At 38.0% G+C, this 62866-nt stretch overlaps 2 protein-coding genes across 2 annotated transcripts; one reads left to right on the top strand and one right to left on the bottom strand.

The window, feature by feature from the left end:
* The first annotated feature begins 2484 nt into the window (after nt 1-2484).
* Nucleotides 2485-24977, top strand: yif1b (Yip1 interacting factor homolog B). Its single transcript, XM_079825097.1, has 9 exons — nt 2485-2671; nt 4050-4270; nt 5764-5868; nt 9037-9115; nt 9270-9327; nt 11076-11231; nt 12706-12799; nt 21703-24083; nt 24469-24977. Exons 1-8 carry the CDS (start codon nt 2638-2640, stop codon nt 21856-21858), a joined length of 903 nt encoding a protein of 300 aa, XP_079681223.1. The 5' UTR covers nt 2485-2637; the 3' UTR covers nt 21859-24083; nt 24469-24977.
* A 6093-nt stretch (nt 24978-31070) lies between these two features.
* LOC307131314 (mRNA decay activator protein ZFP36) lies at nt 31071-36948 on the bottom strand. Its single transcript, XM_079824895.1, has 2 exons — nt 36831-36948; nt 31071-34666 (listed from the first exon to the last, which is right to left on the bottom strand). Exons 1-2 carry the CDS (start codon nt 36882-36884, stop codon nt 33635-33637), a joined length of 1086 nt encoding a protein of 361 aa, XP_079681021.1. The 5' UTR covers nt 36885-36948; the 3' UTR covers nt 31071-33634.
* Nucleotides 36949-62866: the final 25918 nt, after the last annotated feature.

Below are 62866 nucleotides of genomic sequence, written 5' to 3'. Positions count from 1 at the left end.
AGGTTGATTCAACTTATTTACTATGGTTAGGCACAGCGTAATTTAATAGTGTCAGCCCAACTAATTTATTTAAGTTAGCCTAACAAAAGTGCTTAATGCTGAAAGAAAGCAATTCAATCACATGGAAATCCTTTCCATGATTTAATTACATTAATTCAAAGAACAGCTTTTGAGTGCATTTACTAAACCTTTTACAAGATTTTATTGACTAGCCAGAAGATGGTTTTGATACATTCATGGCATGCCCAGAGTTGATTTATATTATTAAAATTACTTTAATAATTATTAGCAGGTCCTCAGCCCAAACACACGCTCTACACTTCACCACAATGATAACCTCCAAAAACACTATCATAACACAAACTTTTAAATACCAACATAACAAAACATTAAGCATTAAAAAGTATCTCAATTTTCTCATCTTGTTAAAAATGCATCAAATTGCACTTTTATTTAAACATTTACTCTCCGAATTCAGCCCCTTTGCAAAGCATGATGGGAAGTGAAAGTCTTATTTCTTTGGGTTACTTGATTGAAACATGTTATTTCAAAATGAAAACATCAAGTTATGTCAAAGAGTAACGGTTTTAAGTCAGTTTAACATGAATCAATTACATTTGAACCAGAAACCTAATATAATGGTGTTAAATCAAGATGAATTGCTTAAATAAAGTGAACAGCATTATAAATCTTTTTTTTTTTAGTGTACTATATACAGAACATGTTAAGAGATGGCACTATATAGCACCAAAAGTGGTTCCTCTATGATTACGACAAAGAACCATTTTTGGTGCTATGTAGAACCTTTTTTTTTTTTTAGAGTGCAACCACAAGAGAATCTGTATTTTGTTTTTGAACATTCAAAATTTTGGGTTGTTTCAACCCATGTTTGGGTCAAATATGGACAAACTCAACCGTTGGGTTTATAAAATTAATTTAAAAAACAAACCAATCCAATAGTTGGGTTTTGTCCATATTCGACCCAAGCATGGGTTGAAACAAGAGTGAATTTAGAGTGAATGTAGACAAAAAATAAATATCAACTAGACTATATGGATGGTGACTTGGTGAAGATAAACTATTATATAACAAAAATATGATTAAATGAGTAAACTGCATTCACAAGTACTCATCAATCAATCAAACAAGCATTCTAATAATCATTTTTCCACACTGAATCATGCACTATTTACACTGCGGTGAGTTGTTGACCATCTCACACAACAAAGATAAATGTATTACTGTGTTTTTCATATTTTTTTTCCTTAAAAAAAAAAAAAAGCTGATTAAAGTATATCCACCTAGCAATCATGAGATCAAGTATTTTCCAGATTGTCTTTTTCAGGTTATTGCTATGTAAATATTGCATTTTTGTTGCACATTCCAAATGAAATTCCAAATGATGATTGTTTTTAAATCACAAATGCTGGACATTCTTTGTTATATATTGTAATAATTAAAAAAAATGTAAATAAAATTGTTTGCATAATCGCGGTGAAGATCGCAAAGATGTATTCATATAAAATCTTGTATCAATTAGACACATCTCCTGTTGCTCTTTGGATGTTGATGATCATAGATATGTATTTGCCACATTCGACCGCTTGTAGCATCCGCCATCTTGGAGCGGTCAGTGTGTCGTCTCTCACAATAAGACTCATTGAAATCATTGAAGATTTAAATTCTTAAAAATAAATTGGATTTCACAGGTGAGAATGTGATGGTTTGGTTTTTATATGTATTAACTCAACGTTTACAGGTTTTTAATGTTTTAACTTTTACTATGGCAATTTTTTATGAAGCCTTAACTTGTTGTGTTGTATTAATTTGGCAAAACTAGTCAACTTGCTCTCGAATGTTGACGGACCGATTTGACCGTTCCAATATGGCGGACCGTAAACAGCCGCTAATGATGTTTGGTTGATGATGTGATGGTTTTCCTAACTGAACAAATCTAAAACAAACTCTAAAAACCCACTAAACACTAAATCACATATGGGTCAGATCCCGTCTCTCATCAGCCACAAAATAGCGTTATTTCCCCTCAAACGCGCTCAATTATTGCAAGTTCGTTGACGGCCTATCACGTGGTGTCCGTTTCTTTTCACCGCGCTTTTCAGGCTAGACCAATCACACGGTTATTTTTTGTTGTTGTCAATCGCTTTGCAAGTTTAATAATTTCTAGTACAAGCGTACATTTATATGTCAGCCGTCTGTCCTCGAAATTACTTTCTAGTAGTATCTCCAATAAAATAAAAACGTCCTGTGATTTTTGTGTGGCATTCTGAGCCTCCACAAGCATTAAATAATTCAAATGAAGGACGACATGAACTAACTTTGTGAATGTTACTCTAGCGTCCCAATGATTCATAACATTATACAATTATTATAATTATTTTATTTATAAATTAATATCATATTCACGTCATCACACAACGGTCCAATCCTGAGGTAATCCGTATCCGTGACCCGGAAGTGACGCCTGCTGCGAGTTTTCCTGCTATTTTTGTGCGGTGCTAATTTTAGTTTCACTACCGGCAGCTTCTCGCTTAGACGTCTAAATGTGTTGATAATTATTTATATATATGTCTTTCGTTACCTTAATATTTAAGTAAACATACCTTATTTTGCGCAGAGATGGAGTTTTTAAACCAGAGTGGGTCCAGACAGCGTAAGTTACGTACGTGATGATTTGTGATTTAAAGGCTTTGAGTGGAGAAATGCTACATAAGACACATATTTCATTATTAGTCGAAGATTATCTAGTCCGTTGTGTGCTTGTTTGGTTGTTAAATAAGTGTGTATTCACACTCCTGACAGAAAAAGCACATTTCAGGCATGTTTATTTTCATTTCCTTCTTGTGTCTTTATTCTTGCTCTGTTTTCTCGTTGTACCTCCGCCTTTATTTGTTTGTTTACATGCATTAAATAGCTTAAATATCAGAATTATCCATGTCAGAGGATTTGAAATCACCCTTTAGATTAAATTATTTACATATAAGCCTGTCTGACTAGTTGGGACTGTGTTTGTTGTTGTTGTTGTTGTTATTAATGCAAAAAGATACAGAGATGACATGTTTATAATACACAAGTTTGTAATACAGTACACAATGTATCTATAATATGTTCAATGTCATCAGAATATAAAGGCTAGAACGAATTAGTTAAAGATTAAGGTAAAAGAAGAAGAAGAAAAGAGAAAAAAGAACATAAGAACATGAGGGTAAGATAATTATACATCACTTAGGTTATGCAGATTAAAGTCAATACAAATTGACATTGTTTTACTTGCTTTCTTATTTACAGAGGATGAAATAGTGTCAAGAAATATTAAAGTCAATACAAATTGACATTGTTTTACTTGCTTTCTTATTTACAGAGGATGAAATAGTGTCAAGATATATTAAAGTCAATACAAATTGACATAATTTTACTTGCTTTCTTATTTACAGAGGATGAAATAGTGTCAAGATATATTAAAGTCAATACAAATTGACATTGTTTTACTTGCTTTCTTATTTACAGAGGATGAAATAGTGTCAAGATATATTAAAGTCAATACAAATTGACATTGTTTTACTTGCTTTCTTATTTACAGAGGATGAAATAGTGTTAAGATATATTAAAGTCAATACAAATTGACATTGTTTTACTTGCTTTCTTATTTACAGAGGATGAAATAGTGTCAAGATATATTAAAGTCAATACAAGTTGACATTGTTTTACTTGCTTTCTTATTTACAGAGGATGAAATAGTGTTAAGATGTATTAAAGTCAATACAAGTTGACATTGTTTTACTTGCTTTCTTATTTACAGAGGATGAAATAGTGTTAAGATATATGTTAAATTCTGTCAAAAAGACACGAAAAATTGGTTTGTTGTTGGTGAATTTACATTTGTGGATATGAAATTTACAAATAAAATATATGGGACTATGTGTTATGGACACCTACAGTCATTTGTTTACGTCACGTGGATGATGATGATGATGATGATGATGATGATGATGATGATGATGGCTGACTCTGATATGATTCTTGTGTTGCAGAGCCCAATATCAGGATGAGAGGTCCCTCAGGTGACCCCGGTGACCCCAGTCCATTATTCGACGACACTAGCGCAGGGGTGAAGAAACACGAGCACGGCGCAGTGGGAAAAGGGCCTGATGAATATCCAGGACAGGCCTTCCTGTCGGACCCCATGTCTAACCTCGCCATGGCCTATGGCAGCAGCCTCGCCTCCCACGGCAAAGAGATGATGGACAAGAACGTACGTGAATGATCATGAGCTGATGTGTGTGATGTTTAGGGCTGTAATCAACCAAAGAAAATCGTGGACATTTTGGAAGTCCTGAAATTTTAGACTAAAAATTACGCTAGGAAAAAAAACTGTAAATTAATTAGCTGCACAGTACTTGGTAGCCTTGTTGTCTACCTAAATTAATTATAAATAAACATAAAAAACTAGTAGGATATTAAATCGTTTTTGACCTAATTATTTTGCACTGAAATGAGTCTGAAATCACGTGCACCTGCGCAATATCATAGCCTATGATTTCCCATAGTACTATGTTGTCAACTAGTGATATCATCACAAGAACTTTTGAGGATTATGCAACTTAATTTAGACAATTGTTTGTGTCATATGTATTATAATAACTGACAGACAGTATAATTTCAGCCGCTCTGCAGCTCAGCTTCACGGCTGAGACACGAATAGACTATTAACTTAAAGCTTTTACTCTTAAACACAAAAGGCACGTCCACTTTAATAAAAAATGAATATTTATTAAACAAGCCAGATCAAGAGCAGAAACGAAATAAAGTGCATAACTAAAGCATAGGCTCAAAACAAATACAAACAGTGGCCACAGCGCATTCGGCTCCAAATAAAAAATAAAATAATAAAGTGCCCAAATCCAATAAATAATACTAGAAATAAATTTGCAGTTTGTACAATAATAATAAAAGGGACAGGACAACTCAAAACAGACGTGGCAACCTAACGCAAACAAGTGAGCTTACCGTCTTTAGCTGATATGACATGTTTGTCGTCGAGCTGTGATATGCAAACTGTTGCTTGCAAAATTTGCATTCGACTTTTTTCCCATTTTCTATTTTACATTTATGCATTTGGCAGACGCTTTTATCCAAAGCGACTTACATTGCATTCAAGGTACACGTTTTACATTTTGTCAATTCTTGCTTTCCCTGGGAATCGAACCCATGACCTTGTATTTTAAAAAAAATGCTGCCACACTGCGGATGTCTTTGTTGATATGGTAGAAGAGGACTGACTAGGAAAACGCTCTCACAATTAAATAAATAATAGGCCTATACAGCAAAGTAGCCTCAATCTGTCTCTCTTCTCCAGTGGGTTGGGCTAATCCAAAATAAGTGAAAACAAGGGGGTGTTCTGAAGACGGACTGTTACCTGTGAAACAGGGCTGCTCTGAAAACACCCCCATAGCAGTTAGTGCTTTCCACCTGATGAAAATGAACTCGGCCAAACTGATGAAATGAATGCGGCAAAATATCGACCAATCAGAATTTTGGTCGAGCCAGAACGTATCGACTAAAAATGGACTAATCGACTGGGAGATTACAGCCCTTGTGATGTTCATTGCTGTGTTGGAACAAGGCCCGTCTTGTTTTCCACACAGAGGGAAGTTGTTGTGTGTTGTGGGATCAGAATCATCTGATATTTTGATGAACTGTTATTTTATTGTAGTGGATTAAAGTGTATCTCTCTCTGGTCCACAGCTGGATCGGTTCCTCCCCATCTCCAAGTTAAAGTACTATTTTGCGGTAGACACGGTTTATGTTGGCAAGAAGCTGGGACTGCTGGTTTTCCCCTACATGCATGAAGTAAGACGCCACCATATTAACACCATATTTTTCCTCCATGCATTGCCCTTGTGAAAAAGAAGTACACTTTAGTGCTTGCCTCTTATTATGGGAGAATATACTTTAAAAGATTAACTGAATGTAATGTTTTCAGACACTTCATAGCATTTTATTAACGATTAAATAAAATGCATCATAGTTTAAATTGATATTAGAATAACTTAAGAGTGTTTTTTCTTTTGACACACTTAAGTAGGACTTCAGGAAATCCTTATATGTAACATCTGAAATATGGTTAAATGGTAAATATGGCAAACTTGTATATTTAAATATGTGACCCGTGCTGGGAAATGTACGGTGGCCCAGTATTGCAATATAAAAAGCAAACATAAGTTCACAACACAAATAAATCAAGCCACAACACAACTGCTTTATATTCAATATGCAATATTCACTCCCCCACGACAATTCCTGTCGGACCTGAGACTCGAACCCGCAACCTTTGGGTTATAAGTCCGACTCTCTAACCATTGGGCCACGACTGCCCCCTGAACGCCGGCTCTCTATTGGCCGAGCACCATCACATGATCACATGTAGGGTTGGGTGATGTCTCCTAAATTGGCAGCTGACGATGTTTACAGAAAAACATTGTGATGGACGATGATATCGTCGTTTTTTTTACTTAATACAAATATGTAATTTACTATATCTGTATTTGACTATTTCTTTACATAAATACTATTTTCTACTTAAAAACTATATAATTTCGTTATTTTACTAACCCAAATAACGACTTATCCGCGCTAGGTTGCACGTGAGGGAAAAAAGTAGCTTCCTTCCATTTAAGAAGAGTTGTGCACTTTTTATTTTAAAATATCTCTTTACATAAATACTATTTTCTACTTCAAAACTATAATTTCGTTACTAACCCAGTGTTTTGTTTGTTAATGCTGTTTTACATGAATAATACAGAGGGAAGTACAAAGCTTTGTTTACAAAGGAAATAAATTCGCAGTCATGAATGGATTCATGCCGAATGAGAGAGGTAGGCTGAGCCCAATTTAAGATTTGTCAGCTTTTTTATTCCGTTTTGCGATTTCCGTGAATTTTAACAATAGGCCTAACGTTATTCCATTTTATCCCACATGGACATGGACATCTCGTTTCTTTTCTCAAATCTTCACTCGCGTCGCACCCATTTTCGCAGGGAATTATAAACATTTCTTCCTTTCGTTTGTTTATAATTAAGTCTATTATACCCATTCACCTCCTTTACTGTGGGAAAGTAGAAAAACACTGTAAGACGAATAGGCTACCTTTTTACTTAATTTTATTTAACACAGTTTGTGCTTGTTATTAGACTTGGTAAGGCGCGTCAAGTTTATTTGAATGGCGCATTTCACACACACAGGCCATTTTACTTTCATTTTCTCTGGCAGTGAATAATCAAACATAGCTTAAATGTCTTGACCCTGTGGAAGATAAAATTAGCTTTTCAGAACTTTTACAACAAGTGTTGCTTTGCAACATCAGGAGAAAACATGAAGACGAAGATATTCGAGAAGGTGTCTACTCGTGTTTCATCTCGCGCAGAGCGGCATGTGACGCATCTTTGAGCGGAAATGATTTTTTAAAAAATGTATATTTAAATTTTCTTATATTCTTTAGGTTACCATTATGTACTGATGCATGCGTTGTGGTGCTTATGTGAATCACGTAGGAGACTGACTCAAAAGAGAAGAGATTGTTGAATAAAGTCGTTATTTTTGCTCATAAAAGGTATTCTCGTCCTTTCATAACATTAAGGTTGAACCACTGGAGTCACATGACTATTTTAACGATGTCTCCTTTCTGGACCTTGAAATTAAATGTCTATGGAGAGGTCAGAGATCTCTCAGATTTCATCAGAAATATCTTCATTTGTGTCATGAAGATGGACGAAGGTCTAGGGTTTGGAACGACATGAGGGAGAGGAATTAATGACAACATTTACATTTTTGAGTGAACTATCCCTTTAAGATACATAGTCATGAAAGCGTGCTCTTTTCAAGTGCACTTAAATTGCATTTTTTCATTAATATTACATTAATATATATTCAGTACAATTAAGCACACTTCTTTTTCTCAAGGGCTGTTCAAGTCAGTGTTTTTATTGGATATTTGTGGATATGATTAATGCATTTAAAAATTACAATACTGTCATCAGTTATTCCTGTTTGTCCAAAACCTTGATTTATTTTCTCACTGTAAAAATGTTTTTCTTTCTTAGTATTTTTGTCTTGTTTTCAGTCCAAATATCTAAAAAATCTTACATTAAGAAGCATTTACTAGACAAGCAAAAGTTTTTGTCTTATTTTGGGGTGAAATAACTCAAAATTAAGGGAGTTTTTGCTTAAAATAAGCAAATAATCTGCCAATGGGGTGAGCAAAATAATCTTGTTTTCTGTTTGAATTAAGATTATTTTGCTTACCCCATTGGCAGATTATTTTGCTAATTTTAAGAAAAAAACCCTTAATTGTGATTTATTTCCCCCCAAAACAAGACAATCATTTTTATTTGGCTAGTAAATGCTTCTTGTTTTGAGAATGTTTAGATGTTTGGACCAGAAACAAGACAAAAATACTAAGTAAGAAAAGCATTTTTTGCAGTGCTGCCATAACTCAAAAAGGAGAAGTTTTGGAGACTGTGCACAGTCTCCAAAATGCTGTGTGTGTGTCAATCTAGGACAATCTTTGGCAGATATACAACTATTTGAATATAATCTGGAATCTGACGGTGCAAAAAAATCGAAATATTGATATATGATATGCCTTTACAATGCATATTACTGCTAATAATAATTTTTTTTATATATTTATGGTAGGAAATCTACAAAATATGAAACATGATCTTTACTTAATATCCTAATGATTTTTGGCATAAAAGAAAAATTGATCATTTTGACCCATATTGTTGGCTATTGCCACAGATATACCCATGAGACACTGGACTGGTTTTGTGCTACAGTGTCACATACATACATATATGTATATATATTATGTATTTTATATTATATAATGTATATATGTGCACAAGTCACATGGACTGTAAAGGTGTCTTTCTATCATCTTTGGAGACCGACAGTCACTGGTAACTTATTTTTTGGATGATTTCTGAATGAATGTTTGTGTGTTGTCGTCTCTTGTAGAACTGGGAGGTGAGCTATCAGCAGGACACACCAGTTGCCCCACGGTTTGATATCAACGCCCCTGACCTGTACATTCCCAGTATGACTCCAACCATATTTTATTATAACATATTTCAATTTATCTTTACTGAGTGATGTGCAATTTAAAAATTCAAATAATCCTATTGCATATTCATGGGAAAGTGTACAGTCATGGACGTGATTGTGTGTGTATGTGTGTGTGTTTCTCTCAGTGATGGGTTTCATTACGTATGTGCTGGTGGCAGGACTGGCTCTGGGCACACAGAACCGGTAAGAGCTTCACTAATCTACAGCAGATACTGGGAGGATTCAACGGTGGGGGAATGTAATGCTCATGCCAAGTTAAATATGTCCCCTTGAGCCCTTAAGAAGAACTTCATCAACAGAGGGATTAAGTTACATTTCACCTTAAAAATGCAGTGCTTTGGCTACACATTGCACAGTGAATTCTCACATAATTCATTTATAAAATAAAAAAACGATTATTTTACTTTGTTATTTTTAGGGCTGTCAAAAGATTAATCGCGATTAATCGCATCCAAAATAAAAGTTTGTGTTTACATAATATATGTGTGTGTACTCTGTTAATTATTATTTATATATAAATACACACACATTCATGTATATTTTTAAGAAATATTTGCATGTATATACTGTATATACATTTATATAATCTATAATATATATAAATATAAATGTTTTATATATAAAAATAATATTTTTTTCTTAAATGTATACATGCTTGTGTGTGTTTTTATATATAAATAATAATTAACAGAGTACACACACATATATTATATAAACACAAACTTTTATTTTGGATGCGATTAATCGCGATTAATCTTTTGACAGCCCTAATTATATTACAATATTATATTTACATTTTCAAATTGATTATAATTATAATTGTTAAGTTAGGATTAAGGGATGTAGAATATGATCATGTAGAATAAGGCATTAATATTTGCTTCATAAGAACTAATAAACCTCTAATATCGTAGTAATATGCATGATAATAAGCAACTAGTTAATAGTGAGAATTGGACCCTGAACTAAAGTGTTGGTCACATTTTAACTAATAAATATCAGCATATTTCAATCACAGTACATTAAGATAACTTTGATATGTTTTCTGAAATGTTGTTTAATTATGCAAATGAGGGATTATGTAAATATAAATATGCACTAATTTCCCGAACAGAAAAATTCGTCAACATTCTTCATATTACAGTTAAAATTGTATCACTCTATAATTTATAAAATACTGTCAACAGCCAGAATATAAAATAATTTCACTATGTTTTTAGGAATAAAATGTTGAATAAAATCAAACTAATAATAAATATATGAACAAACCCCAGCGTAAAACCATTCAGAATATAGATAGGAATAAAACTGGAAAAATTATCCTATAGGTTTTGGTGTCCAAAGTCATATTTATTTAATCATTTTAATAATTTGTTACATTGTCATGAATCACAAGATGTCACAGGCCATAACGATTTAATATTTTCTGTAAAAAGTGTCTTCTACTGCTGAAAATCATGACTTATTGTCCGTGTATTTTTCCCAACGTGTATCATTGTATAATCAAAATATTTTATTTGACTTTTCTTATGGTAATATTTCATCTATGCATTTATAAAAGCCCTACATAGTCATTTTCCTACTTCTACAACATTAAATTGTTTAAAAATCACTTTTATCTTATAAAAATGTGTCCGTGATTCTGTTACCGCTCCGTAACACTGTAAAATAAAGCGCTACCAAACGTTCTTATGTTATATATTTTGTTATTTTGAGTTATTTTGTAAAACGGCAAAATTGTTACCACAGTTTTTGGCTAAACAGTTTAAAATGTGTTGTCTTAAGAGGAAGTGTGTGTCAGTGATGCAGGAGTGTCAGAGGAAAGGGGAAAATGCTGAGCTGATGATCAGCAAACAGAACTTCCTGCAGTTGTCCCGACTGCTCTTGACCTTCTTTCTTCCTGATTTTGCGTCTCTGTTCTTGTTTTTCAGGTTTTCTCCAGAGATTCTGGGCATCCAGGCCAGCTCAGCGCTGGTGTGGCTCATTATCGAGGTTTTGACTGTGCTCCTCAGTCTTTATCTGGTAACCGTTAACACTGACCTCACCACCATCGACCTGGTGGCCTTTTCCGGATACAAATATGTCGGGTGAGGCCACTGGTTATTTTATTTACACCACAATATCATCCACATCTGTACTGTGTCTGATGCTGTTTGGCCTCTAGGTGGTGCTATTGGGTAATATTTGCATAGAAAATCTCCTTCAAAGGGTTAGTTCACCCAAAAATGAGAATTCTGTCATTAATTACTTGCCCTCATGTCGTTGGACACCCGTCAGACCTCCGTTCATCTTCAGACACAAATGAAGATATTTTAGTGTAAATCTGATGGCTCTGAAAGGCCTCCATTGGCTCAATGCACTTTACACTCTCAAGACCCTTAAAAGGCACTAAAGACGTCGTTACAAAGTCCATCTCACTACAGTGGTTCTACAATAACTTGATGAAGCGACGAGAATAGTTTTTGTGCGCAAAAAAAAACTAAATAACGACTTGTATAGTGATGACCGATTTCAAAATAATGCATCATGAAGCTTCAAAGCGTTTTGAATCAGCGAGTCGAATCATGATTCGGATCGCGTGTCAAACGGCCAAACTGCTGAAATTACGTGACTTTGGCGATTCAAACCGCTGAATCGACTCACTGATTCATAATGCTCCAAACCGCTGAATCGACTCACTGATTCATAACGCTCCAAACCGCTGAATCGACTCACTGATTCATAACGCTCCAAACCACTGAATCAACTCACTGATTCATAACGCTCCAAACCGCTGAATCGACTCACTGATTCATAACGCTCCAAACCACTGATTCGACTCACTGATTCATAACGCTCCAAACCACTGAATCAACTCACTGATTCATAACGCTCCAAACCACTGATTCGACTCACTGATTCATAACGCTTTGAAGCTTCATGATGCCATGTTTTGAAATCGTCATCACTATATAAGTCGTTATTTAGGGTTTTTTTGCGCACAAAAACTATTCTCGTCACTCCATAAAATTATTGTAGAACCACTGTAGTGAGATGAACTTTGTAACGACGTCTTTAGTGCCTTTTAAGGGTCTTGAGAGTGTAAAGTGCATTGTGCCAATGGAGGCCTTTCAGAGCCATCAGATTTACACTAAAATATCTTCATTTGTGTCTGAAGATGAACGGAGGTCTGACGGGTGTCCAACGACATGAGGGGAAGTAATTAATGACAGAATTTTCATTTTTGGGTGAACTAACCCTTTTAAAGTTGTCCAAATGAAGTCCTTAGCCATGCATATTAATAATAATAATAATACATTTTTGATATATTTACGGTAGGAAATTCACCAAATATCTTCATGGAACATGATCTTAATATCCTAATGATTTTTGGCATAAAAGAAAAATGTATAATTTTGACCCATACGATGTGTTGTTGGCTCTAATATACCCGTGAGACGCAGGACTGGAGTTGTGCTCCAGGGTCACATATATCTGGACATTGCATTACGTTCTCATGACTATATTATAGCATGTTTTCTTCAAAGCAAGTGTAAATTCCTGCGGTGTTTGTTTCCTCAGGATGATCGTGGGAGTTGTGGCAGGACTTCTCTTTGGCCGGACAGGATATTACCTCACACTGCTGTGGTGCTGCGTCTCTATATTTGTCTTCACGGTGTGTATTGAGACATGGCTTCATACGCTCCTGAGTGTTCAAAGTAAAGCGTATTTGTATTTTATAGTAAAGCGGTATATTCATCAGGGCTCGAGTGGATTTTTCAAAGGGGCAAGTGAAACCGACGGACAAGTATCCTGGTTAAACGTCAAAACAAAAAATAACTAGGGACTGACCAAAGTGCAATAATGATTATGGATTCAGAGTAAGTGGAGATCGATAGTGGATATTAATATAAAACAAACTGACAAGGTTGAGCTGTTGAGGCTCGCGCAGCCTCTCGAGGAGAAAATCAAAAACAAATGAGCGCCGCTCACACACAGAAACTCAGTTAAAATTGTGTAGTTTTTATATTTATAACATATGGTACAGTTAAGCAACATTACACTAACAAGAGTGTTGTTTTCCTGAATACCATCACGACTGAAAATGACACTGATTTCATACGCCAGTTCCATAAACAATTAATTAACATTAAGTCACTTACATTTTAGATGCAATAATGAAAGTTTCTTGACTTTCAGCTGCCAAAATAGTTCCAAACAAAGATCATAGCAGAACCATAACACATCTCACAGCAACAGTGTAGGGATGAAACGGTATGGAAATTTAACATCACGATTATAGTGACCCAAATTATCACGGTTATCAATATTATCACGGTTTTGTTCAAACGAAATGAAAGTGTTCAAAAAGAACAGATGCACACACTTAAAACATTTCAACAAGTTTTATATTTGAAATTCAACAAACAACAAATAACTAAAGCAGCTCTAAGCACTTTTTTAAGCTAGATTCTGTGGGATTTCCTTCCTTAATGGCCGTCATCAATAGCAACGCATAACACATAAATAATAATAATTTGTCGTAAATATAATCTCTAATATTATCACTGTAAATATATTCCCAAGCAATATTCTCATCAGTGTTCTATCAGACACATTTAAATCTAGCATATTTTGTGTAAGAGCCCAAACAGTATCCTAGTGAAATAATGCATATCCATATTTCCATATGATTTGACAGTTTATTTTATTAAATATCAAAATGTGTGCATCATACCTGAGACCTAGATGAACACTTTACAGTCTTTTTATGACTGTCATTCTCTTCAAATGCTATTGAAGTTTGAAACGCGTATAACGTTACCAATGTTGTATGTAACTTTACAGACGGTCCCTAAATTCGCCTGCGTTATGCCAGTCATATCAGATGTGCTGTGGTTCTGCTGTGTTTTTTTAAAACTATTTTCGCTGCTGAAATAGAACAAAAACAGTCATCCACTGTATGATGAGTGAATCTCTTGCGTACAGCACACGTTTATCTCTGCTTTGAGTGCAGATTTCAGCGAGTGAGCGCGGCGCGCGCTCTGAACAAAACTCCGCTAATCTGAACGCCTCTGATTATGAGACATCGCATTCATAAACTCAATAGAAACACGTGTAAGTGCTTATAATGCGCAACGCGATTATAACAGATGGCTTTTGAGAAGACTATTATTAGTTCAACAGCCAGAGTGACTATAGTGTGCAGCCGAAATAACGTTACACTCGCAAATGGCGGTTGTTAATGTCAAACCCTGATTATTATCCCTTAAATGTCACCCTAGTCTTGTCTGAATTTGTTCGTTCGCTTCACGTTATTATTTGCCAGACGTAGGTTTGGTATTGAGGTCAAAGTCCACTTGCCTTGCGTTCGTAGTTTTGAAGTGTTTTCCCTATTACAGCGACTTTCTTCTGGCATGTTCTGCAGACAGGGTGACCATCTTAGATTAAGTTTCCCTCAGGACTTTTGTAAAAGCCAAAATATGACCACGCCTCAGATTTGGTCCTTTTAGAAGGCAGAACAATCCCCCGAGTGCTGTCACTGCCTTCTGCCATTTCTCCTCATTCAGAAAACAGCGGTGCGCCAGACTGACGCTGACTGGACAAGATTTACCGCGAGTTTTCACAACTGTGATAATCACACGCGGTTTTAATGATAATAAAATTTTATACGATATTACTAACCGTCACTAAATTTTATCGTGGTTTATCGTGAAACCGGTAATCGTTTCATCCCTACAACAGTGTGTGTTACTGAATGATTCAGCGTTTTGAATGAATCAAAGATTCAATCACCTATTCGTAAACAACATTTGAACGAATCGACTCACTCATTCAGACGGTCACCTGCGCCACCTACTGGTGGTTTAGTTTCATCTTTCCAACATTTCTTATTTGTATATTCAAAAATATTTAAAATAATCTCATAACATTTTAAGTAAAGTAAATAATTTAATTTGATTGGTAACAGCCTATAGTATCTTTAATTTATAGATCAAATAGCATAGCCTGTATTTAATAAGATTATGGAAAAATTCCCTATATAAAAAGGTAAAAATATCACAAATATGCATATATAAATATATCTTCTTTGTCTTCTACTTCTTCGTCGTATCATTGTGTGCTCGGCAAGCAGTTTTGTGCTTTAGCGCCACCAAGTGGTGTTTTACTGTAACTTCAGCAGCTCCAGGCACGTCAACTAAAGCACCGATCTCGCCGAGCTCACTCATTCACTTTTTTTAATGGCGCTTTTACGCCTGGCGTTTTGCGTGTCGGTGTGCACACTCACATTGGCGCCCTTTGTTTAGTCACGACGCATTAAACGTGCGTGAAAATCTTTCCGATGTGAACAGGCCTTTAGAAGCAAGAAACATTATGACCGGTGAAGTGAATAACACTGATTGTCTTTTCATCTCCTGTTAGTGGGTGGGATATATTAGGCAGCAAGTGAACATTTTGTCCTCAGAGTTGATGTGTTAGAAGCAGGAAAAATGGGCAAGCGTAATGGTGCGTTCACACCGGACGCGAATGACGCGATTCGTGCGAGTGATTTACATGTTAAATCAACGCAGAGACACGAATAGACATTTTGCGGCGCAATTCGCGCGAAAGAGGCAACGCGAAGTGAGCTTTTTTTTTTACGCGGGAATCGTGCTAATCACTCAAGTTGAAAAATCTGAACTTTGGCGGATATTCGTGCCGCGTTAACCAATCAGGAGCTTGCTCTAGTAGTGACAACAATGAGGAGAGAATCTGTATATTAATATCTGGTTCAGACAATATGATTATCACTGTGATAACATTAAATGACATGAAACACAACCCTGTCTCTTTTTGTTAAATGCAAGTTAATGTATGATCAATAATACAAAAGTATAAGTAAAAGGTATAATAAGCTATACATGAAATAAAGCAAACAATTCAGTCAAACACTAGTCGGCTACAACGGTAACGTCAAGTTAAATAGCCTAAAAATAATAAAGTAATGAAACTTCACTTTGCCCTCAGCCTAAACAATTTGCCAGGGAACAAATTATAGATCCATGAGAGCAAAGATTTGCCCGTTAGATCTACACAAGACGAATTATATCTGGAGACGCCACAGAGACATCACGCCCGTTTCACACATACTCCGTTTGCAGTGCGTATGCGGTGCGTATTTTTTTCCGTATCCATGTTAACGGATTACAGCTTTCACACTGCGCGCGGATGCTGTCCGTAAGTCCGTTCCAGCTGCAGCAGTCTGGCGATCGTTTCCGTACCGAGTCTATTTTCTGCTCTGCTGCACTGCGGAATTAAAGTGACAGCACATTGTTCGCTTTAAAATAAACATGTACTGACGCGGAAATTTAGTAATTTTACCACAGATGCATATAATCTAAAATATACTCCGTTTCAAAGTCAACACATGGATTTTTTTTCTCAGGTAAAGCAAGGAAACGACACCTTACCTGGCATTTAGGTAAAAAAATGTGACATAATGGATAGCACTCGTATGTTCTTGGAGGTGGAAAAACAAAGGTCTTTATGACCTGCTTTTAAAAGGGTTTAAAAACGAAAGTCGGCTGTTTTTGTAGCCTAATGTAAGTTTCTAATTTAAAATGTTTATAACCTATGTTTAAATGTTTTCCCACTTGTGTGAGCTAAATCTAAAGTACTAGCCTGTATAAATATAAAGTAAAGAATTGAATAAAACGTTGTTTTAATGTATAACTTACGTTAAAACGTGACATCTATGAAATTGTAAACACAGAGAATTGCAATTCTGACAAGCCATGTTCAGTAACAACTTTTGGATTTGAAATAAAAAAAGAAAAGAATAAATGCTGTGTTTGTGGTAGCCTACACAACCGCGGATCTGTTGCGCGCTGCAAACGCAGCATATATGAAAGCACAACAGCGCGTGCTGCTCCTGCACCGCATACGCACCGCAACACGCATCGCATACGCACAGCAACACGCATCGCATACGCACCGCAACACGCATCGCATACGCACCGCAACACGCATCGCATACGCATACGCACCGCAACACGCATCGCATACGCATACGCACCGCAACACGCATCGCATACGCACCGCAACACGCATCGCATACGCACCGAAACACGCAACACGCATCGCATACGCACTGCAACACGCATCGCATACGCACCGCAACACGCATCGCAACACGCACCGCAACACGTACCGCAACACGCATCGCATACGCACCGCAACACGCATCGCAACACGCACCGCAACACGCACCGCAACACGCACCGCAACACGCACCGCAACACGCATCGCATACGCACCGCAACACGCATCGCATACGCACCGCAACACGCATCGCATACGCACCGCAACACGCATCGCAACACGCACCGCAACACGCATCGCATACGCACCGCAACACGCATCGCAACACGCATCGCATACGCACCGCAACACGCACCGCAACACGCACCGCAACACGCATCGCATACGCACCGCAACACGCATCGCAACACGCACCGCAACACGCACCGCAACACGCATCGCAACACGCATCGCATACGCACCGCAGCACGCACCGCAACACGCACCGCAACACGCATCGCATACGCACCGCAACACGCACCGCAACACGCATCGCTTACGCACCGCAACACGCATCGCAACACGCACCGCAACACGCATCGCATACGCAAGGCAACACGCATCGCTTACGCACCGCAACACGCATCGCAACACGCACCGCAACACGCATCGCATACGCACCGCAACAGGCATCGCATACGCACCGCAACACGCATCGCAACACGCACCGCAACACGCACCGCAACACGCATCGCAACACGCATCGCATACGCACCGCAGCACGCACCGCAACACGCACCGCAACACGCATCGCATACGCACCGCAACACGCACCGCAACACGCATCGCTTACGCACCGCAACACGCATCGCAACACGCACCGCAACACGCATCGCATACGCAAGGCAACACGCATCGCTTACGCACCGCAACACGCATCGCAACACGCACCGCAACACGCATCGCATACGCACCGCAACAGGCATCGCATACGCACTGCAGGCGGAGTATGTGTGAAACGGGCGTCAGAGCCAGCGGCAGAAGGACTGGCCGAGGAAAGGCTGCTCTCGCCGGGGTTAATGAGCGCTGAGCGCCGCTGATCCACTGGAGCTCACAACTCCAAAAATGCCAGATAAAATGTTCAAATAGGCGCTCTCTTTATAAATAAACCACAGATTTGAGCTTTAAACAACTACATTATCGCCTGAAAAAGTCTTAAAACTACGTTTTGACACACATTAACAGTAGATTTTAACAAAAAAAGACGTGTAAACACAGCCCATGTCAGCCATTTCTCAATGAGACGAGCCGCTGGCAGAAGCTCCGCCCATGACACGAATTCACGTCTGTTGTGAAGCGAATGTCACGCGTGAATGAAGCGAGTAAACTCAAAATGTTCAAGCGTCCAACTTTGCGCGAATAGTACGATTTATTCGTGTCCGGTGTGGACGCCACATTGATGCACGTGTGGTCCGATCAAACAGACGAGCTACTGGAGCTCAAACTTTGTAATCCCTGTATCAAATTAGACCAGTCTATGTCTTGAAGAAAACAATTAGATGACTAACCTGATCAGTGTTGGGGGTAACGCATTACAAGTAACTTGAGTTACGTAATAATATTACTTTTTCCAAGTAACTAGTAAAGTAACGCATTACTTTTCAAATCTACAACTAAATATCTGAGTTACTTTTTCACATTAATTTGACTGACAGCTCTCCTGCCCCCATGTTGAGAAACATAAGTGCAGAGGTGTGTGTGTGTGTGTGTGTGTGTGTGTGTGTGTGTGTGTGTGTGTGTGTGTGTGTGTGTGTGTGTGTGTGTGTGTGTGTGTGTGTGTGTGTGTGTGTGTGTGTGTGTGTGTGTGTGTGTGTGTGTGTGTGTGTGTGTGTGTGTGTGTGTGTGTGTGTGTGTGTGTGTGTGTGTGTGTGTGTGTGTGTGTGTGTGTGTGTGTGTGTGTGTGTGTGTGCGTGCGTGTGTGTGTGAACATGAAGGTTATTGTAGTTCTAGACTAAATGTGAGCAATTATTAATCTCACTTGCACAATAAAGATTCTGTACTCCTCAAAATGAATACAATCAGTCAAATGCAAAATCAGAGAACTATGCAAACCTCCAATAATTAAATGTTAAATAAAACAACTATTTATATGCATTTAATCAACCTTTATATTTAATTTACCAATGTCTTGCTGCTGACCTTTGATGATGAAAATTACTTGATTTTTTGTTTTTATTGGTAAAACTTTTTTCTCCTGCGTCCCATTCTTCATTATCCAGAGCTGCGCCCTCTAGTGTTCATGCGGGGATTTTCTGCATTTTTACCTCAGCCTGAGGCTTATTATTTCAATTTTGGTATAAAGAGGTCTTTACCGTTGCACAAATATATAACTTTTTTGTTATAAAAAAAAACTAAAACAAGCCCAGGTGAGAAAAAGTAACGCAAAAGTAACGTAACGCATTACTTTTCTTAAAAAGTAACAAAGTAACTCAATTAGTTACTTTTTAAAGCAGCACTAGGTAGGTTTTGCTCTCGGCTCCTCCTACAGCTGGGAAACAGTATTGTCCTCTACTACTGTCGTAAACTCTTGTCATCTTACATCAGTGGATGCATCGCACGTGCATTTATTGACATGACAACCATGATAGCCCTGAACACTGCAGGAGTTCACATGCGTGTTCTGCTTGCGTCGCGTGTGAAATGTCTTCATCCCAGGTACAGTGGCATATGTTTCAGCATGTCATATGAATATAATTTCATGGGTTTTATTTTTTTCAAACGCCAAATGATCGCGATGCTCACGTTTACAAGCCAGCGTCATTTAGTAGCCTAGTCTATTGGTTCCCGTTTTACAGAATCTATATGATACTTCAATTCAATGTTTGAGTGGTAGATAATAACCATATACAGGGAGTGCAGAATTATTAGGCACGTTGATTTTCTGATCCTTGAAGGACCAGCACCACATCCTCTAGTACCACTGTTTGAAGAATTCATCTTCCAGAATCTGGCAGTACGTTTTGGGAGTTCATTTTAGTCCATCCTGAAGTCCGTTTTGCAGAGATGGACTAAAAATGAACACCAAAAACGTACTGCCAGATTCTGGAAGATGAATTCTTCAAACAGTGGTACTAGAGGATGTGGTGCTGGTCCTTCAAGAGTCACTCTCAACCTATCTGTCCATAAAGCCTATAAAAAAACCTTCTTCATGTATTTTACAACACTTCAGCTTGTGATTCTTATCTAGTGGGGGTCATTTTTTAGGATTCTTTACCTAACTGAAGTCTCTGAGATCCTGACACCTTCACTTCTGGAGACTCCAGGTAGGTTCAGCTCTGGAAAATGGTGGCGCTGGAGACTAAAGGGTTCCTGATGGTTTCACCCTTAATTCTTCACCTTAATTCTTCATTCTTTTGCAGTTAACAGGTGTCTTTTCTCCGCCACATGTTTTTGTCTGACCCTGCTGGCCCAACGAGCATTTCACTGTCCAATGGTCATGCCTTAACTGCAATGTCTAGTATTGCATTAGTATTGCATCCTTCTCATGGGCATTTAATACTTTTTGACTTTTCAGTCTGAGTTAAATCTCTTTTTTGGCTCAATTTATCTGTAAAAGAAAACATGCCTAATAATTCTGCACACCTGAATATAAGGTGATTTTCATTTCCAGCCTTCATGAACAATTATATATCACTTATACATTATTAAATACTAAATCAATAGTAGTTATTAGGATTACTGTGGTTTGGAATTGGTCAAATGTGCCTGGAAAAAAAATATGATCAGAAAATCAACGTGCCTAATAATTCTGCACTCCCTGTATAGTCAATATTATAATATCAAGCTACCATAGATGAATCTGTAAATTTGAAAAATCGATTTGCATTATAGCTTGAGACAAGACAAATAAACCAATATCACAGACATGTTAGGTATCCTAAAATATGATTTTGTACGTCTTATGTATTTACTTGCAAGAATGTAGCCCGTCCTCCTTCAGCTCACGCCAAAGAGCAAACGCTGCCCAATGTTGATCCTCCTGCCTTTAATCTCATCACTTTCTCATTTCCTCTTTTTGCTTTCCTCCGACAAAACCTTTGCTTTCTTATTTTTCTGCTGTTTCGGCCATGACTATAACATCCGGCAAACAAACGATAGTTGGGCTCGCACGTCTGAATTTAAGGAAGTGGTGGTGGAAGTGACGTATATGCCGTAAAGCAGTCGAATTTTGTAGTTCTTTCTTTTCTCGGGTTACGACCCGAAACCCGAAGTTTAAAAGTACGATTAAAAACGGTACAGACCCCGTCAGGCTATGACAGACGTGTCACTCAACCTATTGTAAGTCCATGTATCATCACAAGAGTCTTGAAAATATATTATAAAGGTTGAAAAGTTACCTAGTGCTGCTTTAAGCGAGTAACGCATATTGTAATGCATTACTTTTCAAAGTAACTTTCCCCAACACTGCTAGCCTGTAGTTCAAGACGCCTCCTGATCTTCTTTCTGTTGCGCTGGCAGATTCGGACGCTCCGGTTGAAGATCCTGTCTGAGGCGGCTGCGGAGGGACGCTTGGTGCGAGGAGCCAAGAACCAGCTGCGAATGTACCTGACCATGGCCATCGCCGCGGCTCAGCCGGTGTTCATGTACTGGCTGACCTTTCATCTGGTCAGATAAGATCCGCGGATGAGGAACGGCCACTAACGAAAGCTCCTCGTCTGTAGAGACATGCGCAGATTTGCACTCATGTAATAATAAACCAATGGACATGCGTTGTGCGGCCTCATAGCACAATCTGACCTGTAATTGCCCAGCTGTCTTTTGTATGTTTATGGTTTGTACATTTCTAGGCTTTTGTTTTGTATGATGTACAGTGTAAATGTATTTTAAAAGAGTCAATGTCTTTGTTTGCAAACAAATGATGTCCAGATGACTGTGCCTGTCATGTATGTAACTTTTTGCTGACCACAAACCGAATGAAACCGGCTCTGTGCGACGTCTGTTGTGTTTGTCTGTTGATTGCTTTTAAACTTAAGCGCTCGCTCTAACAGATGCATAAACAGTCTTAAGGCCAATGCTTCAAATGCTTCATATTTCAGGGTCAATTGCAGTTTTTCTTAAATTGTACATGAAATAAACGGATGTTCTCAGGAGTTTTGAATGCAAGGCTACCGTGAGTTACTATTATAGAAGTTTTACAAGTTTTATACATCCTGAAATTGCAGAACACTGCAAAAAATGCTTTTCTTACTTAGTATTTTTGTCTTGTTTTCAGTCCAAATATCTAAAAAATCTTACATTAAGAAGCATTTACTAGACAAGCAAAAGTTTTTGTCTTGTTTTGGGGTGAAATAACTCAAAATTAAGGGAGTTTTTGCTTAAAATAAGCAAATAATCTGCCAATGGGGTAAGCAAAATAATCTTGTTTTCTGTTTGAATTAAGATTATTTTGCTTACCCCATTGGCAGATTATTTAGCTAATTTTAAGCAAAAACTCACTTAATTGTGAGTTATTTCCCCCAAAACAAGACAATCATTTTTATTTGGCTAGTAAATGCTTCTTGTTTTGAGAATGTTTAGATGTTTGGACCAGAAACAAGACAAAAATACTAAGAAAAGCATTTTTTGCAGTGAAGTCTGCCTGATCATCACCACCCGGTCTTCAGTGTGATACACAAACTGATATTGGCTGCAGAAACATAAGCAGTTATGATATTAATGTCAGCATGTTCCCCTGAAAAGTGTTGTTCGGATCTCCAGACAGTCCTAAAACGAGTTCACATCAGTTCTGTAAGGCAAGACCCAACCGGCCAAAGTGTTTCTGTTTCTGGCAGTATTTTATGAATTGTAGAATCGTATAAAGAGTACCCACTGTAAAAACATTATCTCTAATGTGTCGAAATGAAACAAGAATGTTGAACCTGGCTTTATTCAATGTTTATAGAGTGCATATTTAAATAGATAAACGACATTTATTTAAACATAACATTTCAGAAAACTTCAAACACAATGTCTTAACTTACCCCGGCCTAAAAAAAGAACACTGTAAAACAGTACTTATAATGGAAATATTTATTTATTAATGTGTTTTGCAGAGGTTTGAGAAAACTAAATGAGATCCACTCAGGATCAGTCGTGTTGTCCGTGTTTGAGTTCAAACCTCCGGGACAAACTGGGTTGTATACGGTACGTTTTCAGGATTTTTCCTTCAGATCTATCCTGTATGTGCATATATTAAATATGTTGGGTGATAATGCTTTTACACGGCAAAAAAATGCTTTTCTTATTCAGTATTTTTGTCTTGTTTCCAGACTAAATATCAAAAAATTCTTAAATCAAGATGCATTTACAATGTGCAGTGAAACAATGTGTATTGTGAAAAGCGCTATACAAATAAATTTGAATATACAAATAAATTTGAATTGAATTTACGATAAGTCAAATAACATGAGATTGTTTTTCTAGTTTTCTGGAAAATAAGATCAAAATGAAGTGAGTTTTTGCTTAAAACAAGCAAAAATATCAGCCAATGGGGTAAGAAAATAATCTTGTTTCTGTCTGAAGTCTTGTTTCTGACCCAAACAGAGACCAGATCATTTGTCTTACCCCATTGGCAGATCATTTTTGCTCTTATGTTATTTTACTTATCTAGTAAATGCATCTTGATTTAAGATTTTTTTGATTTTTAGTCTGGAAACAAGACAAAAATACTAAGTAAGAAAAGCATTTTTGCAGTCTAGAAACCAAAACGAGTGTCTATTTAAAGGTGCACTATGTAACATTTTTGGAGTAAAATATCCAAACACCACTAGGCCAGTGTTATATATTTTGTTCAGTTGAGTACTTACAATATCCCAAATGTTTCCACTATTTGTAAATCGTGAGATGCTCTTTTAACCGACGTGTGAGGGCGTGGCCTGTCGATGACATCATATCTGCGTTCCCCTCGGTTTCCGGTTTTATTCTGCAGAAACGCTTTAAGCCTAGTTCAGACTGCACGATTTTCAAACTTGTCGGATCACAGTTCTTTTCACACTGCATTCACTGCAAAAAATGCTTTTCTTACGTAGTATTTTTGTCTTGTTTTCAGTCCAAATATCTAAAAAATCTTACATTAAGAAGCATTTACTAGACAAGCCAAAGTTTTTGTCTTGTTTTGGGGGAAAATAACTCAAAATTAAGGGAGTTTTTGCGAAAAAACATTGGCAGAATAATCTGCCTATGGGTTGAGCAAAATAATCTTGTTTTCTGTTTGAATGAAGATTATTTTGCTCACCCCATTGGCAGATTATTTTATATTGTGTACTATTTGTAAGAAGTAACTCGTACTTTTTTAAAGTAACGTGCCCAACACTGGTTATGGCGCAATCGTTAGCCTATATTTTACAAAAACAGCTTCTACGGGGCGATAGTGTAAGATTCAAGGTAATGGAGCCTTTTATACATTGTTATGTATGTTTAGAAATAAACAATGGACGAATGGAGTCTTTAAACGCCTCAGATGTAAAGATATTCACTTTCAAAGTGAGGCCAAAATGAATGGGAGTCAATGGGATGCTAACAGCAGGTGATGGCTTGGTTAGCAATGGCCGCCCCTATGGAAGGTACGGTTATTAAAAATATAGGCTGCAGTTCAGAAACTTCTATCCAAATTGTCTGTGGGCTGATTTGCTGCAAAAAGGAGAGAAAGAAAAAAGATTGTGGTGGAGGAAATGGTTGGGGAGACACAGGGAGCAATGATTGTGTTAAGAGAGTTTGAGGTAAATAAATAGTGTTTGCTGTTGCTGCGGCTGGTCAAGCAAATGTTTGTGCTTTGTTTCTGCTTGATATAACTGTAAATATATATATTAAAAATATGGATACACTAAAAAAAAAAAGATTAATGATGCTGTTCACTTTATTTAAGCAATTCATCTTGATTTAACACCATTATATTAGGTTTCTGTTTCAAATGTAATTGATTCATGTTAAACTGACTTAAAACCGTTACTCTTTGACATAACTTGATGTTTTCATTTTGAAATAACGTTTCAATCAAGTAACCCAAAGAAATAAGACTTTCACTTCCCATCATGCTTTGCAAAGGGGCTGAATTCGGAGAGTAAATGTTTAAATAAAAGTGCTATTTGATGCACTTTTAACAAGATGAGAAAATGTAGAGACTTTTTAATGCTTAATGTTTTGTTATGTTGGTATTTAAAAGTTTGTGTTATGATAGTGTTTTTGGAGGTTATCATTGTGGTGAAGTGTAGAGCGTGTGTTTGGGCTGAGGACCTGCTAATAACTATTAAAGTTGTTTTAATAATAAAAATCTACTCTGGATTTAACAAAACCATCTTCTGGCTAGCCAATAAAATCTTTTAAAAGGTTTTGCAAGTTCACTCAAAAGCTATTCTTTGAATTAATGTAATTAAATAATGGAAATGATTTCCATGTGATTAAATGGCTTTCTTTCAGCATTATGCACTTTTTTTAGGCTAACTTAAATAAATTAGTTGGTCCAAAACATTGCAAATTAGTTGGGCTGACACTATTAAATTACGCTGTGCCTAACCATAGTAAATAATTTAATCAACCTTAAAAAATTAAGTTGACCCAACGTAAGTACATTAAATTGGAATAACATAATTGCATAATGCTGAAATAAAGCAAGTTAATCATGTGGAAATACTTTCCATGATTTTTTTATGTTCATTCAAAGAGTTATTTTTTTGAGTGTATTGTGGTCTTAAGCTCCTCCCTGAACCTCCCCCTGCCCTATATCCTGCGCTCTCATTGGCTGTCGGTCATCGCAGATGTATTTTTCAGTCAGAACTCATTTCACACAGCAGGAGTTTGAATCGCCGCTGCTAGGACACTTGTTAAAACTAAACTAAAATGAGATGAATTGTATTGCCTTGATCTCTGTGGCAGATTTGTAGGAACATCTCAGAATAAACAGATCTATTTGTTACTTCTAGTGTAGCCCTGAGATTGTAAGGCGTCATGAACTGGCTTTTTAATTTGTTTTTTTATACTGTTCTCTGAGGTAAACTTATGATGTTTGCGTGGTTTTTACATTCAGAAACATCATAATGAATCAGTAATAGGCTATTTTCTGCCCTGGTTTTGAGGCTGTCTGAAAAACGCTCGGATTTGATGGCGTGCCGCACTGAAGACTTGGAAGTAAACGCCCACGGATATGATTGGATAAGATTTGCATATTTAATGAGCTTCAGCTCCTCTCAGTACATGTGAGGATTGTTTTAAAAAGCGTCTGGAGAAACGTTCACAGGACTCGCGAAATGCCTTTATCAAACAAACACAATGATTCCTCTCTCATCCACCCGCCATTGATTGGAATGTTATTTCTGTATCATCAGTGAATATAACCGCGAACCGTACACAAGAGGTGGACAGTAACTAAGTACATTTACTTGAGTACTGTACTTAAGTACACTTTTTGAGTATCTGTACTTTCCTTGAGTAGTATTTTTTCTTCACTTCATTTGAAAGACAAATATCGTACTTTTTACTCCACTACATTTCTATCAAGGCCCTCGAAGTAGAAAGTCGTAGCCGCTTTGAAAGGCAGTGGATGATTCGTATTTTTTTTGTTTTTTTTTTCAGACAGCCTATCAGTAATCACTCTTGTAGGATCACATGAAGTTTAATGATTTCCAAGTATTTTTTTGAACACTAATCAATTGATGGCAAAATAGAAGGCGGCAGCTCCCAGATGCAGTGCGCGCAACCATAGTCATGCTTAAAAGTTAAAATTCAGAAGAGCAGATGTGGATAAGTCTGAAAAAGTGCGACGACATGAAAGTGCACTGAATTTTAGTTCTACTAATTCTACTAAAATCTTATTATAGACTAAAACTAAAACAATTCAGACGCACGCACGCAAGAAAGGTGATAGCCTGTCTGAAAAACACATAGCCCCGGGACGTTGGGCTTGGCGAGCACTGGCGTTACAAGTCGGAGTCTGATCCCGAATGAACCAATAACAGCTTCTCCAGCCTGTGACCGCATGCTAAGGTTTGTAATCAATAGATATCACACGATCTGGAACAATGCAATACTAACACATATAAAAACATGTGGGCGGGGCATGAGGCGGCGCTTCTGCGTCCCATTACGTCAATGGTCGACATATTATGAGATCTCTCATTTTCTGGGCCTGGTGTCAATAAAAGCTTTTCTTTGACTAACATGGAAGTTTTCAGCTCTGAAACTCACAGGATATTCTTATATCACGATAAACTTTTATATATCAAAGGCTCAAGGGAAAGTTGATTTCTCAACTCATCAGCCCTCAATCCGATTGAGTCCTCTGGAGGAAGTCAGATCAGGGGCCGGTACCATGATGGAGATTTCACAAACTCAGGGTTACTGGATTAGTTTCGAGTTGACCAAACCAAACCAATCTATTCAGGCTTTGTTGGTCCCATGATGCTGATCATCTGTCATCTCAGGCTTTGATCCGGAGTTTAGGAGTTTAGCTGTGACATCGGCAGTAGTGAACACCTAAAACGCAGATTTGGCACAGACTAAGCTTAATCTGGTTAGCCAGCTGAACCGGCTTCATGTATCGGCCCCTGGTCTGGCAGGAAACTGTCATTAGCCACAGTGTGAGTCCGGTGGGAGAGATGTGGGATATTTGTCTCTGGTTTAAATTCTGCTGCCCTCGTGTGGTCGAGAGGAAAACTGCATCATCTTTCAGCATGGATGCAAGATGCTTGAAGAATTGAACATTTATTTTTAAATGATCTTATTGTCATCTACCGTTATCCTTTTGTTTTGATAAATGAGTCTAAATCTTTGGACAAAGATAGTCATTTTTGTCAAAAATGTTACACTTTAGTAATGGGAATATTCTCTATTAACCATGACTTTTGCCTCAATAAACTCCTAATTACTGCTTATTAATAGTTAGTAAGTTAGTTGTTAAGTTATGATTAAGGGATGTAGAATATGATCATGCAGAATAAGGCATTAATATGAGCTTTATAAGAAGCCTCCGATATCGTAGTAATATGCATGATAATAAGCAACTAGTTCATAGTGAGAATTGGACCCTGAATTAAAGTGTTACCACAATTTTAACTTATCAGCATATTTCCCCAGTTTATTAATCACAGTACAGTAAGATAATTTTTATAAGTTTTCCAAAATGTTGTGTTTAATTATGCAAATGAGGGATTATGTAATATAAATATGCACTAATTTCCAGAACAGAAAAATCCGTCAACATTCTTCATATTACAGTTACAATTGTATCACTATTTATTTTATTTATTATATAGTATAATAATTTATAAAATACTGTCAACATCCAGAATATAAAATAATTTCACTATGTTTTTAGGAATAAAATGTTGAATACAATCAGACTAATAATAAATATATGAACAAACCTCAGCGTAAAAGCATTCAGAATATAGATAGGAATAAAACTGGAAAAATTATTCTAAAGGTTTTGGTGTCCAAAGTCATATTTATTTCTGCTTTTTAATCATTTTAATAATTTGTTACTCATTGTCATGAATCACAAGATGTCACAGGCCATAACAATTTAATATTTTCTGTAAAAAGTGTCTTCTATAGCAAGATTTATTGTCCGTGTATTTTTCCCAACGTGTTGTATAATCAAAATATTTTATTTGACTTTTCTTATGGTAATATTTCATCTATTTATTTATAAAAGCCCTACATAGTCATTTTCCTACTTCTACAACATTAAATTGTTTAAAAATCACTTTTATCTTATAAAAATGTGTCCGTGATTCTGTTACCGCTCCGTAACACTGTAAAATAAAGCGCTACCAAACGTTCTTATGTTATTTATTTTGTTATTTTGAGTTATTTTGTAAAACGGCAAAATTATTACCACAGTTTTTGGCTAAACAGTTTAAAATGGTAAATTCTGTTACCATCAAACTCTGTTACCAAGGTAACAATAATAACTATATTACAGTATGTAACAGAATTGACAGTAACAGAGTTCTTTCATTAAAAGAAAAAAAAAACTCAAAACGCAAGCACTAAATTATAAAAATAGTTTTTGATAAGATACAAAATCTGTTAGTTAACTTTTTGAAAATGTATTTCCAATTATTGAATCACTCAGATGTTGATAAAATAAACACTTAAAGGTGTATTTGTGGAAAAGTTATGGACGCAAATTTACATACTTCATGACAATCGAAGCATTTCTCAATACTTGGGTCACTTTTTCAGAACTCTTCACTCAGTGACAGAAATTTCAACATTTGTTATTTTCTCTGAATAAAAAAAAAAAAATCAAATAAGAAACTATAGATGTAACCCGAACACATTATCATCCATTCAAAAGAGGAACTCTTAGGAATAATTGTGTGCTGTACTGTAAACATGAACTATGAAACATAAACTGAGAGAGTCATTCTGGTTTAGTAAAGACATTTGACCGAAGAAAACATTGTATAATGCTCCTGATGTTAGTGTTTAATGATTGATAAAGTGTGTGTGTTGGGTGAAATCTTTAGTGTAGTGTTCATGGACATGTGGGTCCATGACGACATGTATTTTTTATGTCCGAATTCATACATGTCACATATCAAATTGATCTACAATATTTCCTTTAAAAGATACTCTTAATTTTTTTTTAAATCAATTGACTTGTGGTGTTTCAAAGACCTAAAATGTCAGGTGGTGCGACCAGCAAATTTACATTTAAAAGTATCAATTCCCACTGCAATTGCAAAATGAAGTAAGAAATATAAATGTAAACCATTATATAAACATAAAAACTCCTTGTGTTTCTATTGTGTTCTGAACACATAGAAAAGTTTCCGTTTATATGAACTGGACTAAAAGGGCAATACATAGAAAAGGGAAAGGGAATTTACCATGATATATCCTTTTTACAACGATTCATATGTATATTGTGTATGTATAACATTTTAAATGAATATATGAATAAAATCAGAAATCTTGTTTAATAATGAATTAATGCTGTCTTAAAAAATATGAATCAACACCATACATTTTTTGGACATAAAAATGCATTTTAAAACTCCTTTGCTTCAAATAATATTTTTCTTCTTAAAAAAAAAGTATATTTTTCTTATTTGTCATTGACCCATGTGCAGATTGATCACATAATTCATGTGATTGGAAAGATGTCGTCATCGAATGCATTTTGTGCCGAAGCATCGATAAATGAAGAGTTTTGCAAAAGTGACTGAGTCCAAAGGAATATATTTCCCAACCTTATGAATACCTGTGAATTGCACATATCACATATAAACCACAAGGTGGCAGTAGCATCAAACGGCGTGAGTTGCCCTTAAGATACAGATCTTAAACACACAACAACAGTCACCAGAGCTGTTTGGGTGTTAAAACGTAAGGATTGTGGTTGAACTTTAGGAACTTTAGGTCTCCAGATAAATGCCCCTCCACCCTTTTCCCGCTTAATTTGTGTACCCAGCAGTGTCTCTGCGAAGACCTACCGCTCTGCAATAGACTTGCAAATCACTCCTCCCTTCTGCCGCCTCATTAGCATACAGATGTTGTTAAGAAAAGGGAGAGTCGCCTCACAAAGGAGCCCTGATGTGAGAAATGCCCCTGCATTTCATTTACTGGCCGGCCTGCTCTCAATGAAAGGCTGCGAGACCTTTGGCTATTGTCCATGGCCGTGTGTGACAGTGGGATGTTTCTTAGTCTTCCACGCTGGAACAATGAGCAAAGCAACACACAAAAGCCTTCATCTGTTCACTCGTCCTTTGTGTGTGTGTTCAGCTTGAATAATTAAAAGAGCTGTCAAGTGTGCATTTTTCTTTCTTTGGAGGAGGAGGAGGCAGATGGAAGGAGCAGGAGCTTACAATGAGAAGGAAGGAGGCAAACGATCTTTTGTTCCCTTGAAAGTTTATTTTAAAACAATATATTATAAGGAAAATGGGCATTACCGTCCCATGGAATGTAAACAGTTCATTTAAATTACACATAAACAAACATGAAACGAAAGCACAACACAATATACGGCCCCCCCCCCACTTCCAAACGACAAAATAAATAAGTTTTAAGTTAACAAAAGGCAAAAGCGTGTCTCGTCACAAGGCAAAAAAGATCAATAATAATAAAACTCAACCTACGGACATCAGAACGTCAGGTTTGGCCTCTTAAATAAAAGACAAGAGTGCAAACGACTGGACTTGTTTCTGGTGCATCGCCATGTTCACATTCATGTTGGCTTGCATATGGACATTTTTGACTCTTCCTTGTGGACATCTCTCATCGAGCGTATCGATAGCACTTTAAAAACGATCCTGAGATTCCAACGTTGAGACTCTGTGCGGCCGGTCTTCATTAAAGCTAAGAGATAGCTCGTGCAAAGCAGACAAATGGGCTCGAAGAAACAAACAGACATGCCTTATCTACAATACAAATGCATACGAAAAAACGGCAAGCAATGCATATTACAAAAAAGTAATAAATAGTTGTTTTTATAGAAAGAACTATGGTTAGACTACTCAGTAATACTGTCCATTTAAACATGCCTTCACTAAAGGCTACAGTATGTTCAGGGAGCGGGTTAGACGTTACACTAGATGTATAGACTCTAAGTTGCTCGGCTTTGGTTAGACTACAGACGGGCATCTAGGGAAGGTTCGTCCTACAGACAAAACACCGCAGAACTTTTCCCAAAACAAATAAACCGACCCCACTTTATATTAGGTGGCCTTAACTACTATGTACTTACGTCAAAAAATAAGTTCAATGTACTTACTGTGTACAAATTGTATTGCAAAACATCTTTGCTGATATTGAGGTGGGATACAGGTAGGGTTAGGGACAGGTGTGGTGGTATGGGTAAGTTTAAGGGTAGGGTTAGGGACAGGTGTGGTGGTTTGGGTAAGTTTAAGGGTAGGGTTAGGGACAGGTGTGGTGGTGTGGGTAAGTTTAAGGGTAGGGTTAGGGACAGGTGTGGTGGTATGGGTAAGTTTAAAGGTAGGGTTAGGGACAGGTGTGGTGGTATGGGTAAGTTTAAGGGTAGGGTTAGGGACAGGTGTGGTGGTGTGGGTAAGTTTAAGGGTAGGGTTAGGGACAGGTGTGGTGGTGTGGGTAAGTTTAAGGGTAGGGTTAGGGACAGGTGTGCTGGTATGGGTAAGTTTAAGGGTAGGGTTAGGGACAGGTGTGGTGGTGTGGGTAAGTTTAAGGGTAGGGTTAGGGACAGGTGTGGTGGTATGGGTAAGTTTAAGGGTAGGGTTAGGGACAGGTGTGGTGGTGTGGGTAAGTTTAAGGGTAGGGTTAGGGACAGGTGTGCTGGTATGGGTAAGTTTAAGGGTAGGGTTAGGGACAGGTGTGGTGGTGTGGGTAAGTTTAAGGGTAGGGTTAGGGACAGGTGTGCTGGTATGGGTAAGTTTAAGGGTAGGGTTAGGGACAGGTGTGGTGGTGTGGGTAAGTTTAAGGGTAGGGTTAGGGACAGGTGTGGTGGTATGGGTAAGTTTAAGGGTAGGGTTAGGGACAGGTGTGGTGGTATGGGTAAGTTTAAGGGTAGGGTTAGGGACAGGTGTGGTGGTATGGGTAAGTTTAAAGGTAGGGTTAGGGACAGGTGTGGTGGTATGGGTAAGTTTAAGGGTAGGGTTAGGGACAGGTGTGGTGGTGTGGGTAAGTTTAAGGGTAGGGTTAGGGACAGGTGTGGTGGTGTGGGTAAGTTTAAGGGTAGGGTTAGGGACAGGTGTGGTGGTTTGGGTAAGTTTAAGGGTAGGGTTAATGACAGGTGTGGTGGTATGGGTAAGTTAAGGGTAGGGTTAGGGACAGGTGTGGTGGTATGGGTCAGTTTAAGGGTAGGGTTAGGGACAGGTGTGGTGGTATGGGTCAGTTTAAGGGTAGGGTTAGGGACAGGTGTGGTGGTATGGGTAAGTTAAGGGTAGGGTTAGGGACAGGTGTGGTGGTATGGGTCAGTTTAAGGGTAGGGTTAGGGGCAGGTGTGGTGGTATGGGTAAGTTTAAGGGTAGGGTTAGGGACAGGTGTGGTGGTATGGGTAAGTTTAAGGGTAGGGTTAGGGACAGGTGTGCTGGTATGGGTAAGTATAAGTGTAGGGTAAGGGACAGGTGTGGTGGTTTGGGTAAGTTTAAGGGTAGGGTTAATGACAGGTGTGGTGGTATGGGTAAGTTTAAGGGTAGGGTTTGGTAGAAGGGAAGTGTCAACTGTGTAATTACAAATGTAACTACAGAAATTAATTACAGATGTAGGTATTTTTTAAAATGTTAGTACAATGTAAAAACATGTATGTACACAATAAGTGCATTGTATCAAATGATTAATTAAAATGTTAGTACATAGTAGATAAGGCCACCTAATATAAAGTGGGTCCAATAAACCTAACGCGAAGTTCCCACTGCAGCTTCGAACTGGTATACAACAGTATACAAAGTTTCACACGGTGCACTTTACGAATCGAGAATGCAATATGCACAGGTTTCTAGTCGTCTGAGACAGACAGGCGGCTGAAGATGGGCAGTCGCCTGCCCTCGATCCCGGGAGACTCGCAGCCGCTGAGGCTGCTGGAGCTGGTGTAGTCGTCCTGGTCGGAAAGAGAGTCCGCGGACGCGCTCCTCTGCAGATTCGACAGGCCGGTGAGCGCGAACGCCAGGTTCTGCACGCTCTCCGCGTCGCTGATGGCGTAGAAGCTCCCGTTGGCGGCCAGATCGGCGAACGGATGGCTCTGCTTTATGCTCCTGGGCTCAGGGAAGAGAGGCGACAGGAGGTCGGGACTCCCCGTGGATGGAGGCGGGGACACCGAGGAAGACCTGGAGAAGGCCAGGGCGTCCGGAACGGCGTGGAAACCGCTGAGGGTTTGCGTCTGCGAGGAGAAGCCGCTGAAGCTGACGCTCTGGCGGAGCAGCTGGGGTCGTTCTCGGGCGCTCTTATGCTCCGGAAGGCCTTGCTGCTCGTCCGCATTGTGTATGAAGTGACAGCGTGCACCATAGGGGCAGAAGCCGATGGTGTGGAAGGTGCGACATGGTTCCGTCTTGTACTTGGGATGCCGGTTGAGGCCTCGGAGCTCATCCATGCCGTGGGCGAACTGGCATTTGGCTCCGTACTTGCAGGTGCCGCTTTCCTCGTAGGTGCGGCAGAGCTCCGTCTTGTAGCGGGTGGACATGGGCGTGGATGAAGCCGGGCTGAGCACCTTGGGGGAGCACAGGGAGCTGTTGCTGATGCTGAGGCCGGGCGGTGGAGGAAGAGGGTTGGCGGCCGGGCTCTCGCAGTGGCCCTCGATCATGCTCACCGACCGGTCCACTCTGAAGGGGATGTGGTTCAGGGAGGAGCGAGGGAGCTGCTGCTGCTTCTGCTCGCCGCTCCACTGATGGCTGATGGCCGGCGGCCATGGGCTGCTGTCATTGCTGTTGAATTTGGAGTTGGGAAGAGTCACCGGACACAGGGAGTGTCTGCGCTGGAATCCCACCACTCGCTGCTTCTGTGTGGCATCTGTCAGGTCAATGCCACGGAAACTCTACAAGAGAGAGAGAGAGGCATCAGTATACTTGTTGCGCACAAGTTTAAGGGAAGCATGAAAGCAATGGAACGGTATGAACACTGTAAAAAAAGTACAATCAACTTAGATGTTTAAGTCATTTCAACTTAAATTACATTGAATTGACTTAAATGTTGTATAACTAATTGATTGTATATTTTTTTACAGTGAAGAAACACAAACCCTTCTCACAAAACATTTTTTGATCCCATTACAAGAAAGCAATGGAATAGTATGAACACTGTAAAAAAAGTATTATCAACTTAGATGTTTAAGTCATTTCAACTTAAATTACATTGAATTGAGTTAAATGTTGTATAACTTATTGATCAAATACTCTTTTACAGTGAAGAAACACAAACCCTTCTCACAAAACAACTTTGGATCCCATTACAAAAAAGCAATGGAATAGTATGAACACTGTAAAAAAAGTATTATCAACTTAGATGTTTAAGTCATTTCAACTTAAATTACATTGAATTGACTTAAATGTTGTATAACTTATTGATCGTATACTCTTTTACAGTGAAGAAACACAAACCCTTCTCACAAAACAACTTTTGATCCCATTACAAAAAAGCAATGGAATAGTATGAACACTGTAAAAAAAGTATTATCAACTTAGATGTTTAAGTCATTTCAACTTAAATTACATTGAATTGACTTAAATGTTGTATAACTTATTGATCGTATACTCTTTTACAGTGAAGAAACACAAACCCTTCTCACAAAACAACTTTGGATCCCATTACAAGAAAGCAATGGAATAGTATGAACACTGTAAAAAAAGTATTATCAACTTAGATGTTTAAGTCATTTCAACTTAAATTACATTGAATTGAGTTAAATGTTGTATAACTTATTGATCAAATACTCTTTTACAGTGAAGAAACACAAACCCTTCTCACAAAACAACTTTGGATCCCATTACAAAAAAGCAATGGAATAGTATGAACACTGTAAAAAAAGTATTATCAACTTAGATGTTTAAGTCATTTCAACTTAAATTACATTGAATTGACTTAAATGTTGTATAACTTATTGATCATATACTCTTTTACAGTGAAGAAACACAAACCCTTCTCACAAAACAACTTTTGATCCCATTACAAAAAAGCAATGGAATAGTATGAACACTGTAAAAAAAGTATTATCAACTTAGATGTTTAAGTCATTTCAACTTAAATTACATTGAATTGACTTAAATGTTGTATAACTTATTGATCGTATACTTTTTTACAGTGAAGAAACACAAACCCTTCTCACAAAACAACTTTGGATCCCATTACAAGAAAGCAATGGAATAGTATGAACACTGTAAAAAAAAAAGTATTATCAACTTAGATATTTAAGTCATTTCAACTTAAATTACATTGAATTGACTTAAATGTTGTATAACTTATTGATCGTATACTTTTTTACAGTGAAGAAACACAAACCCTTCTCACAAAACAACTTTGGATCCCATTACAAGAAAGCAATGGAATAGTATGAACACTGTAAAAAAAAAGTATTATCAACTTAGATATTTAAGTCATTTCAACTTAAATTACATTGACTTGACTTAAGAAAATGAGTTAAATGTTGTATAACTTATAAAAAAGGCATAACTTATGAATCGTATACTTTTTTTACAACTTTGGATCTTTTTGCAAGAAAGCAATGGAATAGTACGAACACTGTAAAAAAGTACAATCAACTTAGATGTTTAAGTCATTTCAACTTAAATTACATTGAATTGAGTTAAATGTTGTATAACTTATTGATTGTATACTTTTTTACAGTGAAGAAACACAAACCCTTCTCACAAAACAACTTTGGATCCCATTGCAAGAAAGCAATGGAATAGTACGAAAAAAAAGTTTCTGCCTTAGATGAAGTACAAACAACTTAGATGTTTAAGTCATTTCAACTTAAATTACATTGAATTGACTTAAGAAAATTAGTTAAATGTTGTATAACTTATGGATCGTATACTTTTTACAGTGAAGAAACACAAACCCTTCTCACAAAACAACTTTGGATCCCATTGCATGTACAAAAAAGACATTCTTGTTTGTTTTCCACTGAAGAAAGTAAGTCCCACTGCATTGAGTAAATGACTGAACTGTCCCAATGAATTGACTTGAAGAAAGAAACTTACCTTGCAAAATTCATCATCCAACTCAAGGAAGGGTGTGAGGAAACTTGACGGCATTTTCAAGATGCCTGGCTGTGATTCTTTATGTGCAGTTAAGGATGTGTTGAACGGATGTCAAGCTCTGCTTCTGTTACAACCCCACTGTTGGAATCTCATTTTATAAGCAGAAACTTCTAGCCCCGCCCACTGTCTGAAGGGGCGTGTCTTAGTGCTGAGTTCACACCCCTTCAAGAGTGAGGAAAGTTTGCTTGTGTCCTGTGTGAAACTTAAATGCATCTCAGATGAGGTGTGAATTATTCCAGAATGGCTGGATCTACATTAAACAAGTTTAGTTTACTTCTGAAATAGCTCTAAACTGGTTATTAGTTAACTATTTACTAAATATATGTTCACTTTTTTTTTACAGGTTTTTTAAAAACTTAAACTACTAACTTTATGTTATTTTAGTTATCAACATTTCTCATTTTCATTTTAACTTGATGCACTAAAAATAAAAATGTAATAAAAATGAATAAATCTCGATATACATATTAAAAATAAATACAAAAATGTCAAAAACTTAAACGAAAATAAAAACGAAAATGGCCAATGCAACATTTCTCCATTTCACTTTACCTTGATGCGCTAAAATAACTAAAACTAAAAATTAAATAAAAATGAATTAATCTCGAAATACATATTCAAAATAAATAAATACATGTCAAAAAACTTTAACTAAAATAAAAAAGAAAGTGGCCAGATCAACATTTCTCATTTTCACTTTAACTGGGTGTACTAAAATAACTAAAAGTAAAACTTAAATAAAAGTTAATAAAACTCTATGAACATATATAAAAAATTTATAATGTCAAAAACAAACAAAAACAAAAATGAAATGGGAAATATAAAAATAAAAACAAATATCACATAACCATAACCATATCGCATAACCATATCGCCTAACCATAACCCCTAACCATAACCATGACCCCTAACCATAACCATATTGCCTAACAATAACTATAACCATAACCCCTAACCATAACCATAAGCCCTAAACATAACCCCTAACCATAACCATAACCCCTAACCATAACCCTAACCATAACCCCTAACCCCTAACCATAACCATAACCATAACCATAACCCCTAACCATAACCATAACCCCTAACCATAACCATATCGCCTAACCATAACTATAACTATAACCATAACCCCTAACCATAACCCATAACCAAAACCCATAACCATATCGCCTAACCATGACCCATGACCATAAGCCCTAAACATAACCCCTAACCATAACCATAACCATAACCCCTAACCATAACCATAACCCTAAACATATCACCTAACCATAACCCCCAACCCTAACCATAACCATAACCGTAACCATAACCCCTAACCATGACCATAACCATAACCATAACCATGACCCCTAACCCTAACCCTAACCCTAACCCTAACCCTAACCCTAACCATAACCATAACCATAACCATAACCATAACCATAACCCCTAACCATAACCATAACCATAACCATAACCCCTAACCATAACCATAACCATAACCCCTAACCCTAACCATAACCATAACCCCTAACCGTAACCGTAACCATAACCCCTAATCCTAACCATATCGCCTAACCATAACCATAACCCCTAACCATAACCATATTGCCTAACCATAACCATAACCCCTAACCCTAACCATAACCCCTAACCATAACCATAACCCCTAACCATAACCATATCGCCTAACCATAACCATAACCCCTAACCCTAACCATAACCCCTAACCATAACCATAACCCCTAACCATAACCATAACCCTAACCCCTAACCATAACCCCTAACCCCTAACCATAACCATATCGCCTAACCATAACCATAACCCTAACCCCTAACCCTAACCATAACCCCTAACCATAACCATATCGCCTAACCATAACCATAACCCTAACCATAACCCCTAACCATAACCATAACCATAACCCCTAACCCTAATCCACTGATATTAAAATAATACTGGCTCTAAAAGCCCATGAGCAAAAGAAAAGTTGTTTTTCAAACTATACCTAATTTACCATCCCTTTCAGACCTTTATATTACGATTCGCAAAAACTAGAAGCTCAAACATCCTTGAACATTTATGCAAATATTTGAACTAGGCCTTCTCTGTGTCTGCAGCATTAAAATGAATATTAGTATCTCTCCTCTATATGTTGTATTCCGCAGTAAATGACTCTTGACCGGAGGCCATGTTCACCAGCATCATTCTGAAACTCCTCCTCATGCCTGATGGGCAATCGCAGCCCCAGATCCCCCTGTGGGAGTCCCCGGAAAACCCTTCATAATTCATTACAGAGATCCAAGCCCGTTCAGCTGCATTAAACCAATTAGTCATCTGTACATAATAGTCCATTATCACCAATTCTGAGTCAATGATTTCCAGCAGCACGGGTTGTCTGTATAATGAAAGCCAATTGGGTCTATGTGGTTTTGGGCCTTATTAACTTCCATTGTAAGTCTTCTTTTGACCGATATGAACGGCATACGGTGAACATTTACATGTGTGAATGAGCTGGCATTGGACCATTAAAAGAAACCACGAGCAGTTCTCACCACATCAACTCTTGCGAAACAAGACACTTCAAATATTAGCAAAGCTGAAGTCCCTTTAACACACAATGCAGTCTTATCACCGAGTGGAGCGTCAACACCTCACACAATCCGGCTCTGAGCACTTGTTCTTCAGTGACTGATAAAGACCGTTACACTGGGGCTGGGAGATGCACAACCCAAAGCAGAGGCTGTATTTGTTTCCAGATTAAAGCCTGTGTGAAAGCAGGAGAGCCTATTGTCTTTGTACAAGAACTCCACTAGGCTTTGAAGGCACTGTTTTAGACACTAATGCGACGCATTCTCTTGTGTCTTTTATTCTGAGCTCAAACTCTCAGTGTCTCTGCCGGTTTAATTGCAGGTATTGTGCACAGCAGGCCTGAACAACTTCTTTTGAGGCTCGTGTCAAAAGGCAAACTAGGGAAGATGGAGGAGATTGCACAACGATGGGCTTTTGGGTTGAAAAGAAGCTTAGAAAGGACAATTATTCCACATAAAGGCCTCCTGGAAACATGGGATGGATGTTGTGCTCCTCGTGAGCAATGGAGATCATGCACATCTGCATGTGTAAACGCTGGGTTAAAAACAACCCAAGCTGAGTTGAAAATGGACAAACCCAGCAGTTGGGTTGTTTTAACCCAGTGAATGGGTTGTTTTAACCTAGCGGTTGGGTTAAATATTTGATTAAAACAACCAAAATGCTGGGTTAAAAACAACCCAAGTTGGGTTGAAAATGGACTAACCCAGCAATTGGGTTGTTTTAACCCAGTGAATGGGTCGCTTTAACCCAGCGGTTGGGTTAAATGTTTGCTTAAAACAACCCAATTGCTGGGTTGAAATTGCATTTTTTAGAGTGTAATAATATTTCAAAATATTACTGATTTTACTGTATTTTTGATCCAAATAAATGCATTAGTGCACTCTAAAGAATGCTGAGTTAAAAATAACCCAAGTTGGTTTGAAAATGGACTAACCCAGCGATTGGGTGTTTTTTAACTCAGCATTTGGGTTGTTTTAAGCAAATATTTAACCCAACCGCTGGGTTAAAACAACCGAATTGCTGGGTTAGTCCATTTTCAACCCAACTTGGGTTATTTTTAACCCAGCATTTTTTAGAGTGTGGCGCACATAAGAGACTAATTTCAAAAACTCAGAATCGTTCCGAGCCCAAACTTTTGAACAGTTGTGTATATGTTTACTTTGAACTAGTAGTTATGATATAGGCACAACTGTGCATTAAACATCATCATGAGGCCTGAGTGCATGAGGCCCGATCCCTTGACAGACAGACGGGGAAAATCTGCTGGTTTTGTTCTTAGACAGGAAGTGATGTGAAAGTCGCTGGGCTGCTTATAGACGTCTTACATAACGCAGAACAACAAGTGGGTTATCAGTTCCCACCCTCCAGCCGTTTAGGAGGTTAAACTGTAGCGGTGAGGTTTTGACCAGCGCTCGCTCTCTCTCTCTCTCTCTCTCTCTCTCTCTCTCTCTCTCTCTCTCTCTGTTTGATTTGATATGGAGCGCTTCTTCTCTGAGCCCCATTAGCACTAAATGATTCTGAGAACAGACGCACAGAGTCATGGTGATAATTGTCTGCGTATGAGCACTGATAATGGCCCACTCAGAAATGCTGTAGGAGGCTCGTCTTGTAAACATGTCCACTGACTCCTCAGAAAGCGTTAAAGGATCATTTAGCGGTCGGTTCACTATACGGAGAGACTGTTGGTCACAGTCCAGTGGATATTTATCAAGGCGAGGTTAGTTTTGAAAGTCTAAAGTTAATCAAAAACTAGGGGTAAGTTGTGACAGGCGCTGTGTAATATTGCGCCGCTGCACTCATGGGACGGCTCAAAGCTCTTGATTATTACGCAGGAATGAGAGAATAGTTCCTATACTTTTCATTTTCCGTCGGTCTTAGCACACGATGTGACTACAGAAGAGTCAAGTTTTAAATAGGAAAAATATTAAAACTCTTTGGTCATTTTTTGAGCTAGATGCTAACGGTCTAATCAGATTCAATGATGTATGCTAAGCTACGCTAACACCTCTACCGCCAAACCCGGAGATCGGCTGAATGGATTCACAAAGGGTCAAACTCGACTGTTTAACTCTAGGGGAGACGCAAAATGAGCCTATTTTCAAAAATAGTGGCGTGTTCCTTTAAGGCTTTAGAAAAATATAAATAGTAATACATTTAATAGACATGTAATAAATGCGTTGAAAAGAGTTGATGCAGTACTATGAGCTAATATCAAAAGTAAAAATATTTTTAAAATACGCGGGCACTTAAAAGAGTCACGGCTACACTCTAAAAGATGCTGGGTTAAAAATAACCCAAGTTGGGTTGAAAATGGACTAACCCAGCGGTAGGGTTAAATGTTTTCTTAAAACAACCCAATGGCTGAGTTAAAACAACCCATTCGCTGAGTTAAACAACCCAATCGCCGAATTAAAACCACCCAACCGCCGAGTTAAAACAACCCAATTGCTGGGTTAAAACAACCCAATCGCTGGATTAAAACATCCCAATGGCTGGGTTAAAACAACCCAATCGCTGGTTTAAAACAACCCAATCGCTGGGTTAAAACAACCCAATCGCTGGTTTAAAACAACCCAATTGCTGGGTTAAAACAACCCAATCGCTGGTTTAAAACAACCCAATTGCTGGGATAAAACAACCAAATGGCTAGGTTAAAACAACCCAATTGCTGGGTTAAAACAACCCAATCGCTGGTTTAAAACAACCCAATTACTGGATTAAAACAACCCAATTACTGGATTAAAACAACTCAATGGCTGGGTTAAAACAACCCTATCGCTGGATTAAAACAACCCACTTGCTGGATTAAAACAAACCAACCGCTAGGTTTAAACAACCCAATCGCTGGGTTAGTCATTTTTCAACCCAACTTGGGTTATTTTTAACCCAGTGTATGTTTCTTAACAGACTTAAGTACACTTTTAAGTGCACTTTAATGTCAAATGAAAAGTGTCTCTTTAAAGACTATTTTAAATCATTATGTTTAATAATCTTTTGTCATGCTTCAAACAAGTGCACTTATTTTGATGTGTTGACCAACACACTAAAGCACATGGAAAGTACTTGATTATATTGATTATGTTGTTTAATATTTAAAGTTAATGTACTTTACATGCACCATCATCATCAGACTTAAGTTAAACTAATTGCATTTAATACTTAAACTGTAACAAATTGTAATTTAATTGTAAATAACATGCGATTAAGTATCTGATAACATTCCATATACCTCCATTATAGTTTTTTTTTTTTTTTTAAGTTTACTAAAGTGTGTTTTTTTTCTGCAAGGGATATTTGGGCTTTTGAGTATCATGTGACAACTTGCCCCGATCTATGTACGGGGAAACTCAATTATTGCAAATGATGTGAATAAATGTGAAAGTACATACAAAGATATAGCAGGTCAAAAAAATACACTTTTAGTCCAAAAACTTAAACTATAATACAGTAATTTTATTGAAAATAACAAGCAATTAAGTTTCATAACACATTACATTCATTATATCCATAATAAGAAGTTTTGCTTCTCTTTCTCAAGGGATGTTTGGGCTTTTGAGTATGCTGTGACAACTTGCCCCGATCTCCACAGTAATAAAGTGCTGTTTAATCCGAACCGGATGTTGTCGTTCACATGCATCGGCTCATAACCAGTTATTATCTTCAAAGACTGAAAATGCCGAACAGAAATGTGTATCTCAGCATGTTTCTCTCATCCATATTTGAATGCGCACACACACACTTTATACGTGGCTTGCATATTGGAGGTCAATATCTCCTCGATCTATATTGAGATGTCCAGATAACATGCAGGAGCTGGTCTTCCTGTTAGCCAGCATGCGTTCCCATCAGAGGAGAGGCTTCCTTCCCCCTTTACTGCCGCTCTGACTTCACCCCCTCTGGAAATGGACCGACCTGCTTTGTGTTTTCTCCACAAGGGCCCTTTTGTTGCAGGGCTCCATATGCCAGACAAGGGACTGAAAGACTCGTCCCCCCAGCGCTGGCCGTAAACACGTCTGGCCTGGAGTGGGGGAAGGAGTGGAGGGAGAGGTGGAGCTTTCTGGTGGAGCTGGTGGAGGTGGGTCAGTCAGTTCTGGGTCCAATCGTGGCTGAATCAATACGAGAAGCAGAGGGGCTATAGAAGAGTGTATACGTCCTCTGTGCTCAACGCAGTTCCCACACACACACACACACACACACACACACACACACACACACACACACACACACACACACACACACACACACACACACACACACACACACACACACACACACACACACACACACACACACACACACACACACACACACACACACACACACACACACACACACACACACACACACACACACACACACACACACACACACACACACACTGACCACGGGGACATACAACAGCCTGCTTTAATATAGAAAGCCTGGACGCAGATTGAATGAACACACATGAGAACTGAGACAGACAGAAGTCGAGCCGCTCAAACACAGACAGAAGTTGGGCACACACTAATATTAAAATACAGCCCCATATCGATTAGCCAATTGTAGTTATTTTTCAAAAAAGTAATATAATAGTATAGAATAATTGAGTTGAATTATTCAAGACATATAGTTGGTCTTTTATAATTACTTTTTTAGTAAATCTCAACAAATGCACCTTTTATTAGTTTTTACACAAAATAATACAGAATTGTAATATTTTAAGTTATATATGTATATTAGTGCTGTGAAATCGATTAATCATCACATCCCTAATAAAAGTTTGTGTTTACATAATATATGTACTGTGTATAATTATGTATATTTGAATATACACACATGCATGTGTATATTTGAGAAAAAAGTGTTATATGAAATATTTATATTCATATATAATATAAATTCTGATACATGTAAAGATGCCTTAAATATATACATGTATGTGTGTGTATTCAAATATACATCATAATTATACAAAGTACACACACATATATTATGTAAACACAAACTTTTATTTTGGATGCGATTAATTGCGATAAATCGATTTGACAATCATAATCATATATATATATATATATATATATATATATATATATATATATATATATATATATATATATATATATATATATATATATATATATATATATATATATATATATATATATATATATTATTTATTGAACAACACACACACACACACACACACACACACACACACACACACACTCACACACACTCACACACACACGTTTGTTTTTGTGAAATGTGAGGACATTCCATAGGCGTAATGGTTTTTATACCGTACAAACCGTATTTTCTATCCCCTTACACTGCCCCTGCCCCTAAACCTACCCATCACACACACACACACACACACACACACACACACACACACACACACACACACACACACACACACACACACACACACACACACACACACACACACACACACACACACACACACACACACACACACACACACACACACACACACACTCTCTCTCTCTCTCTCTCTCACACACACACACACACACTCTCTCTCTCTCTCTCTCTCTCTCTCTCACACACACACACACACACTCTCTCTCTCTCTCTCTCTCTCTCTCTCTCACACACACACACACACACACACACACACACACACACACACACACACACACACACACTCTCTCTCTCTCTCTCTCTCTCTCAATTCCATACTATTTTGTGTAAATAAAACAAAAACAAAATTTTAAATGCTTCAAGTGCATTTTCACAACATAATATATTGTATATTGTTACTAAAAATTGCATTTAACAATGTTCTTAAATTATTTATATTTTCAAGACTAACTATATGTGAGCGTGATGGCAAAGGCAATCTAAATGTAAATGAACATGCTCAATTAAATTGGATATTTAATACAAATTTCCCTTATTTTTACATTTATATTACTTACCAACTGTTTTAATAAAACAAAATAATATCGGCATGGTTCAAATACATTGTGCATCCCTACTGATATCTAATAGTAAATACAAACGATGGGCTTGAAGCTGAAAAGCCGATAGATAAACATCTGGGGGAAATATCTGAGAATCAGTGTGAGAAGTCAGTATTCATCACCCAAACAATAAAACGGCTTTCCTGGTCGTCCCATTAGAAAGTGACTGTAATCCCGCCGAATAAAGGGCATCTCGAGCCATCTGGGGTTTGACGGGACCCACACATATGTAAATGTGTGTGTAGCTGCAAGCACTGATGGCTCTTCTTTACACACATTTCCTGAGCTTCCTCTTACCTGCCCATTCACACCCTCTTTACGTCCATTGGCACATTTCCATGTGTGAAGCCAGTGAATGGCTGAGAATGCTTTAGTGTTTGCAGAGATGCTGCTCATTGTTGCTCTGGGCCAGAGGTGGGCTGGGCGATAGCGCGTCTCTGCTAACTCGACTAAACTGTAACTTTTAGCAGCATCGGCGAGGGATCTGAACTAATGTTACTCTAAGACAGGGGTTTTCAAACTGGGGTCCGAGGACCTCCAGGGGTCCCCAGAAAATGTCAGAGAATAAAAAGACAAAACAAAAATGGATAAAGTCTACCGAATATTCTAACGGTTTCATTTCTTAATGTTTCTCTCCTTTCTTGCCGTATACATTCCAGAATTGTATATATTTGCTTTCTAGTGAGTTTTTCTCACTACAGTCCCCTTTATCTCGCTCACTGGGGTTGTAAGGCAGTTTTCTTAACACAGTGCGTACACTGCTTGCATACAATAATTATGAAAGTTGCTTATATAAATAATTTTTAATTGAAAATCGGGTTTATACATCCAACATTAATAGCCAATTTAAGTTAGGAAACAATATGTTGTATTTATAATGTCACACAGACTATTTATCTAACAGTTTAAATGTTTTTCGTGCAATAGATGGATTTTAGGAAGGGGGTCCCTCATAAAGGTTCCTCATATTTGGGGGTTCTTGACATCATAAAGTTTGAAAACCCCTGCTCTAAGACACAAACAGTAGCTTGACTGGTCTGAAGTCAAATCTAATCGGAAAAAGCTTCACATTTAAAGGGGGGTTATTTTATGCATTCTGCCTTATTTCCACTGTTAAAGAGTTGATTCTCATGATAAACATGGACAACATTTAAAAAAACAAGATGGATGTATGACGGAGTATTTCTGTGCCAAATACACTCCTTCAGGAGTATTTCTGAAACACGTTTCTGAAAGTTTTTTTTTCCGAGTATGGCCCTGTATGATGTCATAAAGGGTGGAATTCCTTACATGGGCACTTCTCCTGAACACACACACACACACACACCAACCAGGGGTGTGTTTCCCGAAAGCGTCGTTAGCCAACTATGGTCGCAAACAGCATCGCAAAGTTGTGTGGTTGGAACGACAGCTCTTGAGAAGCAGAGCTTCTTGTTTGCAGGACATGTGGACTTAATAAATCCTTATCTTGAGCAAAGCTGACATTCAGTACAACCGATATCTTTTATTCCGAATACATACAAATGCCATTTACGTCTTTTAGTTTGTCAAGAGATTTAAAGCACTGTTTTTGAAGAGTGCGCATGTGCGGACGTGCTCTAGTACGTAAGGACAAGCCAACACTCTTTTAACCCAGTGATTGGGTTGTTTTAAGCAAACATTTAACCCAAACACTGGGTTAAAACAACCCAATCGCTGGGTTAGTCAATTTTCAACCCAACTTGGGTTATTTTTAACCCAGCATTTTTTAGAGTGAATGATTGAATCTGGAAATAAAGCAGAATTAGTCCTGAGATGCAATGTTTATAACTTATAGCAAAAACATCTAGCATTAATTCAACCTTAAATGGATTCATTAAAAGCAGTTATTACTCCACCACCTGCGTGACATCATTAGCCAGGGACGTCACTAGGATTGGAAGACAGGGGGGGGCTTAGCCCCCAGGGTATTTGTAACTTGCATTTGCAAAATCTTTGCACTCACATCTAGAGCTACACGTATGTCAACAACCAGTCAAGAAACCAAGATGTTAACAAGTAAAACGGGACAGATATCCTCTTCTTCCAGCTCTACTCTGTTAAAGAAAAGTTACTGTAATGTTAGCTTTTAGACACATCAAAGCTGATGGGGGAATTTACTTAGGCCAGACTTTGCTCCTGATGAGTTACTATAAGCAATAACTTAAATGCTATCTGTCTGCTCATGTAAATGTATGATAAAGTAATAGCATAGCCTACTATATCTAATTCCTCTCTAATAAGATAAGTTGTCCACAGAATGCTATTTAATTACACAGAACCGCATGTATTCAACCCATTTTTGAGCTAAAATACAAATATACAGCTAAACCTAAATTGAGCTAAACCTATACAAATACCAATTTTCACACCCTACTAAATTTACCCTATACAATAGCCTAATGACATAACATTATTTCATTTTTGAATCACAGATCATTTAACGTGTTTTGACATCGACAACCCAAGTGCATTTTACCTCAAACTTGCGACTAGTTAACTTTCTAAAGTAGCAATCGCTTCTCGGGTCGACATTAACACACTGACAAAATAATTTTCTGAATTAAAAATCTTTTTATACCACTTTTTAATGTGGGATTGTGTAAAGCTGTTCACGAGATACCAACCTTTCGCGAACTTGGCTTGCTTTCACGTCGAACACTCGTTCTCAAGAAGACAGCGGTGTGCACGGACGGAGGGGAGGGGCTGTGTGTGTGTGTGTGTGTGTGTGTGTGTGTGTGTTGGGCGCGCGTGAGTAAGAGACGCAGGGAAAGGAAATGCAGCTGAACGTTTTTTGCTCTATGAAAGAGATTGATAAAGACGAAAACTAAGGACATTTAATCTATCATTTTATTTTAGTTAGTTTTGCCAAACACACATTACAGACTTGGTTAGTTACCATTTTTTGTAATGCCTCGTTTTTATTTTTACGTTTTACGTTAACGACAACCCACCTAGTTTTCGTTAACGATTATAACCTTGGTAACGACGAGACGAGATGAATCCCCCAGGCAGTTACTTGCAGTAGCGCTCCGGTCTGCAATGCTCTGAAAGCTGCCACAGCTCACACCAATGAGACGAGACGCGGTGCATCATCTTGATAGCACGACTCTTTGTACTTCTGTCCAACTTCCGACTTCTCTGCTATTTTTTTGTAGCTGGATATATATAATTTGTTGCGTCTAAATATGAATGAGGATACGGTTATTGATAAATCAAATTGTTATTGTTGTTCTTATTATCATTTAGGGGGGCTTGGGAACATTTTGGGGTAGCTTCAGCCCCCCTAAAATAGGCCTAACGACGTCCCTGTCATTAGCCCATGTGGTTGAACGACAAATTTGAGACAATACGGTTTCGTGAGTGGTTGATTTCTTCAACGATGCATCGTAATATTAGCCTATTTTTTACTATTAGATTTTTTGCTGTAATGGAAACGCGGCTAATGTCACTAAAGAAGTGTGTGTGTGTGTGTGTGTGTGTGAGGGAAAGATGACCTTGTTCAGCTTCACAAATAACCCAGCGTTAAGGGAACAGTGGATGCAGTTTGTGTTTCCGGAGTTCTGCAAGTGTGTGTGTGTGTGAGAGACAGTGATGCCAGTAACGTGTTACTCTAATCTGACAACTTTTTTCCAGTAACAAGTAATCTAACGCATTACTATTTCCAACCCAGTAATCAAATTAAAGTAATTTATCCAAGTCACAATCGTTACTATTTTTGTCATTTTCCTTAGTGAAAATATATATATTTGCTTTCTTCTTGCGTCTCGGGGAGAGTATTTATGTTAAGTGAAGTCAAGAAAGACATTTTTTATTAAAACATGTTTTTTTTCAGGAAATATTTTTTCATTTCAACTTAAAATGTCAGGAGATACATTTGTGAACGTTACTGTTAAAGTGAGTGTTGTCATTTCTACATTGAGGCGGCAGGGGTGTTGTCGGCAGCTGCTGAATGTAACTAATAAAGTAACTTGTAATCAAACTTAGTTACTTTTAAAATCAAGTAATCTGTAAAGTAACTAAGTTACTTTTTAAAGGAGTAATCAGTAATCAGATTACTTTTTCAAAGTAACTATGGCAACACTGGTGAGAGAGAGATCTATCTCTCTCTGTGGAAACAAATTTCTGCCGCCACATATCAAGAGGTGGCAAGGCTGGACCCTGATGCTTTTAACAAGAGATGTTTATACACGCGACACAATAGAGGCTTTTTAAAATTTGCATCGAAAAGACGGTTTCTCTTTTGTGGCCGCGCGGACGATGCGCGTACAACAGCGGATTGAATTAATGGAGCGCTTGGAAACAAACGTCCACTAGATAGTGCGCACGCGCCGAACCCGTCTTTCCGCGCTCACGGCCAAAGGAATACTTTCAAAGGCTTGCGCGCATCTGTGTGCGAGATGGAGCGGAACATAGAAAGTGAAGTATATCTGCGACTTATTTTATAAGTCGACCGTGACCAGTGAAACTGCAGCAAATGCGTGTGTTTTGTTGGCTATCGGCATGTAAGTGCATATAATCAGAACCACACCAACATATGGAGAATCAAGAGTTATCCAGAATGCCATGATGTGTGTGTGTGTGTGTGTGTCTTTAGCTCCGCCCACTGCACGCCTCCACGGACTCGGCTGTTTTCAGAAAGAATCGGTACAGCGTATCTGTCTTTTATAAATATGATAAACTAAAGACTCTTGGGAGATATGAAGGATCAACACTACTCTAGAGATACTCTTAACATGAGACTGGCAGAAACTGTGTGTTATGACCCTTTAAGTGGTACAATATTTATTTCACAAATGAAGTTTGTTTCAGTCTGTATCAATTTAAAGTGCAATGCACACTGAACAAAAGCTCAAACGTGGTTTAATGACGGTAAGTCACATGACGTCCGATGCTGTGGGAGAAAGCCGCAGCTGGTCAGGATGGTCATGTTGAGGAGTGAAAAGGTGGACTTAGTACGCTGGACAGAGTCCAAACAAAAGCTCCACCAAACCCCCTTTATCCTTCCTCTGCGCTCAGCACATTATCCTTTCTTCTCCTTTGTTTTCAGCTGGCTGTAACCCACTGACGCCCGAAATCCTTGCATGGATGTTGAGCGAGATGCTGGGAAGTGTCCAGGATTCCCTTGGGATTTCCTGCACAGTTAGTGTGAATCCTCACTGACTTCATGGACCTGCGATTATCAGAATGGCTGGCAGTGTAATGGCATGTCACGCTACAGAAGACACAAATACCAACAGCAATCTACAAATAATCATGCTGCTCAAATTAAACATGACTCGAAATGTCACATTATATAGCTCAAATAACCATGTTAAAGAAAAGGTTTAATAACTCTTTAAGCTGTGGGAGATTCAAATAAGCCCGTCCGTCTGAATCATTTTGTTAACTTTTGGATATATAGCCAGAGATGAGTAGATGACTTACAAATCGTAATCGGTTACGGATTACAAATTACATGACAAATATTGTAGTTAGTAACATAATCCATTGCATTACATATTGAAGATAATAAAATCAGACTACTTTTGACCTAAATTGTTTATCACATTGATTTGAGTAGAATAATCTTGTGCCATATTGATATAAAATACAATACACGATCCAAATAACATGCCAACATGCACCACAGTGTGCACAGGACGCGCCGGAGAATGAACTGAAGTCAAGCAGGAACTTAAACACACAGATGATTAACTAACATGACGACCAGCTGAGATGAATGAGGTTCGTGTCCATGGTGACAGATTGTGGCGGGAAAAAGAACAAAGGAACACATGTGACTGATGAAAACAAACTGAATGTCCATGAGACCTAAAGGCTTGTTGGACTTCATGCAGCGATGTGCAGACCGATCGCCCGCTGACTGGAAGACGCTTAGAAATGTTGTCCGACTTGAGGCAGCGGCGACGAGTGATGAGTTCATTCTGTGCAGCTTCTCCAAAGCGACTGCACAAGCTCTGATGACATCACAGCTGATCCATGATTGGCTCTGATGATGACACCGCTGTTCCACGATTGGCCGGATTCACCACATGACAACAATCACGTATGTTTCATGTTTATTCAGTTTATTCTAAAACCTTGAGTTCCTCTAATGCTGCGTTCATACCAAACGTGAATAGAGCGTCTGGAGCGAGTGATTTCAATGTTAAGTCAATGTAAAGGTGCGTTGATGCGCGTCTGGAGGTCCTGCGGCGCGATAGACGCATTTCGTGTGGTGCGATGGACACGATTCCACCTCATTCGCGCGTCCAGTTTTGCGCGAATGACGCAAATTTGACGCAAATTGAGCGTCTTGCGCGATACGCGCGAGTGGTGCTTTTTGTGCATTCACGCGTTTGAAGTGAATTCGCGTCTGATGCCCGAGTTGAAAATGTTGAACTTTGGCGTCAATTCGCGCCGCGTTAACCAATCAGGAGCCTGCTCCCTGCTGTCACATGGTGAAGGGACGTGATGAGAAACCCTGCATAATTTAAAAATACTACTATTGTGTCACAAAATGTAGTTTTAAGACTTTTTCAGGTGAGAATGTAGTTGTTTAAAGCTCAAATCTGTGGTTTATTTATAAAGAGCCTTTATTTAAGCCTATTTAAAAAAATAATCTTGTGTTTTTTGGAGTTGTGAGCTCCAGTGGATCACCAGGCGCTCATCGCTCATTAACCCCAGCGAGAGCAGCCTTTCCTCGGCCAGTCCTTCTGCCGTCTGCCGCTGGCTCTGATGGCCTGTAGTGGTTTGTCTTGTGTGGATCTAACGGGCGATCTTTGCTCTCATGAATCTATAATTTGTTGTCTGTCAAATCGTTTTGACTGAGGGCAAAGAGAAGTTTCATAACTTTATTTTTTAAGGATATTTAAATACACATGCAGTGAAGATAATGTAGGCGTTGCCTGGACCACATTTGTGTGGCTATTAATGTTTAATATACTACGGGGCCGTTGAATGCTTGAATCTGATTGACTGATGAATGTTCTGAGGTGTGCAATTATTTTCTGGGAAACGCACTGTGAACGTAGTTCCAGGCAGCTCTTGACCGTATTACAGTTCCATATCACTCCGCCAAATGATTTCAGTTATTTCAAATGTCTTGCAGCCTACAACAGCAAATAACCAAAACCCACAACGACACTGACCAATCAAATAAATATAGTAAACAATAAGATAAAAAGGACAAATAATTTCCATGTTTTATTTCCACAAAAGTACGTTTAATTATGTAAGAAACGCACATTACTCTCGTTCTCCCGCTCTCTCTCTGCGCACACACTCGCACAGAAACGTGATGTCAGCACTGCTCTGACGATTTTATCAGTAAAATAGTTTAGCAACTTAAAAGCAACATGACACTTCTCACTAGCGAGGTAACGTTAATAAAGGCGCTACAGTTCCGTATTAGTTGACGCTGTTGAAAGAGACGCAGGCTCTCTCTCTCTCTCTCTCTCTCTCTCTCTCTAATAACTCGCTGCATTAATAACTGCATTAATAACTGCATTAGTCTTCTATCAGTGGCTCAAGCCTCCACAACTAGCTTTAAAATGACGTTTCGGAAACAGCAAAAGAGCCGTTGGATGAGACGCGGAAGAAATAGTCCGACTCACAATAGCGATTTAAGTACAAAAAACGGACGAATCCCTTTAAATATATAATCGGATTGATGTCTTGAGGTGTGGTAGCCGTAGTAAAAGCGGAGTAATTGACTTCGGGCCGTTGAATTATTAGAAAAATAATGCACACCCGAGATGTAACGGATGCTTCACGTCGTGACCACATCACCACCTCGGGTGTGCATTATTTTTTCTAATAATTCAACGGCCCGTCATCAATTATTCCTTACATATATATTTTTTATGAAAATGAAAAGAGGCAGAGTGGTGTTTTATGACATATTTCTCCTGGAGCGCCTTGAACGTGCGTCTATTTCGCTTCAAACGCTCGATTTATTTGCGCGTCCACAACGGATTGGATTCAAAATGTTCAAGCGTCCAACTAGATGCGGTAGACGTGATTTTGACGCTCTAATGGCGTTTGTTGTGAACGCAGCATAATGCTCACTAATCTGTTTTTTATAACGGTAAAACCTCCTTTCATGTAGTCACGATGTTAAATTGTCATGTTTATCAAAATAAAACTGATAAAAACGTAGACCCCACTTCATTGAGAGTGTAGGCCTAATGTTATATGTTGAACTTTATTCTTGTACAAACACACGCTGTATTATACATAAAGTATTACATGACAATGTCTCTGAAACATATATGTATTTGACAAATATTGCATTTATGTCATTTCAGCTGCGATAAAACACAAGCGTCACTACGGGAAGCAGAAAGTGTCCAACTTCACGTCTCCATAACACACCTTACAACACACTGAACATAACCGTGATATCATGTGACTGACACCAGAGAACCGAAACTTAATTTTGTTAGCTATTATTATTTTTATTGACAATTTTACTATCGACCCGACTTACAAATTCAAGTAAATATATTAGTTAAAAATCGCATGTAAATATGAAATGATGTGAATTTGTACATTTTAATGTGTTTGAAAGACAAAAGCCGTCCAAAGACATTAATGCATGGTCAAATAACTCACTGAAACTGATCATTCAAATGATAATTAAAGTGTTACCAGGGGTTGATTAGATATGCAATGTCGCAATGTTGAGAAAACACTTAAAAGTTAAATGATTTCTGTAAATCCACAAACCTGGAAGAGCTTCTGAATGTATACAAGCCGTGTGCGTTTTTTGAAGGAAAAAATAACAGATAAAAAAGTAGTAGCAGGGAGAATAAATGAATTATGAATATTTGACTGCCAGTGTTACAATAACATGTAATCAATAAAAACGTAACTGTAGAATATGATTCTGAATATGAGTATTTTAAAATGTAATATAATCTAATTATACTTCACTTCTGGAATCTGATTACGTAATCCAGATTACATTTAATCACTCCCAGCCGCCATGCAAATACAAATATTTCACAAAAGTGCATTTTAAAAATGTTTGATGTGTATTAATTATTGGGATTAATTATCAGATGTGTGATTCAGACTCCAGATATAAATCCCTTAAGTGTTATTAATACATATACATACAATACCATATGATTTTATTTGAACGAAATTCAACTTTTATCCAGTAAGGATTCATTCAATTGATCAAAAGTGACAGTAAATGCATTTATAATGCTACAAAATGTTTCTATTTAAAATAAATGCTGTTCTTTTGAACTTTCTATTCATCAAATAATCCTGAACAATAAAATGTATGAACTGTTTCCAGCATTGATAATAATCATAAATGTTTCAAATCATCATATTCGAATGACACTGATCATGTGACACTGAAGACTTGAGTAATGATGATAAATTCAGCTTTAATCACAAGATATAAATTACATTTTACTATATATTCACATAGAGAACATGTATTTTAATTTCTAAAAATATTTCACATTATTACTGTATTTTAGATCAATAAATGCAGCTTTGGTGAGCGAAAGAGACTTCTTTCAAAAACATTAAACAATCGTATATATGACCCCAAATTTTTGAACGCTAATGTACAAGCATAAAAATATGAGCCAAATTCAATTGAAATAATTAAGCAAAAACAATGAAGCTTTTATCACAGACCACAGTTGAGTCTATTTGCAGCTCACTAACTGGATTAACCAGGTTATAAAGTTCACATTAGATGAACTTGAGGACAAGTACTTCCCCACAGTCCCAGTCCACTTGTTTTTGTAGTGTATAAACCATACAGAGATAATCTGTATATGTACTGTATGTACTTATGATGCTTTGTCATTTTGGAGCTTGACAGTCCTTAAAAATAAACGTGCCAGGAAGAACCAAAAAGGGGTTTTCACAGTGATGCCATAGAAGAACCATTTTTGGTTCCCTGAGGAACCATTTTGTGTTTTTTTCTAACCATTTTATAGTCTAAAGAACCTTTCTGCGTTACAAAGAACCGTTTGTGCAATAGAAAGGTTCTTTGGATATTAAAGTTTCCTCATGGAACCATACATCCCACCAAAGAACCATTTAAGAACCTATTTAAGATCATTATCATAAAAGAGGATATTCTTCAGAAATTTCGCCTTTTGTTATTGATGAAACCATTAGCATTTTAACTATCCCTTTAAGTCAAGAAGTGAATGTTAAGTTTATCCCAAACATATCCTGACTTCAGTCTTTGGACACTGAGACAGTTTTGCTCTGATTTAAGGCCCTCAAAAAACCTTTGTGACTGATATGAGAGCCCGATCACTCGAAAATGGGTATAAATAATACGAGTGTGCAATGTTGTGGAATGTATACGCCAAATGAGTTTTGCCGTACATATAATGCGCACTTTATGACCCCCATCCTACCCAAGAGCGTGACATATACACTCCATAAAGTGCGTGTATTCCACGATATTGCACACTCGTACTATTGATACACATTCTCATGTGATCGTGTTGGATATGATGTAAATGAGACCATGTCCACACTAATGCGTTTTCGTTTGAAAACTTATATTTTTCTCTCCGGTTTGGCCTTCCGTCCACACTGAGACGGTGTTTTAAGTCAACGAAAACGTAGCTTTTTGAAAACGCTCTTCAAAGCGGATAAATTTGAAAACGCCGTCTTCGCTGGACTGTGAAGACGGAGCTATTTGAAAACAATGATGCATGTTTAGTCATGTGACGCGTATTGTACCAATAGATATGTATGTTTATACCGCTATTGGGCCAGAGTTATGTGCTATTCACTTTCACACAGTTGCTAAAATATGTTTATGACCCTTAAGAAACTTTAATACTGTCACGTAACAAATCTGCTTCGAATTGAATTAAAAATGAAATACAACATTTAAATAAATATGTAAAGGGTGTAAAAATTACTATAAAATCGTGAATATAAATAATTGGACACATTTCATTTATCTATTAAAACTATTATGTTGGTTTGGTCGTTTGGCTGTTTCCTTATAAAGGTCCAGAAATTTGTGGGGGGTTTTTGTGTGTGTGTGTGTAATTTGTTAAGTTTTTTGCCAGGTGGCTTTTTTAATTTTTTGATGTCATTACGTAGTCTTGACGCCAGCCAATCGCTGCATTGCTGATCGTGGTCGCCCTCTTCAGGGAACACAAAAATGCGCAGTGATCTTAGATAACTCAATCCAGATATTTTAATCCAATCCGCAAATTCGTTTGAAGAACCAAATTAGCCTGACATCAGTTATCACGATTAAAGATCTGGGATCTGTCCAATCATCTCAGATGTATTAAGCGAGGTACGAAGAACAGACCCCTGGACGCATCAGTGATTGGTGAGATATTTTACTAAATAAAACGATCCTGCCAGTAGAATTGTGCAATAACTGATGTCTGTATCATCTCAGTGAGTGTTTATGGGGTTTAACGCATGCGCAGTGAGTTGAATTTGGCGTTGACTTACATTTCAGTGTAGATCAGAAGCTTTTGGAAAAGGCTAGTGTGGACGGAGAGCGTTTTGAAGCGTTTTCAAATCTATCCGGATTAATGTAGACGTAGCCTGAATATGATGAAATGAGACCATGTCCACTCTAATAGAGACAGAGCGACACGCGTCATAATCTGAAGGCCACGCCCACCGGGGGGGGGGGGGGGGGGGGTAATTGAACGCCCTCCATTGACTTTGCATTGCGTGAAGCGGCATCCTTGTCATTTCGGACTTATAACAAAAAACAGAATGTCTAAAAGCTGATATGTGACAAAGTGTACAGCAAACAAGCTAAGCAAAACCCACAACCAAAAACCCAGACGTTTTTATAAGCTGTTGACCCAAAAAACGAGCGTTTAAGGACAAAAAATTGGATACAGGCCATTGAGACACATTATATTACACTGAGAACTACACACACTAGAGGGAATGTCATCAGAGACAGGAAATATCATATATAAAACTGACATTTGGATATTTGACTTAACAGTGACAACATATTTACTGAACACATAGGTATACTGAGACACACTGAGTGTCAGGATCCCAAAATTGACCCATTCTTCAGCTGAAGCGTCACGTTTTACTGCCTTTATCCACTTTTGTCTCCTTAAACTTTTGTTTTTTTGGGTCGATGACGATTTCAAAACACGGCCTCATGAAGCTTCAAAGCGTTATGAATCAGTGAGTCGATTCAGCAGTTTGAATCGCCAAATTTCAGCAGTTTGATGGTTTGACACGCGATCCGAATCATGAATCGACTCACTGATTCATAACGCTTCGAAGCTTCATGATGCCGTGTTTTGAAATCGTCATCACTATATAAGTCGTTATTTAGGGTTTTTTTGCGCACAAAAACTAATTCTCGCCGATTCATAAAGTTATTGTAGAGCCGCTGTAGTGAGATGGACTTTGTAACGACGTCTTTAGTGTCTTTTAAGGGTCTTGAGAGTGTAAAGTGCATTGTGCCAATGGAGGCCTTTCAGAGCATCAGATTTACACTAAAATATCTTCATTTGTGTCTGAAGATGAACGGAGGTCTGACGGGTGTCCAACGACATGAGGGTGAGGAATTAATGACAGAATTTTCATTTTTGGGTGAACTAACCCTTTAAGGGTGTGGCCATTTTGAGTGACAGGTGGATTGGTGTCGTTTGTCTGCTGTCTGTCACCTCAGCTCCGCCCATGTCCCGCCTCTTCAGCCATTTTATATAATCCGGGAGTGACACGCTGACAAGATGGCGACGGCCAGCTCGACCCGACTTTACGCTTCAAAACTGCTCTTCAGAATCCTATGAGTGACGTCACGGATACTACGGCCATATTTGTTTACAGTCTATGGGTTTAGCGTATGCACAGTGAGGTGAATTCAGCGTTTTATAATGTTTCAGTGTGGACAAGAAACTTTTGGAAAACGCTTGATAAAGCTAGTTTGGACAGAGAGCGCTTTAAAATGTATCCGGATTAATGAAGACGTAGCCTCAGATGAAGTTACTTCCTCCTGTTCAGATGTTGACAGAGACAGAGAAACGTGATTATCCATTCGGTGAGATAAACACAATGATCTCAAGGACGAAACTGGAATCTCAGAAGCCAGATCTTGTTTTATGTCTCTGGCCATCTGCTGCACAAGAGGTGCAGTTTAATAATGTGTCGTCTGTAACACACACACACACACACACAGTCTGTTGGCGGGTCTCTCTGCTGAGGTGTTTTGTTGTGCTGTTAAAGTCTCTCTTGACAGCTGGTACAGTGTTATTTTAAGGAAAGAGGGGTGTGTGTATGGGTATGTGTGTGTGTCTTGGGCAACACTGATCGCGCTGCACTTCCTTTTCGACTTCACACACAAGAGGAAGAGGGAATGGACATCAAATGGTCACATCCTGTTTCCAGCAGCAGGGGGAAATTGTCCAGAAGGTCAGATTCTGTCTGGCACGAAGATAATTGGTACATTCTTTTCTTTTCTTTTATTATTAATACTTAATGTATTGTTCACATGGTACGGTGAACAATGCATGTGTGTACTCAACTGTACGAATGCAATCTTTAACACGCGGTACACACTTTAATTCGAGTTCCCACACGAACATATTAAGTATTCAGTCCATTTTATCACGAAATTCAAACGATAAATGCCGTTTTGACGCTCTTTAATGTGACGTGACTGATCACTGTATGCGTGTCTGTTAAAGGAACACGCCGACTTTTTGTGACTTTCTGACACACCCACCGCTAGCCTAGCCTAGCTTAGCACAAGGACTGGAGGCGCTGTGTAATATCATTGCGCCGCTGCACCCATGGCTCAAAGTTCCTTAATATACACATCCCAACATGTAAATAGGAAAATGTTGGCGTTATTTTGTCACTTATTGAGCAGTCGGCTAGCTGGAGCCGTTTACCTCCAGTCTTTGTGCTAAGCTAGGCTAGCTGGAGCCGTTTACCTCCAGTCTTTGTGCTAAGCTAGGCTAGCTGGAGCCGTTTACCTCCAGTCTTTGTGCTAAGCTAGGCTAGCTGGAGCCATTTACCACCAGTCTTTGTGCTAAGCTAGGCTAGCTGGAGCCATTTACCACCAGTCTTTGTGCTAAGCTAGGCTAGCTGGAGCCGTTTACCACCAGTCTTTGTGCTAAGCTAGGCTAGCTGGAGCCGTTTACCTCCAGTCTTTGTGCTAAGCTAGGCTAGCTGGAGCTGTTTACCTCCAGTCTTTGTGCTAAGCTAGGCTAGCTGGAGCCGTTTACCTCCAGTCTTTGTGCTAAGCTAGGCTAGCTGGAGCCATTTACCACCAGTCTTTGTGCTAAGCTAGGCTAGCTAGAGCCATTTACCACCAGTCTTTGTGCTAAGCTAGGCTAGCTGGAGCCGTTTACCTCCAGTCTTTGTGCTAAGCTAGGCTAGCTGGAGCCGTTTACCTCCAGTCTTTGTGCTAAGCTTCAGCGATTAGCATTAAGTATCAGTAGAAGCCCGGTAGTATATTCAAATGATCGTGCTCCCCCCCACTCCCATGTCCCCCTGAGACGAGAGATTTCTGTATTTTATGTCTGGAAAAAAACCTCAGATGATGCAAAAATCATCAATAAAAATAAATAAAAAGCAATTTTGTAAAACTGTTGTACCGAACTCTTACCGAACCATCAGTTTTGTGTACGTTACACCCCTAAAATATATATATTATTCAAATATGAAATATATTTCTGAACATAAACACACACACACACACACACACACAAATATATTTAAGCTATTTATGTATTTATATACATACAGTAAAAATATATAAATATGTGTATATAATTTTATGTTCACAAATATATTTCATATTTCAATAAATAAATATTTACTTTAATATATTTACTTTTTATATACTTTAATACATACTATATTTATTTATTTACAGAAAAATATATATTTATGACATGTTTTTAAATACTATAGTACTCAAATATAGTTTTATGTTCACAAATATGTGATATTTGAATAAATATTTTATTTAAAACATATTTACATGTATTATATACATATATTTACAGAACAAATTATGTATATGGATGATTGTTCATATATATATATATATATATATATATATATATTCATAGATAATATAAATTAGTATAAAAAAAATTGGGTGGTGAAAATACTAAAGTGTCTAAGACTTTTGCACAGTACTGTTTGTATTACAATAATAATAATGATAATAATAATTCATCATAACTATAATAATAATAATAATTATAATGATAATAATAATGAATAATTTGCTCTAATAATGAATTAAAAGTGGCGACTATATTATTCTTGGCTGATTAATTGAGATTATCGGCTATATGTGCTGTTGGAATGTGATGTTTTGATACTAAAGCGAGTAATTCCTGCACAAGCCTGAATGAAGATAAACCCAGTCAGCTGAGCACATACAGCCATTGTGCCAATCTCACCTTCGCCGCCTTGTGTCTCAGCCTGAGGAACTGACGACAGCTTGTTGACTGATCTGATAAAGGGAATGAATGTGAGGCACAAACGCTATGTATCTTAGAAAGATAACACTCAGTCAGTTCCTGTGTGACTGTGACGAATGAAAGGGGGATAAGCAAGATCTGTGTGTGTCTGTGTGTACAACAGAAAAGTGGAAGCAAGTAAGAGTGAGAGAGCAAGTTGTGAAAGAGAGTTCACTGGACTTCCAAAGCCCTATAAATGGCACGGTTTGAATCCTGTGTGTGCTGATAAGCGAACACCAAACGGGTTTTCATGATAAACGCTCCGCGAGCACGAGGTCCGTTATGAACACCAGCACGAGAGCTCATGTCAAACTGCTGTGCTTCCCTGCCTTTGTTTTCTAATCACTGGTTTCCCGTTCATCTCCTGTTCAGACAGACCTCTCATTACTGACCCATCTCATCTTCAGATCCCCTCCGCCGCACCACCAGATGAGCAAACACTCATCTTTAAAACCAACGAAACCGCTAACAGTGTTGCAGGAAAATCTCAAACTGACTCTCCTGTTACGGCATTTACATTCCACATGAATTCATTTAGCAGAGATATGTGTGCTAAACTACCACAAATAATGAGACAAAAGTACATTATAGTATCATAGTTTAGCTACAGTAGCGCATGCTAATTCAAGCTACCAACATGCTAATTGTTACCAACATGCTAATTCATGCTACCAACATGCTAACTCAAGCTATCAACATGCTGATTAATGCTACCAACATGCTAATTGTTACCAACATGCTAATTCATGCTACCAACATGCTAACTCAAGCTATCAACATGCTGATTAATGCTACCAACATGCTAACTCAAGCTATCAACATGCTGATTAATGCTACCAACATGGTAATTCATGCTACCAACATGCTAATTCATGCTACCAACATGCTAACTCAAGCTATCAACATGCTGATTAATGCTACCAACATGGTAATTCATGCTACCAACATGGTAATTCAGGCTACCAACATGCTAATTCATACTATCAACATGCTAATTCATGCTAATTCATGCTACCAACATGCTGATTAATGCTACCAACATGGTAATTCATGCTACCAACATGCTAACTCAAGCTATCAACATGCTGATTAATGCTACCAACATGGTAATTCATGCTACCAACATGGTAATTCAGGCTACCAACATGCTAAATCATACTACCAACGTGCTAATTCATGCTAATTAATGCTACCAACATGCTGATTAATGCTACCAACATGGTAATTCATGCTACCAACATGCTAATTCATGCTACCAACATGCTAACTCTAGCTATCAACATGCTGATTAATGCTACCAACATGGTAATTCATGCTACCAACATAGTAATTTATGCTACCAACATGCCAATTCATACAACCAACATGTTAATTCATGCCACCAACATGCTAATTCATGCAACCAAAACGTTAATTCTAGCTACCAACATGCTAAATAATGCCACCAACATGCTAATTCAAGCTATCAACATGCTAATTCATGCTATTTCAAACTATCAACATGCTGATTTACGCTACCAACATGTTAATTCAAGCTATCAACACGTTAATTCATGCTATTTCAAGCTATCAACATGCTGATTAATTCTACCAACATGCTAATTCATGCTACCAACATGCTAACTCAAGCTATCAACATGCTGATTAATGCTACCAACATGGTAATTCATACTATCAACATGCTAATTCATACCACAAACATGCTAATTCATGCCACCAACATGCTAATTCATGCAACCAACACATTAATTCTAGCTACCAACATGCTAAATAATGCTACCAACATTTTAATTCATGCAACCAACATGGTAATTAATGCTACCGACATGCTAGTTCATGCTACCAACATGGTAATTAATGCTACCAACATGCTAAATCATGCTACCAACATGCAACCAACATGCTAATTATAGCTACCAACATGCTAAATAATGCTACCAACATGTT

Source organism: Gobio gobio (genome assembly GCF_949357685.1).
Source record: "Gobio gobio genome assembly, chromosome: 9".
In the NCBI taxonomy this organism is placed as follows: domain Eukaryota; kingdom Metazoa; phylum Chordata; class Actinopteri; order Cypriniformes; family Gobionidae; genus Gobio; species Gobio gobio.
The sequence above is the reverse complement of the archived record's forward strand: the minus strand, read 5'-3'. Positions and strand labels throughout refer to the sequence as shown.

Bases quoted from the DNA above. Each gene is read 5' to 3' on its own strand.
- yif1b (XM_079825097.1), top strand. From the start codon at position 2,638: ATGGAGTTTTTAAACCAGAGTGGGTCCAGACAGC. The intron at 9,328-11,075 runs GTAAGAGCTTCA...CTTGTTTTTCAG, and splicing joins GCTCTGGGCACACAGAACCG to GTTTTCTCCAGAGATTCTGG. The intron at 12,800-21,702 runs GTGTGTATTGAG...TTGCGCTGGCAG, and splicing joins TCTCTATATTTGTCTTCACG to ATTCGGACGCTCCGGTTGAA.
- LOC307131314 (XM_079824895.1), bottom strand. From the start codon at position 36,884: ATGCCGTCAAGTTTCCTCACACCCTTCCTTGAGTTGGATGATGAATTT. The intron at 34,667-36,830 runs GTAAGTTTCTTT...TCTCTCTTGTAG, and splicing joins TGGATGATGAATTTTGCAAG to AGTTTCCGTGGCATTGACCT.